Here is a 72,089-nt window from a genome sequence, read left to right as displayed (position 1 = left end):
ACATGGAAAATCAACAAAGCGAAACCAGAGCACGTGCAACACGAGGCAATATGGCGACTAGAAGAGAAGTCAATTACCTTGAGAAATTCTTCAAGCTGAAAAGGGTAGAGACGCATGAAAGAAGCTACCTACAATCTACATATAGAGAGGGAACACAAGAACTAGATATGAGGCACATACAAAGGGAAAATATACCTAATCTTACTACGGTAATGATAGCCATGAAAATAGCCAACCCAGAATGTATGAACAGAGTATACTCCATAAACCCTAATGGATACAAAGGCTACATAGTACGACCGAAAGGGAAGGCACCGATTTTACCATATGGAGAGATGTGTATTGGGAAAGAAAAGGTGACAGTAAAAGAACCAGCACTCCTGCTAAGAGAAATAAAAAAACGAACAGGAGAATTACATGTAACAGACATCCCGCTTGAAATTCCGCTAGAAGAAATAGTAAAGCGTTTCGAGGAAAAATTTCATATCCCAGTTAGCTCAGCACGGAATAGAACTATAGAAACAACATCAATATTAGACGGTACACGGATATTACAAATAGAAAAAAGTAATATGAAGAAGGTCAAGAGAGCCTTTTACATATTCGGGTTCCTAGCCAAGTCTTGGTACAAAGGATGCATATATGACCGTACATGCAATAGATGTAAGAAAACAGGTCACACACCATTCAAATGTCCCCAGAATCCAGAAAGGATAGTACCAACAACGACAACAACAACAACAACAAACATATCCAGCAGACAAATGGGAAATACGCAGCAACAACAACAACCAATATCACCAGATGGGCAACAACAACAACAACAGCTACAAGTACAGGGACAACAAATACAAGAACAGGAAATACCAAAACAAGCAGCAAAAAAGCAAAGGATAGAACAAATACAACCACAACAACAGCATGGAAGAGAAAATTCACTACAGAAAGAAACTACAAACAAAGAACAAGGGAAAGAAATTCAACAACAACAACAACAGATCCGAGCCCAGTTTCCAATAGGAAATAAACAGCAACAACAACAATAACAAATACAGATACAAGCAGGAAATAAAGATCCAAGGCAACAACAACAGGTGATTGAAACCAGACAAGAGCAGCAAGAAACTACCAATACAAATCAAGAAAATTCAACAACAACAATACCAACAGCCCAAATTTCAGTAGAAAATGGATATAAACAACAACAACAACAAATACAGACACAAGCAGGAAGTAAAGATAAAAGTCAACAACAAAAAACCACGTCAAGCCAACAAGATATTGAAACCGGACAACGACAACAACAAAAGACAATAAAACCACAGCAACAACCAGAAAACAACCCACAACAACAACAAACTAAACGAAACCTACAAGGAAAAGAAGTGATACCAACACAACCACAACAGCTTCATGGTATAGAAATTGCAAAACAAATGCATGACATAAGAAGTGATTCATTACAGGAGATTACAATATTCAAATTACAACAGATCCAAAAAACTCAAGTGCCCAAACTATCAGAAATAACAAAATGCAACAATCCAGCGCAGCAAGGAAACATAAATCAGTGCGAAAATCCAGAATCACTGCAAACAGAGAACAGAAATACAAAACAAAGGCAGGAAGAAGCAACAAAGGAAACAAGCCCAGAAGTACGGAAAGCACTCAGAGAAATGACGAAAAACAAAAGAAAAGTACAAAGAAGACAAAAACAAGAGGAGGAGGAAAAAAGAATGGAAATTGAAACCTGGTTTGACAAAGATGAATATATTACAAAATATGAATACATAAAGTCCTTAAAAAAAAATAATCATAAAACAATAACATAATAGCAATAATAGCAAAACATACACAAATAGCAACTCATAACATGCAGGGCAGGAGGGCCTCTCCCAAATGGTCTGAGAAGATCAAAAAGGAAGAGAGAACCCTCCATAAAAAAAAAAAGTATAAACAAGTGGGGAAAAAGATTTCTAGGAAATTCGGACAAGATTTGGAACAAAGGCTGCGGAGGAAGCTTGTTTTGTTGGATCGGGTGCCACCCGAAGATTAGAGAGAGGAGAATACGTGGAGAGCACATGAAAATAGACAGCTGTGCGAAGGAGCATGGCCGGGAGAATAGGCAGTTGTGTGAAGGCGCTGAGCCGCAGAAAGGAAACAAGAGTTCCGTAAGTACCAAATCGGGATACAAGGCGGAAAATGCAGATGAGTAACACAGAAGGGATACGGGAAGGAAACACTTTCACCTTTAAATTCGCGTGATGAAATAACTTGCAATTTGAATAGGTTTTTGTATTGATTTAAAGAAATTGCGTTGAAAATTGTCCTCTAATATGAACACAATAGTTCTTATTAAGAACCACCACAATAAAGTTTGATCAGCAAATCAGTTTCTGGCAATCAAGCTGCTTCAGTTATTTGGAACGCCTCTTACAAGACTATATACAAGGACACCAGGCTTTTCAGTTACATAAATATGTTTTAGATCAAGGCTCGTTATTATGGCTTACGTCACAGTCGACAGCATACAGTTTCGAATTGTTCCGTATGAAGTCATTTCAACAAATTTACTTATGTAGCATTCTATGGCTTTTTCATCCGGTAAAAAAGAATAAAAAAACTGGAAGGACTGGAGAAAACTAGGGTCGTAGGCACCGCAGATCGAAGGTTGTGGCTCTAGGTCCAACATATTATATTTCTCATTTTAGTGTATCGATTATTCAGTATCAATCACATAAGAAATTAAAACTTACAAAAAGCAAAGACTGGCATCGTCACCTATATTTTCTTCATCCATTTTTATGAAAATACAGTGATATTTTTTCCACCCCTTAAATTGCTGTTCGTTGTTTGTGAATTTATTCTAATCGGGCCGAGATTCAACCACTTAGGTAAATGGTGTTTGTCCCAATCTGGCCCAGATTCGACATGTTGTAGCCTATAGGTAAATGGTGTTTGTCCCAATCTGGCCCAGATTCGACATGTTGTAGCCTATAGGTAAATGGTGTTTGTCCCAATCTGGCCCAGATTCGACATGTTGTAGCCTATAGTCAACAACATTTACGATCATCTACTTCCTTGTACAGTCTGAGAATTCCACTGAACAGTCACTGGTATCAAACTTTATTTCATTTCCAGGATCATTTCGAATGCGTCGCTAAATGTAGATTTCATCCTTGCATTATCCGTAGTTTAGAAAAACAAAATCACAAAGGCATCTTATCAAATAATATGTAAGTTATTAAAATGTGCATGTATGTACCGCTTCTATGTGTCCTGTTCGTATGTATGGACAATAACGTTACACGTATGAAACGTTAAATTTTCTTCAACTCATCAACTTGGTTATACTGTTATTTGAAATTTAAGAGCAGCAAGCAAAGGACATCGATTCCGAAAATGTAAATTGATTTCAATTTACAGTAATAGTTTTGTGACGAGTAACAATACAGCACAATTACTTTTTATTTTTTTTATTATTGTTTTCTATATCTGAGAGAGTTATATATGTTACAGACAACTGAAACATGTACGAGAATATACTCATGGTATAATTAATAAATATATGTATGTTTAATTATCTTTGAATTCAGCCATAAACACTGAAATGCCGATTATCAATTTATTGTGTGTTATACTCGTATCTATTTTGAAACATGTGAATCACGGAATGGTAACCATTTGAAACAAAATGAATTCAACAATCATTACTGGCATTTGACAGATTTAATTGTGTAAAAGTCAACATTCAACGGAAATGTGTCTAATCTCTTTTGGCAAACGTAACTTATGTCAACACTTCTGGTGGAGAAAATATATTCGTCGCCAACGACACCAGATTTGAATCCGGCACCATCATGTATCTATATTCGGGAGCAGATAATGAACAAATCCATTTCAAATCAGTTATTCGCATTCTAAACACTGTCGATCCTAGTAATTATTGTTGATAACCTGTACGGGTGAATCAGATAAACTCACCTGAAAGCATCAACTATGATAGATATGTCCTAATTAATGCAAAAACAAGTGCTTTGCTTCAGCTGTGCAGAAAATAGTATGAGACGTTTTAGGCCCTCGGTTTTCATTTATTTTAAAACAACACATATACCTCATTTAATTGATAGAAACTAATTACTAATTTATTAGTAGTTGCAAATATGTCCACAATAATAGTTTTTATACTTCAACAGCAAAGAAAAGGACAAAATGAACATTTGGTCAATTTGGTGAAATGTCAGAATAATGAATTAATTGCGATGTGACAAAGAAGAACATCATTCTTTGTATATCAATAATGGACGCACATACTAAAAAATTAATGTATCCTTCATGAAACAAAAACCTGGAAATAAATAAATTGGCTCAAAATGTATTCATTAAGAAATACTCATAGATAATCGTTTTATTAAAAAAAAAAATCTTACTCTTGGATTATCAGGACATTGGTATGAATAGGGTAGATTACTGGATATCGTGATGGATTTTTATGTGAGAGTACATATTTCGAGTCCCAGGCCAAGCCGTGTCGGCTGCCGTGCTGTGTCCTTATTCAAGACACAGCACTCTCGTTGTTTGACAAAAGTAATGCAAGACTCTTTGGATAATTGCAGTGATTGTGCTCATTACAATGGCTGACCTTTATTTAAAATTGTCACTATGGTACGAATGAACGGCAATCGCAGACTGCATAACGCACTTTTTAATTCATCGCAATAATTTGTAGACCATTGAAGCAGGGCATAATTGGTTTTTTTTAATCAAAAACCTAATAACGCTGGATTTTTTTTATTTTTTATTTTTTTTTAATTTTTTTTTAATTGTTTTTATTTATTTTATTTTTTTGTTTGTTGAGGAAATGTTGTTGATGCATACAATAAATAATATAGACAGAATTGATTCACAAATTGGCAAAAAAATTGTGCAATATCCATTATCGCCAGTAAGCTTTCAAGGAAACATTCTGTTTTCTTGTTTTGTGAAATACGTTTCTGTTTAATATCACATGCCATTGTACAGTACGCCTACGCGATGAACCCGACTGTTTTCTCCAGACGTAATTCTGTATACTGTACTGTGTGACAGCGGTTTGCACATTTCCTAACACCTACGATAATATTTGTTGGGATTGTTTCCTGGAGCGAGTATAGCATTAGTTTGTTTTCGTGTTGAAATTGACTTCTTAATTACAGTACATTCTGCACGCTGTCGCTCTGGACAATGTTGCAAGCTGATGCGAAATCAAGCATGGTTAGTCAATGGATCCGCGTGCTGGTCCTACTAGTACTAATATTAGTACCCTTACTCGTACCTCGTGGACAGGGTACTAACATGAGCATATACGTGTTAATGGAGCAAGCCGGGTGTGATTCACACCCGGCGCTCTTTTAGCCTAATAATAACACTTTAAACACATTCCTTGCATAAACTCCAATCAATTGAGTAGTCCTCTTATTTAATACCGGAAGTATCGAAAATCATTGTACAAATAGTTCTAAAATCTCGTTTACTTTTCTGGGCCGATATTTTCGTTTAGATCGTCCGCCATATTATTTCAAATAATGATTACTTCCGTTCTCAGCCTCGTTTGTTTGTGTGCCATATAAGGACATTGTCGCCTTATTTGGAAACGTAAACAAATCGTAGTAAAAATTTGGCGCCGTTTGGGTCAGAAATTCTGCGCATTAAAAGTAAATACGGTTTATCAGCAACTTTGAAATTCCACCAAGAAGCGATTATTCGCCACTTGATTTATAATAATATAGCGTAGAATATCCAAGTATGGTCTGGCAAGCCTTACGTAGAAAAGGGGTCACGGCGAGAGTCTCGCGTTATCTGTCATGGCGGACAGGATGAGGTTAGAGTAACCATGCCAATTTATTTTATCGTGTAAGGGCTTAATAAATTCAAAATAAGCCAAACTTCTTTCACAACATGATTATACTTCTGTAGCTGATTTTTACACTGTTTGTTTTTCTGACTTTAGTGATGATTTTTTTTTTGCTCCATTACATGATATGGGATCAGTTCGTAGCCTCAACCACAACAAATCAAGTTGAGGCTACGACATCGTAGCTATGGTCCTACCAGCTTAATTCGTTGAATGAACGTTAACGTTGGTGATCATATCAAATTGTTGGTGTTGCTGTTGTAGGGTTTAACGCTATTTTTCAGCACAATATAGGCTATACATGGCCAGTATAACTGTTGGAGGAAGAACCCTGGAAAACTCCGGGAAGAACCACTGACCCACGAGAAGCTACTGGCAGGCTTTCTCACATACCCACGTTAGCCGAGCCTGAGACTAGAACCCACGCAGACAGAGGTGAGATGGCAATGATCCGTAATGGGGAGCGCTTTAGACCACTCGGCCACTCGGGGCCCCCATATCAAATTGAGCATAATGTATTTTGTGACTGAACATTTCTCACAGGTTCATTGTGAGGAAGGCGGCAATCGACTGCGTGCAAAGAACATTACTGCGCGCGATTGTGTGTGTATTTTTAACGTAGCTTTTAGTTATAAAGCTACGATGTCTGCAGTGTGGTAGCTTATAGTGATGTCTAGCACTGGGGCATCATGCTGAAGATATGCAACATGATGTCCCGCCCAGGCATATTATCCTGACATCAGGCCGACCAATCCTAACACTAACCTCTTGATGCTGAGTGCCAAGTGATGCAGCTGCTATTACCAGCTGCTATTACCATTGTTATGAGTCTTTGGTATGACTCGACCGTGGTTCAAACCCGCGACCTCCCGCATCCGAGGCTGACGCTCTTACCACTTAGGCCACCGGAGCGGTCCAGAACATGAATGCAAGTAACTATTGTCCAACAAAATTTCGGCCTCTCTCTTCAAATTCGTACTTTGTATGGTTTGCTTTTTGTGGAGGATACAAACGTCTTGATCATTCTTTCTGACATGTTTGAAATCAAAGTATACATTAAAACAAGGAAAATATATTGAACTTTGCCATGACTTCATTTGTGTTCCGATCTTTGTACGATGCAACGTCTGCTAAATGTTACTGGAGTTATCTCTAGGAAGCAAAACCCAGCAGTCTTATGGTAAAGAGGTTCGTATATTATGTCACGAAGATGAAACTTTTAATCATATAAAGAATCTTTGACAATTTAAATGAAGACCTATTACGAAAAATAATGACAAGTGTCTGTTCCTGACCGTGTGAGTGTTGTTTTTTGTGATCGTAATTTTATCCGACAATGACTTTATACTTCATTAGTATTCAAGCAAGCAGGACCATTAAAGTCACATGGTACAATGTCACATTCAGTGTAATGCAAAATCTGTCAGTGATGAAAAACATCTGACTCAAAGATAAAACAATTTCCTAAAAGGAAGGCTGCCAAACCGACAGCCTACCTGAAAAAACGTATTCCTGTATAGTGATATCTGGTTGCCCGACTAAAATCTTTTTAAAGTAATTCAAAACACTTATTAAGTCATTCCAAGTTTATCATTTTTTGTTGTCGCGAAATATGTGAAACAATATCTACTATTCATCTGACAGTTCATGCAGAGCCTATTTTGTTGCTCTTGCATTACGGCGAACATTTTATGTTCAAGAAATGCCAGAGTGAATGCTGGTTTTCTGGCTGACCTTTGACTTTGAGTCATTTTTTGCCCAGCTTTAATTTTAAATTGCCCTGGACTGCCGGGTAATGGACTTTTCTACCCTTGAATGATCTTGTAGATGACCATCAATTATGACCATAAAATAGTGAAATTCCTAAAAGTCAATCCGTTCAATTCCTGTAATGTTCGATGTCTTCAGACAATTCAGAAGTATAGGCAAATGATGTCAATTTAGCAAGGATGTAAACGGAAGTACACAGTGAAAGCAAAATCATAAGACAAAGAACTAGGAGTGAGTATCCTTAATAAATTTCCTTCATAACGAATATTTGGCAAATTAATTCAAAGACTGGTTGTATAACAAAAGTGTGTATCATCAATATCGTCTATAACAATTCACTAAACTGCAGAGCATCTTTTTCTGGACACGATCGGTTCGTGCGCCGTGGACTATATTGGTTTAGTGGCATATATCTCCATACAGACGTGCTTGCAATTGGAGCCAGACTTTTTTATCTGCTGCTTTGCAGTGGTTTAGACTTTAACTCATATGACATTTCTTGAGGCAGCAGTGTCGATAATATTTATAGCAACTGTGCTTCATCGGACGGACACATAAGTAAATTGTCCACTGTGTTAATACGAACACCCTCACTGTTGGATGTATGGTCTATCATTATTGTGTCGAAAGCTGATGCAAAATCAAGTACACATATCTCGAGGGAGGTGCATCCTGGAATTGCTAGCCAAAAGAGTCCAATTAACATTTGTTTTCCGTTTCTCCCACTTAGGAACTATAACGTAATGCGTATTTTGTAACCAAAATCGCTGACAGGCATTCTTTCTTGTTCAGTTTGCAGTAATAAAATTACTGATAAAAATCATTTGCAAGTGAGTTGTATTGGAACATATATGTTTTAGGGCGAAGGATTGTAAGTGTTAATGCTCGTAAAGAGATAATTTGTATTATTTTTCTTGTTAATGTGTTATGGGATACTCACAATGGAGAAGCGAACACTTCGCAACCTGTTAAATATCGTGTACGTTTGCAAATATCTCTCACTTGTTTTTACCACGGTTAGTTCCTGGAATGCTTGGAGGCAAAATCAAAATACCGACATTGTGCATATGCCTCTATAAATTTTGGGGCTAAATGAAAATGCCGACATCGTAAAATATTTAACTTTTTAGCACCTTCTTCGTGTGTCTATCAGATATAGATGTTTAAGAGACATAATCACGTTTTGTTTTATCGACCATTATTCAGAACTGCGCAAAAAGCGGTTAACAGATTGTTAATAGCTGACAGTTCTGTTCACAAATCCATATGAAAATTATTCTAAAGGTTATACACAGAATCTAAGAACTAGAAACTTAATTAACATTTGACCGGAGGACAACCTGGTAAATCACATTTTCGACACGCAAGCTATGCAAAGTGTTGTGCTATTCATTTCATGATTGTTGCCTAATTTTTATTAAAATTGGTGAATTCATGAATATTTGCAATATACAGGCATCGATGTCACGAAATATCAGAATAATCTGGCAAAAGGAGTATTTTAAATTCAGATATTTATCTCATAAACGATTTTTATCAAATGCGTTCGCTAACTGTATCTATGACGCTTCAGTTCGATTTTCAGTCTCCGCGACTTTACATCTTTCCGTCAATAACACCAAAAGTCCCATGGTTCCATGACTGTGTATCACACCTAAGTGCATCCTGAAATAAAAACACCCAAGTGCATCCTTAAACCATAACACCCAAATGCATACCTAAATCATAACACCCAAATGCATTCTTAAATCATAACACCCAAATGCATCCCTAAATCATAACACTCAAATGCATTCTTAAATCATAACACCCATATTGATACATTTCTGGTTAACCTGGAACACACTATATCGACTGATATAGATAGAACACAAGATATCGACTGCTATAGATAAAGCTGAACGTCATTATATAATTCGTCACTAATAAACAGTAAATTAAAGGAATAATTTGCTACTGTTTGATTTTCGAGCTTTCTACTTGTGTGGCCATTTTATTTTCATCACATCACAATATGGCGTTGGCGTTCACATAACTTCGTGTAGCGGAGTGCATCGCAGAGAGTATACGAAGCAGGGAACCAGACTAGTAGAAACTTTATACATAATGCAAAAAAAAAAAAAAAACAATAAAAAAGCGTACAGAAATGGAATGTGACATAATACACATTCTATTTTATAGAACTCGTATTTAATTGGCGATGAGATGAATTTATCCGTGGTTATACAGGTGTGCATGAATAGACAGACCCTCGAGCTGACAAGGACAGGAAAACTTGTTAAATACGTACCACACAAAAACATTTTGGTCGAAAAGAGGATACACTTGATAATGGATATGTGTGCATGCAAAATGATGACAAAGACGCTGTTTGGATAAAGGCATATCATAACACTAATGTGTACACACCAGCAAGATACTTACGCTCCTCTTCTGACAATCGTATACTCATTATTCCCACTATGAAAACAAAGTCATATGGACAGCGTTCTTTTGCATACCAGGGCCCAGCAACGTGGAATGAATTGCCCACTGAACTCAGACACAAAGACACAGTGATCCCATTCAAGAGTGCTCTCAAAACTCACTTATTTCGACTGCAAGAACAAACTTAAAGACCTAATAATGTTTCCTACCTTAAATATTCTCAGCATGTTTTTTATGTTTTCTAATTTCATGGTGTTTGTTTTTGTAATTATATAATTATATTTTTTTATCTTATATGTGTTGTCTAATGTTGTAAAGCGCTTAGAGCTTCTAAAGATTAGGCGCTATACAAAGTCCTCATTATTATTATTATTATTATATCATGTGAACCATTCAATGGGTCACCGTAAGAAACAAAATTTGGTCCTTTGAGCAGTTGAAATTTCAGTTTCAGATGTCGAGAATCCAAATTGTTGGTGTTGAAAGTTAAATATCATATCTCAAGTTTTACAGTCTGTTGAATAAAAAAGCGCTGGATGAATGTTCCATTTTCTCTCTCGAGTTATTTTCCAGTTTATCGGATGAATTACAAAGCTGTGGTTGAATGTTCCATTTTCTCTGTCAGGTTATTTTATATTTTATCAGTTGAATTACATAAGCGGTGCTTAACAAATTAATTTGATATATCGGGTATTCCAGGTGCACACGTTGAATCAAACTGTTTGCGTTGAAAGTTCCTTTTCATATATCGAGTTCTGACATTTTAACTTTTTAAATACACAGCTTTATTTGAAATTTCAATGCTGTATGTGGAAAAATCGCAACTTCACATGTTGTATTAAATTGTTTTTGCTGAAAGTTTCACTTTATTTGTCGAGATTGTATACGTTGTCAGTTATACGGTGGTGGTTGATAGTTATATGTTTTGTCGAAGTTTTAGATGTAATCTGTTGAGTTACACAGCGGTATACGGTGTGGTTGATAGTGTATTTTCTGTCGAAGTTTTAGATGTAATCTGTTGAGTTACACAGCGGTATACGGTAGTGGTTGATAGTTATATTTTCTGTCGAAGTTTTAGATGTAATCTGTTGAGTTACACAGCGATAGCTAGAAGTTCCATATCCTGTTTCGAGAACTCCAGTTTCACATATTGAGTTAAATTGCTCTTTGTTATTGTCTATCATACATATAATCTTAAAGGTAAGTAGTTAAGGGGGATCTTATAGGGTCTATGGGATTTATCATTACAGACCCCCTTGGGAACATATAGGGTCTATGTAAATTTAACATGGAGAAAAATCGTGGGAACATATAGGGTCTATGGGAATTAACATGGACAAAAACCCTGGGACAATATAGGGTCTATGGGAATTAACATGGCCAAAAACCCTGGGACAATATAGGGTCTATGAAAATTTAACATGGCCAAAAAACCCTTGGGACTGTATAGGGTCTATGTAAAATTGAAACAGGGAGGGTCTCTATTTTTTTTTTTTAAAAAATATTTAAAAAAATAAAAAATAAAATAAAAAAAGGGGTAGGCAATTCAAAGACTATCTCTTTTCGAGAAATATGGCTGGCCCTGAAAAGGGCCTTTGGTTTATGTTAATATGCCCTTAACATAAAGGGCATTTGCGATAATCTTCTTGTCCTCAAACTTCGTCTTACAGCAGGGCCATACATCAGAGTCCTCTTGAGGCAACCTTGTCTCTCTATATAGACTCTTCTTATCCACAGGCTGCTGCTGGTCCTGTGGACAACGGTCCACTTGGATCGGACATACATGAGCATGTCCGTCCTGAACATCATTGTTGACACAAGGGTTGAAGATTCAACGTCTGTCCACATGTTGAGGCTCCGACAATAGGTGAATCAATGCAGTGAACTGCGCTTATTTATAGGGACAGAAAGGATTGAAACGGATTGAGTTCATTCACCAATCCTAACACGCGTTACAGAATTCAGTCAGCCCGCATCCAATCCGAAGAGAGCAGTCTGTGACGTCACGTAGTCTATATAGATTCGCTAGCGCTTGTGTGCAGTCAATCTATGCGACAGTGATTCAACATGACGGAAACTCAGAAAACGATCCAATGGGGTGCACCAGCAGGGGAGACCGCCCAAGGGAACCCGGACTTACTTTCAGAAGAGGTGAATTGGGATTTTGTCGATTTTCTCTCCTCGCAAGAATTTGTTCCGGAACCTTCGTTACCTTCTTCATTACCGCAAGTGGAGAATTTTAGACAGAGACAGAAAGAAGAATTGGAGAAATTTATGCAACGACAAAAGGAAGCGGAACAGGCTTTTCTCTTACAGCAACAGCAACAAGAAGAAGAGGTAAGAAAAAAACAACAGCAAGAAGAAGTAGCAGCAAAGAAACAAGAGGGTGAAAATCAAACGGTCACGGTACTGTTGGACATTTTAGCGGAGTTAAGAAGTCTGAAACAAATGTATCAGACTTCTTTATCACGACCGAAGAGAATACGACCTTCCCGAGCTAAACACGTCAACCCTGTGACTAAGCCTACCGTACCACCCTTAGTGATTTCAACCCAATCATTATCATCATCATCAACATTACGCAGTCCAGAAGTAGGCCTTGGCCGTGGCAAAGGCATAAGGCAGTTAAAGTTGATTGCTTAAACTCGCCCCTACATCGTAAAGAAAAAAGGCCCTTTTCAGGGCCACCCACATATCTCGAAAAGAAATACAATTTCAATTTGCCAATAACTCAAAAAAAAATAACCCACCCATTTTACCCTATAGTACGTGTCTTTGTATGAGTGCGTGAGTGTAGCTTCTTATTTTAAAATCAAAACTCAAAGTCTCTTACCTTATATCATTCATTTATTATTTTATCCATTTTTTACAATCCAATTCACAACACAACACTTTAATTTAAAGTTCATTGACTTCTTCTTTCCCCTTGTTTAGTCTCTCTGTTTTTTGAATTTCTTCACTGTCACACTCTTTTCCTCTTCTTCCTCCTCACTTTCTTCCCTTCTTCTTTTCTTCTCCTGTTTCTTTTTCTTCACCTGTCTGCTTTCTTCCTCTGAAGAATCCCTCTCTTCTTCTGAAGAATCCCTCTCTTCTTCTGAAGAATCCTTCTTTTCTTCTGACTCCTCTTGTTTCTTTTTTGGGCAATCTGGAGACCAATGTCCTTTTTCTTTACAATAATAACAGGTATCTTGACTTTTGTCTTTTTTAGTCCCCGTTTTTGTTCTTTTTTGACGGTCTGGACACTCTGAAGACCAATGCCCTTTCTTCTGACAGATATAGCAAGTATCTTGACTTTTATCTCGAAAGGAAGGAGAGTAGTCCGTAGGCTGGTCTGAAGAGAATTTTCTAATGACCCCTCGCAAAGCTCTGACGAAACGTTCCATCTGGTTAGTCTCTTCCATCGTTGTGCTCGGCTTGAGAGTGAAATGAATAGTGAAAGGATAAGACACACATCCTTTTATATACGCTGGTCTGCTATGACTATAAAGTAGCTCATGGTATTTGAACTTGAGTCATTTGACTTTTTGCTTTCAAGATGAAACGATCCCATTCATTCGAGAAGAAAGAAGAAGAAGAAAGTAAGAGGCAGAAACGTGATCTATCGCCTCGAACCAGGGCTGAAATATTGGCACAAATTCATGCCAGTGATTTTGAAGAGGACATGAGTGAACCAGAATTTGAAACCTCTAAACCAAGTTTACCACCCTTAGTCAACCCTGAAAAATACTATTCCATTCGAGAGACGGAAAAGCGCTCCTCTAGAAAATTTAGAACCACGGCTTACAAATACACGGTGAAGTTTAAAGATTTCAAGTCCGAAGTACCGTTAGAGAAAGCAGAAGGGTTCATCACCGGAGTGTGGGATTCTCTGCTCACTGCACTTAAGCGACAATGTCAACCCAAAGAAGACGATCGCTTGAGACTTTCCATACAACACGACGGTTTGAAATCCCCTGTTTGGATCGAGTTTAGCACCCCTGCAGAATTGACCGCTTCCAAAGTCATGGACAAGATTCAACACGTGCAACAATCTAATGACCAGTTTGACATCACCGATGGAAAAGCCACATTGGACATGACCCACGTCTCTCCTCCTCAAGGGACCGGACGCAAAAAGATGTTATTGGTGAACGACCTTCGCAGCATTAAGCGTAGCCTTGTCCAAATTCACAATCCTCATGACCAGATGTGTTTAGCCCGTGCCATCGTGGTGGGACGAACCTATGCCAACAAGAACGACACGGTAGAATGGAAAAGAGACTGGGAGAACATTCGACAATCGGACCGAGCCAAACAACGAAGTGAAGCAGAACTCCTGTTACGACAAGCTGGCATGTCCAAAGACACACCCTGTGGCATTCCTGAGATGCAAAAATTGCAAGATGCCCTAGCTCCACGATACACCTTGAAAGTGTACCCTCAAGAAGTGCGCGGGTCTCTGTTGTTTCGAGGGCAAGATTTTAAGGACGGAAAATACATTCACGTTTATCATCACGATGACCATTTCGATACCATTACCAGTATCACCGGATTCCTGGGATACGGTTATTACTGTGAGAAATGTGACCATGGTTATAATAATCGAGAGCAACACAAGCATTGTGGATCGAAATGCTCAGGATGTTTGGCCTCTTCACCCTGTCTGAGCGAAGAACCAGTGCCTTGTTCCACTTGTCTGCGTACGTTTGTCAGCCCTACCTGTTACCAACAACATCTGAAAACGCAAGGTTCACAGAAGAAATGTGCTTGTCAACTCCTGAGATTGTGCCCTACGTGTGAACAAGTCATACGTATCAATAATACCAAGGCACACGTATGTTCAGGAAAGAAAAAATGTCACATTTGTCACCACATCGTGGACTTGGAACACCAATGTTACGTGCAAAAATACCAACCCCCACCAGAGAAAGAGGACGGTCACAAGAAGAAAGGCAATTTCATCTTTTTCGATTTCGAATGCATGCAAGAGACCGGCATTCACATTCCTAATTTCTGCGTGGTTCATCGAGCGTGCGAGAAGTGCATTCAAGAACCTATTTTCAGTCATTGCCCTCACTGCAGCAAGATTCCTGGAGGGCGTGAAAAAATCTTTCGAAGACTAAAGACGCTAGACGATTTTGCCCAATGGGTCTTAGACCCCATCGACAAGACGTGGAGCCAAGAGGACATCGAACTTTACGGAGATTGTCATCGTCATGCCACGGTGATGGCTCACAATTTCTCCGGATACGATGGACAGTTTCTTTTGAGGTACTATGCGGAACAAGGCACCGAGCGTCCTAAAGTCACTTTGAACGGAGCCAAAATCTTTTTCATGCAAGTGGGACAAGTGCAGTTTAAAGATTCTATGAGCTATTTGGCCATGCCTTTGAGTCGAATGCCTAAAACGTTTGGAATGACAGAAATGGCTAAAGGGTACTTTCCACACTTTTTCAATACGGAAGCCAATCAACACGCCGTTCTACCCCATTTGCCCGAGGCTCACTATTACGACCCCGACAACATGCGTACCGAACAACGAGAAGCTTTCTACGCTTGGTACCAGGCTCACGCTTCGGACCCTTTCGACTTTCAGGAAGAAATGTTAAAGTATTGTCGTTCCGACGTGGACATTTTACGGCGATGCTGTGGAAAATTTCGAGAACTGTTCATGGAACACGGAGGGGTCGATCCTTTGAAAGAAGCTTGCACCATTGCCAAAGCGTGTTCCTTAGTGTATCGACAACGATTCATGCCTGAAAACACCGTGGCTGTCATCAGTCCTCAAACGACCCACTATGTCAAGCGTCAATACTCGGTCAAAGCCCTACGTTGGTTACATTACTTGTGCGATAAGGAAGACAAGTGGATTCAGCATGCCCGCAACGGAGGGGGCGAAAAGACCATCGGAACGTATTCGGTCGATGGCTGGGACTTAGAAAACCCCAAGATCGTGTACGAGTTTAACGGTTGCTTATTTCACGGATGTCCCGTCTGTTACCCTGACCGTGGCACTAAAAATCAGTTTTTACAACGAACCATGGAAGACTTGTACCAGGACACTTGTCAGCGACGCCTAAAGTTAGAACAGCAAGGATACCAAGTGGTGTAAATGTGGGAACACGAGTACGATCACCGTATGAAAACCGATCCCGAGTTTAAACGCCTCGTGGAAAGTTACCAGTTCATGGACCCGCTGAACCCGAGGGATAGTTTGTACGGAGGAAGGACCAATGCCACCTGTTTGCTGTACCAAGCCGACGAAGAGAACGGAGAAGAAATCAAATACTTGGACGTGTGTTCGCTGTATCCCTACGTGTGCAAATATTGTCGCTTTCCTGTAGGGCACCCGCAATTGTTCACGGAACACATCGACCTGAAAAACATTCGACAATACGAAGGCTTGATCAAGTGTAAAGTTTTGCCTCCCACGAACCTATACCATCCCGTCTTACCTCACCATTGTCAAGGCAAACTGATGTTTCCCTTGTGCCGTACTTGTGCCGAAACGTGCAACCAAGACCAGCCTTGTCATCACAGCCAGGAAGAACGGGCCTTGACGGGAACCTGGGTCAGCGTAGAATTGTTCAAAGCTCTGGACATGGGATACCAACTGTTAGAAGTGTACGAAATTTGCCACTTTCCCAAGACACAACAATATCGCAAGGGTGACCCCACTCAGAAAGGCATTTTCGCCGACTACGTGGATGCCTTTTTGAAACTGAAGCAAGAAGCCAGCGGCTATCCGTCCTGGTGTCACACTCCCGAAGACCAAATACAATTCAAAGAGAAATACTACGAACAAGAAGGCATCACTTTAGACCACATCGAGAAAAACGAAGGCAGGCGATCGTTTGCCAAAGTGATGTTAAATTGCTTGTGGGGTAAAATGGCACAACGACCGTGTTTACCCAAGACGGAATATTTGACAGAACCTTCCCGCTACTTTCAGATGATTCACGACAAAACCAAATTCATGAAACACGTGGACGTCGTTCGCGAGGATTTGATCTTAGTCAATTACGAAGAAGATCTGGACTTTGTACAAGACGACCCCTTTGGAAATGTCATCATTGCGGCTTACGTGACAGCCCATGCTCGCTTAAAATTGTACGAAGCTTTAGAACTGTTAGAAGAACGCGTCCTGTACTTTGACACGGACAGTTGCATTTACATCCATCACCCGATTCAACATCACCCTGACATCGAAGGAGACCGTTTAGGAGCCTGGACAGACGAGCATCCCGACGACAAGATTCTAAGTTTCGTCAGTGGCGGTCCCAAAAATTACGGCTACGAATACCGGGACAAACAAGGAGAAGTGCACACGACGTGCAAAGTGAAAGGACTGACTCTGAATCATCGTACCAGTCGAGTGGTCAACTTTGGGGTATTGAAAGAAGCCTTGCAATCGGAAGAGGATGGAAACTTTAAAGTGACCACTTACCAACCTAACAAGATTGTACGTTTACCCACTCACCACATCGTCAGTCGACCCTTGGAAAAAGTCTATCAAATCGTATACCAGAAGCGAGTGCGACTTCCCAATCACTTTACCTTACCGTACGGTCACGTCGGTATTGGTCTGTATATAAAAAGGAACCCTAGGCAGGATCGATAGTTCATTGGGACTACCAAGACCGAGCGAACAAGATGAATACTTTGAAAGAGACATCGTTCCAGTTTGGGGATTGTAAAAAAGTTGTATCTTCCTCTAGTGTGACTAATACTGGATGGATAAGACCCAGGCATTGCGACGGAAAATGTCCGGAAGGAAACTGCGATTGTCCATGTGGTTACCATTGTAATTGCGTAACGGAGTTTGCAGACGAGTGCGATTGTGAGCCTTGCGATGTGTACGATGCTGTACGTTGTGACCTGAGCGATGCCGTAAAGCATCATGGGAACTTTAGTGTCCCTACCCCTATCATGGAAAGCGATGCTGTGCGTGTCAAACCTGTGGGATGCGAAAGTGATGCCGCTCGTCCTCTTGGACATTTTACTGGGTTTCGTTTTAAAGGGGAATGTCCACCTTCACGTCTACCCCCTTACGGATGTCATCCAGCCCTGAGCAAACTCCTGCCCATGTCACTCAACCCTCATCGAAACGAACCTGTGAAAAACGAATATTCGTTTCCTGTGCGTTTGTCGGAATACTGCGACTTTGAAAATCGTCTTCAATCGTTCAAAGGAAAATGGCCAAAGTATCTGGGAGGACCGACCCCCGAAGAATTAGCCAGAGCCGGATTTTTCTACTTGGGCGAAGGAGATAAAGTCAGGTGCTTCAGTTGCGATGTGACACTTCACCACTGGGAACCGCAAGATTCGGCCTACGTAGAACATGCTCGATGGTCACCGAATTGTCATTACTTACCCTTAGTGGGACCGAGACATTGAAGTAACTTCTTACCATAATAATCTGTTCATGGATACTTTACAAGAGAACATTCGTGCTTTGCCTGTGGAGTTGAGAGAACGCATTTACCGAGAGCTGGTCAAAATACAAGTGAAACGTAAAGAACAATTGCATCCGTTACGTCACCGGTGTTTGAACCACTGGTACCTGAAGGCTATACAAGGATTGATTCAATTGAAAGTGTTCCATCGGACAGACATTGATCAACGATCCTCTAGTTTTAAAAAGGATTGGTTTGGTATGGACGATTCTACCTACATCATTTTAAACGTACTGCATCGAATTCCAGAGGAAGAGTTAACGAATTACCAATATCTTGAACACAATGTCAACTTAGTGAAAGAGGAAACTTCTGAACGAATTGTAATGTGTAGATTAGTGACTCAACGATTTAAATTTGACACTGAAGTGAAACCATGTTTGTGCAAAGAGTACATTTCTTGTGTCAGACCAAAGAGGATTTAGTATGACCTATTCATGGATACTTTGCTAGAGAACATTCGTGCTTTGCCTGTGGAGTTGAGAGAACGCATTTACCGAGAGCTGGTGAAAATACAAGTCAAACGTAAAGAACAATTGCATCCGTTACGTCACCAGATCTTTAACCACTGGTACCTGAATGGTATAAGAGAACTGATTCGTCAGAAATTGTTTCAGTGGTCAGACCTTGTTCAACACTTTGAGTTAGTGAATGATCGAAATGTTCATTATTTTGGTTACTTCGAGATTCACCTACAGCAATACACTGAGGAAGACAAGTTAAAGGATTATCAACATATTTTACGTGGAATCTACTTAGAGGAAGAGGAAACTTCTAAACGAACTCTGAAGTTTCGGTTACAGTATGCAAGATTTAGATTCCCTACTGGAGAACGAAGATCTCTGGCTAGAAAGTACGTCTATTGTTTCCGAAACAAAGAGACTATAAAAACAGGCTGCCATGCCACGACTTATGTCACATGTCATCCAACAGATTCCGTGGAAGGAACTCAATGACCATATTCAAACCGTGGATCATTACCATCGATTATTACAAGAACTGTATCCATTCAATTTGGGACGACAAGTGGTGTGTGTCTTAGTGACTTGTTTTTTGGGATTTCGTTTACCAGCGGATTCTTTGTGGACTCTTTACGATCAGTACTTACCACCTCCATGGCCTTAAATGGTCACGAAAAACTCCTTTTGCTCAAAGCCTTGCGTTTTCATCTGGATACTTCTCGACCTCTACGGGAAAAAAAGATTCGTCAACTTTTAGCTACCCAAGACGTGTATGACGATGTGTGTGTAGCTTGTGACTTACATCCCCATTGGACAGATGTCCGTGCCTGGAAAGAATGGGATTTTGAGGCTTGGACCCAAGAAGTGGCCCAGTATGCACGAGAGTTGTTCAAGGAAAAAAGTTACTTTTCAACCCGTGTTAGTGACGGTGCCAGAAGAACCCGTCACCCAGGACAGGACTGTCGTGGACAGACCTGAAAGACCCTTTCGGGAGGACACTTGTGTGACCTTACCCCCTGTTGAACTGGTTAGAACATTACCCAAAAAATGTTGTACAGACACTTGTGTTTATTCCACGTTCATCGTTATCATGTGCCTTTTATCCTTGTACTTAAGCCTTTGGCTTTTATGTATTTTTGTCTTTCGTATTCATGTTTGAAAAAAAAACATTCAATAAACGTGTTCTGAAAAAGTATATAAACTCTTGTCTTGTTTGTTTTCGTGTCACAAGTGACATTTCTCACACCATGGCTACCTCTGCTGTCCCTGCTCCCTCTTCCTCTACTGTCAAAGTCATCGACGAACACTTAGATCGTGCCAGTTGGGAGGCTTTGTATCTTCGCCATCCCTTTAACATGCTCATTGCTGGACCTAGCGGTTCAGGCAAAACCGAATTCGTCAAACGTTTGATTGAACATAAACATCATTTGATCGATCGGCCCCCTCAACGGATCGTGTGGTGTTACAAAGAGTGGCAATCGGCGTACAGCCTCTTGCGAGAAAGTCAAGGCGATTCCATCGTGTTTGTGGAAGGCATTCCTAAAGAAGACGACGGCATCGTCTCTGACTCCCGTCTAACCCATTTGGTCATTTTCGACGACATGTTAGGAGAAGACGAAGAAGAAATTAAATTGTGGTTCACGCGCAAAGGGCATCACCGTAATGCCAGTGTCATTTACATCACCCAAAATTTGTTTCAACAAAGTAAAGCCCATCGCACCATCAGTCTCAATGCGCATTACGTGGTCTTGTTTAAAAGCCCTCGAGATAAATCGCAAGTGCAAGTCTTAGCCAAACAGTTAGGAACGCCTTGGCTGACTCAGGCCTACGACGATGCCACTCAAACGCCACACGCCTATTTACTCGTCGATTTGAAACCTACGACCCCCGAGGATTTGCGATTTCGTACCCACTTGTTTCACCACTGGTGCCAAGACGGAGGGCCTGTCCTGTACACGTCTCCGTCCTCGACTTCATTTCACTCCCCATCAAAAAATCTATAAAAACCTCAGACCCTTTTTCGTCTGTCTCACACAGTGTGAACATGACGTCCCTTCAGTCGCATCTTCCCGTCAAATTGATTCGTGCCTTGTATGGCATCAGTCGAGAAAAAGATCCACAAACACGAGCCCGTGTCTTAGAAGCTAGTCTCAAAGAAGTCTTACGATGGTTCACGGTGACGGCACGTCAATTACTCCAAGGAATCATTCAGATTCCTCATCAAACCCAACGCTTTTTTGATCGAAACAAAGTCGCTTTGGTCCAACTGGCCGATCCCCGCATTGACACTCAAACCAAAAAACAAATCATTTTGAAACCTGGAGGGAGCGGTACTCTAGGAGGGGTCATCATTCGCTCACTCTTAAGATGGGATCCTAATGCCCCCAAAGTTATCCCCAAGACAAAAGTCCAACGAAGCCCCAAGAAGAAAAAGAAAAAGACCAGGTCCCCAAGAAGAATAACTTCTCCAGTGGCAGGACCCTCCTCTTACCAGACACCACCACCCCGGAAAAAGAAAAGAAGCCCCCAGAAAAAGAAACAGAGAAAAAGTCCCCAGAAAAAGAAAAGTCCACAGAAGAAAACTAGTCGCAAGAGAGGCACTTCGGCCAGGACGCAACCTTACACTCGCAAACCACGACCTGCCACGGCAGTGACTGCGTCTCCGGCATCCTCACGTTCATCCACTTCTCCGTTGATGACACCCAGAACTGAAGAGTACTTGGAGACGTTGATCACACCAAGAACATCTCCGTTGATGACCCCCAAAAGAACTTCCCCAGTGGCAGGACCCTCCCATTTAGTGGCAGTGGCTGCTGCTCACAAAGTACCTTCTCCCAAAATCAAAGTCCAAGAAAGATCGGGCATGTTACAAAGTTTACTGGATTTGTCCAAGCAAGAACTGGCTCGATTTAGTCCGTTGCGTACCCCTGCACGACGTGTCATGCCTGTCCTCAAACTGATAAAACGTAAAGACAATCAGTGGCGACGCGTTCCAGCATAAAAAGAGCCTGTGACCAAGTCGGGGTATCAGTGAACTTGTAAAAAAGATGTCACCTCCAAGAAGCCACAAAAGAAAGAGACAAAGGCAGACGCGTCATCCGACAAAGCGCTTAGCCAAGCATCGACATTACCCTAAGAAAAGACACAGTCGTTCCAAGAAAAAGAGGCGTCAACAAAGGGGAGGATTCCTTGGTGATTTTGGGAAAAACATTGTCACCTTTATGACAAAGCGATAGTCCCAAAAAAAAGATAAAAGGGTGTGCGTTAAGTCATCGACGTTAGTGTCTGTTCGGTGAATGTCCCGGAACCACAAGCAAAAAATGTCACCCTCCAGAAAACCCCAAGGAAAGAAAAGGAAAGGAGTGCCACCACGTTTAGCTAAACATGGGGACATGTTATCTGTCCTGTCCAAAGCTTCTTCACCCCTACGAAAAAAACTCATTCAAACGGCCTCCAAAGAGGTCATCGATACCGTGTGCGAATGTTGTTTGAACGTTTTGAAACGCACGATCCCTTTGTCCAAACACCAGAAACAATGCTTAGGCAAACATCGTCACGTTCTTCGCCAAATGGTTCGAAAGAAAATTCCCATTCGTCAAAAAAAGAAGATGTTGGTCCAACGTGGAGGCATTTTACCTCTGTTGTTAGGCCCCATACTGAAAGGAGTCTTGGGAACCATGTTGGGAGGACTGGTGGGAGCAAGATAAAAAGGCCTCGGAAGTTCCAAGATCTCAGAATCGACCCCTGACAACCCCATGGAAGGACGAAAACTAGCTTTAGTGCCTTACAAACGATGGATGGAATACCATCGGTGGCAAGAACAACGCACCCCGCATTTACCTCCCAATCCCAATTTGAGCGAGATGTCCCAGTTACAACACGAATTGCAATCCTTGATGGATCGCCAAGATTTGTCCGAAACAGAAAAATCGCAAAAGTACGGTCAACTCTTGCAACGACTGCAACTCTTTCACCAGAAAGCTTTAGACGAAACAGCTCTACCCACTTTGAAAGATTTTAAGACCTTGATGAAAAGTCCAGCACCATCACCAGTACCAGTACCAGTACCGGTACCAGTGGTCAAGACAGAAAAAGGAAAAGAAGAAGAAGAAGAAGGGTTTCAAACTCCACCAGAAAAAGTACGCAAGTTAACAACACCACCTACCTCCAGAATTGGATGGATTAAAAAGATGATGGCCACCCCTTCTTCATCACAAGAGAAAAAGAAAGTGAAGACAGAAGTGAAACAAGAACCGATATCCCCTGCTCAGACATCCTCCTCCTCCTCCTCTTCAACACCTATTGCCGGTCGCACACGCAAAGCCTTGCAATCCAAGGAAATACCCCAAGAGAAAAAGAGTAGCCTCTTCCAAGAGTGGGTGCCTTATTAAGACACCAATCAACACAAAAAAATGGAAAAAGTCTTAGCCAGCATTTACTACGATCCCTCGCATCCTGCAGGTTACGCAGGAGTTCAAAAATTGTATCGTGCTGCCAAAACGCGACTGAAAAGTCTCCGTTTACCTCAAGTGCAACGATGGTTACAAGAACAAGCTACCTACACTTTGCACAAACCCATTCGACGCAAGTTTGCCAGAAGTCGCACCCGAGTGGAAGGCATCGATCATCAATGGCAAGCCGATTTAGCCGATGTCTCTCATTTGGCCAGCTACAATCGTGGCTACAAATATTTGTTCTGTGTCATCGACGTCTTTTCCAAATTTGCTTGGGTCGTGCCCTTGACTTCCAAATCGAGCAGCGAGTTAGTGCGAGCCCTGCAACGGGTGTTGAAACAAAGCGGTCGTCACCCTCTTCGATGGCAAACGGACAAAGGCACCGAATTTCTGAACCAAGCTTTCCAAAAAGAATTAAAGAAACGTGACATTCATTTTTTTACCACCGAGAATCCCGAAACCAAAGCCAGCATCGTGGAACGTTTTCAACGCACTTTGAAAGAACGCATGTGGAAATATTTTACGCATCACCACACTCTGAAGTACATCGGCATCTTACCGCATCTGGTGCAAGCGTACAACCAATCTTACCATCGAAGCATCGGACGTGCCCCGCAAGACGTGACTCCCGACAACGAAGTGCTGGTGTTTGAGCGTCTGTTCGGTACGTCCCCGACGAGGGCTGTCCCCAAGAAAAGTGGAGAGTTGGCCGTAGGAGATTGGGTGCGCATTGGCAAAACCAAACGCACTTTCGACAAAGGTTACTTACCTAACTGGACGACCGAATTGTTTCGCGTCACTGGACGAGTGCATGGCCGTCATCCTACCGTCTATAAATTGGAAGACATGAACGGAGAAGTGCTCAAAGGAACGTTTTATTTGCCCGAGTTACAACGTGTGACCAAAAAAGAAGACGACGTGTACGACATCGAAAGCATTCTCGAACGCAGAACCCGTAAAGTGGGCAAACGACGTGTCCAAGAAGTCAAAGTACGTTGGAAAGGATATCCACCCAGTTTCGATTCTTGGATCGACGCTTCGCAAGTCATCGACTATAAAAAGAAGTGACCATCATGCCCTTTCACACATCAGACGCAGCTACGTCGACCACTCCTTCTTCACCCAGTTCTTCTGTGCAAGATTTACAAAAACAACCCTTGTGGGTGTGGTGTGGAGAACGTGTGCCTAAAACGCAAATCGTCTTTTTCTGCCAAATCTTCGTGGTGTATTGTGTCATCGGGGCAGCCATCGCCAATTTGAGTTTGCAACAAGGAGACAAACAATTGTGGACCATTTTATTGAGCAGTTGCATCGGTTACCTGCTTCCCAATCCCTCCCTGAAATTCTCCTCGAACGGGAACGTTGTGTCCAGTGCCAGTGCCAGTCACCACTCCAACAACCACAACCAGAACCCCATTTTGGGCGGAGACACACCTCTGACGTCCAGTAATATCCCCTCGGACAGCCACAGAACTCTGGAATTATGAGTCACCAAAACCAATTTTACTTAACTTTACCCAGTGACAGTTCCATGGAGGTGTTTCCCCACAACACGTTGTGCTGTTACACGGCTAAATTACCTCAGGCCATCCCCTTAGATCACGAAGCCCATTGGGAAGTGGCTTTAGTAGAAATGATTCACCCTACACAAATCAAAAACATCACTGAAACTCAAAACTTTTTTGAGGTCGAAATCCTGAACCAACAATTACAAGAAGCCATGACTGACATCGGGTTTTCAGGGATCACAGCAACATCCACCAGCAATCCAGCCTTCAAAATATACACCTTGAAAATTACAGCAGGGTTTTATTTTAGCGGCCAACATTTGGTGGGCACTATTGCGGACAGGTTCGAGTTCGCCTTTGCCAAAGCCCTGAACAGAACCAAAAAAAGTGTCACCCTGGAGTACCATAAAGCGGCTCGTCGCTTACTGATGAAATTTCAGGATACCCAAACGTTGTCCATCAGTTTTAATCGTGACTTGTTTGATATTTTAGGTGGAGACACAAAAATGGCTCCAAATTTTAATCCGAAGATCAACAGCAATACGGAATTTTACAAGTATTTTCGATTCCCTGTAGAACTGAATCAAGGACTGAATTTGATGTTCGTGTACTCCGATGTGGTGGAGTATAACGTGGTGGGACACACCTCTGTACCGTTACTGCGTGTCATTCCTTTCAAAGTGGATAATACCACGGCCAGTGACCAGGAAGGTGGAAACACTTACCACGTCCACCGGGAATTTGTCCATCCTCATTATTTGCCTGTCAGCAAGTCGTATTTGGACACGGTCAACATTGCTATAAAAGGAGATTTGGGACAAAATATTCCATTCACCAAAGGAAAAGTCACGGTGAAACTCCATTTTCGAAAACGGTTCTCTCACGACTCGTAAGTAAGTCATGTATCCAGTGTACCAAGGGGTGGCTCGACAGCGAGGACACGGTTTAGGAGATATGTTAAAATCGGCCTTTCGTTCGGTGGCCCCGGTGTTGAAACCGATGGTGACACGCGGATTGCACGCCTTGAAAGATGCGGCACTGACGCAAGGCAAAGAATTTCTCCAAAATGTCATCATCGACAAACAAAACCCTAAAGAAGCCTTCATGAGGGCAGGCAAAAATGTCTTGTTACAAACGGGCAAAGACATTTTAGGCCGACGAGACACACCTATAAATGCCCTGCACGCTACCGAGTCAAGCATTCAGCAAGGACAAGGCAGAAAGAGACGACGAAGAAAACACCCTTTCACCAGACTTCAAGCGAGAAAGGCCAAGAAAAGAAGAACCGTTCGAGACTTAGACGTTTTCGATTATTGAGAAAGAGGAAAAAAAATGATGCACCGAGAGTCTTGCGCTTGTTCCAAGACGGAACTGGATCTGTTTGCCATGCCCCCCACCATGATGACGATGCAAGAATCCCAATGGGTGGAATTTCACCCCGTCTCCTCATTGACAGCCTCAGCTCCCATCGAGTTTGAAATCAAAGGACAGCCCGAAGATTACATCGATCTGAATAGCAGTTACTTGTACTTGAAAGTCAAAGTTGTCGATGAGGACAATTCACCCCTAGATGGCGATGAGGTAATAGCTCCCGTCAACAATTTCATGCATTCCTTGTTTAGCGGAGTGGACTTGTACTTGAACAACAAACTGGTCAGCAGCAGCATGGATACTTACCCTTATCGAGCGTACCTGGAAAACCTCTTGACGTACGGAATAGACGCCAAGAACACTCATCTCAATGCCTGTGTGGTATGGGAAGCTGACGAAGCAGGCCAGTTTGAAACATTCGAAACTGATGCAACCAAAACACCAAACAATGACGGATTTGTAGAACGAAGAGACAAAATCAAAAACGGACAAAGTTTAGAACTAATGGATCGTTTGCATTTGGACATGTGGTTACAAGAGAAATATTTGCTCAACGGGGTGAATGTCCGCCTGAGACTGAATCGTAGCAGTGCCGCTTTCCATTTGATAGGTAAAACTGCTTGCAAAACTGTCATCGAGGAAGCCAGGCTCTACGTACGACGCGTAGAAGTGTTACCTAAAGTGGGAAACGACATCAGTCAGACGTTGAGCAGAACGACCGCTAAGTATCCGATCCGACGCGTGGAAGTGAAAACCTTCACCATTCCCAAGGGACAGCGATCCATGATCGAAGATCATCTGTTCCAAGGACAGCTACCCAAACGTTTGATCGTTGGTATCGTCGAAAATACAGCCTTCAACGGAGATTTGGGTAAAAATCCTTTCTACTTTCAACACTTTGGCGTGTCCAAGATCGAAGTCAGTCGCGATGGCAAGACCTTGTGTACCCGACCTTTCGAACCTGACTTTGAGAAGAAGAATTACTTGAGATCGTACTTGTCCCTGTACGAAGCCACCGGACAGTTAGGAACCAATACCAGTCACGGTATTACGTACGAGGATTACGCAGGAGGCTATGCTTTGTGGGCTTTCGATTTCACTCCTGACCAAGGCAGCGACGAGGGACATTTCCACCCTATAAAATCCGGCCAGATTCGTGTGGAAATTCAGTTTAAAGACCGAGACCCTGATGAAACGGTGAACGTCATCCTGTATGCAGAATTCGATAATACCATAGAAATCAACAGTTTGAGAGAAGTCATTCTAGATTATTAGAAGCCATGGAAGACTGTTCTCCCTCTTTACAAAGTGGAGAAACTTTGGACATGAAATGTGAGGAGACTGTGGAAGAAGAAGTGATCATGACGTGTTGCATCAGTGGTATAAAGACTTGCGTGAACATTCTTGTCCACCATTAACCACTCAAGAGATCCATCGCATCGAAGCTCTCCTGAATCAGAGTGAGGAAACAGAACGAATAACCGTTTATTCGTCAGACATTTTCAAGCAAAAAGTCAGGATCGAATTGACGACTTATTATTACCTGTGAAGAAAAAAACCACACACACACACACAAATCAATGGATACCTGGGAACTTTATTACCTTTTGAACCACAGTTCGTATACGGCTTCTTGGAATCCTGTCGTCTGTGCTAAAGATGAACTCCCTCATCGCAAACCTAAAGACCATCAAGCTTACGTGATCAACACGGACGACAGTCATCTCCCAGGAACCCACTGGGTAGCCGTCTACTTTCCTCAAGAAGGATGTGTGGAATATTTCGATTCGTACGGATTGCCCCCTTTGGAAGACGATATCATCGACTTTATGAGAAGAAATGCTCAAACCACCCGATTCAATAATGTGAAATTACAAGGCACAGATTCCTTGGTGTGTGGACAGTACTGTGTGTATTTTCTGCATCATCGCAGCCTGGGCTATTCCTTAGAACATTTAGTGACTCATTTCGATCCTCGTTCTTCTGCTAGAAACGATGTGAAAGTAGATCGATGGTTTTGTGACCATTATGCTTATCTTTTGTCTCAAGCTAGGAAACGTAGTGTCCATCAATGGCCTAATGATTTCCAACAGTGGAAATCACAATTTCATTCACAACGTTGTCAGCCCTGTTCAAAGTAGATTGTAGATTGAGAAAAAAATGTTTGTGATTTGAAAAAAATTGTTTGATGTTATAGTGTTGGATTATTGTTAAAAAATGTTAGAGTTGTTGTTTAGTGTTAAGTGATTTTTGAATAAAAAATGTTGTGTTTGGAAAAAAATGCCTTTGTCTTTTGTTTAGCTATAAGAATGTTGGATTGATGCTCTTTCATTTCTTACTATCCCTCTCATGACACTCACTGAACGTTGCGACTCGAAAACCGTGTGGGGGATGTTTTCCTTCACGTCCGCGCTTTGACTTTAAGAACCGGGGTTGTTCCCAGTCTAACCATCCATTGTCGACTCATCCTCCTAAGAAGATGTGTTCCAAACTAGCTAAGCTCAACGAAGCCTACGTGAATTTGCATAGGGTCAGACACAGTCTGATACCGAAGCCAGAAGAAATAGAGAATGTGAGAATGTTAAAAATCACTGAAGACCTGATATAAGAGCTCTTCAGAGAAGAAGTGAACAGGGAGAAAGAAGAATGGACAGAGAAGTACAGACTTCAGAGACAGCAGCAACAGCAGCAACAACAACAGCAACAACCTGAAGCTGACAGAGGCTTTGTCGATTGTCGTATCGACACCAAAGAGTTCTTCTTCTCTTTCCGAAGAAGCAGACCTATCGCCAGAAAGTCTATCCTTAGAGGACATCGCATTCTTAGAAACTAAAAAAGAATGCCATAGCAAACAAAAAAACAGCCCTTTTCAGGGCTACCCCAATACTCTAGAAAAGAAGGAACGATAGATTTGCCAATGTGTGTAGGTAGAGTAGTGTGAAAATAAACACTAACTCTTTTTAAAAATGTGAGGGTATGTGTTGGTGTGTTTGTGTTTGTAAGAGCTCAAGTAAGTTGGTGTGGATAGTAGATTAAAATGATATCTTTTCTTAGTGTTTGAGGTGTATATTTGGAGTTAGATTGAATTGCTTTGTGGATAGTCTATTGAAGTGATTTATAAAAAAAATTTTAAAATAGTGATGGGTAGCATAAAAAGTGAGTGAGTGTTTCTTTTAGGTCCGCGCGTTGTTGTTTTTTTTTTTGGTCATGATCTAGGTAAGATGAATTTTATGTTATTAGGGGAATGTTTTCCTTCACGTCCGCGCTTTCAGTATAAATTGAAACTCGTTCGGCAGTCCAGCTACCCTTGTTGATTGATCAACACCAAAAAATGAACACGAGACTTGAGAAACTGTTGGAGCTTCATGTGCATCTGGAATATGCCAGGCGCATATTAAATGAACTGGCCGCGGAAGCCATTGTCGAGGAGGGAAGGATAAGAGAGGAGGAAAGAAGAAACAAAGAAGAGGAGGAGGAAAAGGAGAGAAGAAATTTCAAAATCCCAGAGAGCGAAAATTGGGATTCTGAAGCGACATATCCTGCCTCTGCTCTCTGCCCCCAAAAGGTAAAAAGTAACTGGGGGATAAGATGTGTATGTGGCGCCAGGCCTGGAAGGTGCCACCATTAACCAGGTGTCCATGAAGTTCCAAACAAAACAGCCCTTTTCAGGGCTACCCAATACTCTAGAAAAGAAATAACGATCGATTTGCCAATGTGTGTAGGTAGAGTAGTGTGAAAATAAACACTAATTCTTTATTAATAGTGGAAGTGTATGTGATTGTGTGTTTGTGTTTGTGTTAGTAACTAATAAAGTAAGTTTGTGTGAATAGTAGATTATGGGTTTCTTTATTGTTTCTTAGCGTATGTGGAGAGTATAGTTTGGGTTATATTATATGAAATGAGAAAAGTGGGGATGTTTTCCTTCACGTCCGCGCGTTGTTGGGTCATGATCTAGGCAAGATCAATTTTATGTTTTTTAGGGGGATGTTTTCCATCACGTCCGCGCTTTCACTATAAGAACCCAGTGTTCGTTGTTCAAACCATTCTGCAAAGAATAAAAAGAAGATGGCGTCAAACCAAATCGACAAAATACAAACCTTGCAAGACGTTTTAGACAACTTAGGAATAATGGAACAGATGCTATTAAGACTGGTTGAAGACCATTATTCCTATAGTCCCCATCGTGTGAAGATGGAAATTAATAACTTAAGGAAAGCAAAGGACAAGATTAGTGGTGTCATGAAAGAGATCAAGGAGGAGAAGGAGGATGAAGAGGAAAGAATAAGAATACGCAATTGGAACGAAAAAATTGAAAAAGAAGAAGAAAATGAAAAGAGGAAGAAAGAAGAGGAGGAAGAGAAGAAGAAAGAAGAGGAGGAGAAGAAAAAAAAGAAAGAGAAGAAGAGTGTAGGAGATAAAATAAGAACTTGGTGGAGGAAAAGAAGAAATTAGAAGAAGAAGAAGAAAACCCAAAGGCCCTTTTCAGGGCCAGCCATATTTCTCGAAAAGAGATAGTCTTTGAATTGCCTACCCCTTTTTTTATTTTATTTTTTATTTTTTTATATTTTTTAAAAAAAAAAATAGAGACCCAAGGTTTTCTTGGCCATGTTAAATTTACATAGACCCTATATTGTCCCAGGGTTTTTGGCCATGTTAATTCCCATAGACCCTATATTGTCCCAGGGTTTTTGTCCATGTTAATTCCCATAGACCCTATATGTTCCCACGATTTTTCTCCATGTTAAATTTACATAGACCCTATATGTTCCCAAGGGGGTCTGTAATGATAAATCCCATAGACCCTATAAGATCCCCCTTAACTACTAAGGTATATTGTTCTTTTTTGTCCATAATATGAAGGTAAGACAGGAACTGTATGTATTTTAGAAATTATGATATTTCATATATTACATATAATCAGAACACAAGTAGATATTGCAAGATTTGAGCATACTTAATAACTATCACCTTCCTCAAGTATTAAAGCAATCAAAATTTCTTCCATTCGTTTCCAATATGTTTTTACACTTTCAATATGCCACAGTGTATAAAGTTTTCTTTCATGTCCTTACAGAGTTAATTTCGACACCAAAATACAATGAACCATTATTTCTCTTGTTTGTTGGGGTTTTCTTAAAATTATTGAACAAGTTCTGTTCTTACTCCATTAAAACCAAATGGTAACTTTGTTTTGATTTTATCATAGTCTTTTGAAAAGGGATCACAGTAATTTGATGGCATGCATATGGCAAACATTTTTTCTTTCTTACACAGTTCTAACAAGAAAAAGCTTGTGTGCCTCAATAGTGTTTCCCCAGGATATAATAAGGGAGGGTAATTACCTTCTACAAAGGGCTCTTTCAACGTGTATCACAAAACAAAAAGGCACCTCATTTTATCATGAATTGCAGGAGCGAATAAAGAAATTTAATTTTGGGGATCTTCTGCGCTTAAAGTGTTCCATCCCATACTTTTGGATACATAACTGTAAAAAAGACTTTCAATACGAAACGTTCTGGTCGCTTCGCGCTCCGTTTCTTGTTCCGGAGTGGTGGGTGGGGTGGTTGCTTGCTCGCCACCCTACTCCTTCTCTGGGTTGTTACGGCGTTTGTTATTATTTATTATTATTATTACTGAATAATCTTAAATGGGAGTAGTTGATTTGCAAATTTTGAACATTCAACGTTTCATATGCAATTCAGACATTGCAGAGATAATTTTAGCTCATTTTTGTGAGAAAGGAAAGAAGCATTTTGCAAATAAACAAAGAGCAAATAGTTGGGGAAAATGTCTTGCACAATGTCCAAAAACGACAAGAAAAAAGAAGAAAAGCTGAGACAAAGGGGTCTGGTTAAAGGCGAGGGCTTAATTAGGTAAGACAGAGATGTACCACTCATGGCCCATTCTTGTGCATTTTTGTTGCCCATGATTCTAGTGCACTGATTTATTTCTCATAATTTTGCTAGAGCCTTTCACTCAACAGGATATATTTTGTATGATGCTTATGATGCATATAATACACGTTGACCAGTACTTGTTATGTTGAAACTACAATCAACATAGCGATGTAACATGTGCGACCTTGACCCCATTGCCCAAAATGGAGCATGCGTGTTTCAGTATATTAACTGTCTTACCTTCATAATAATTCATCCAATGTATGAACAAAATCAAACAAAATGTTTAGACATAAATTTAAATCGAATGAAAAAATCTTTAACTAAAACCTTGATACATATATTTTGTATGACAGTAACGCTGAGATCAAAAGAACGAGAATAGTCTTAAATTAATAATGATTCGTCCCAATCATGAAGTATACTCGTCAAGTGGTTCAGGAAATAATAAGCAAAAACAACCCCCAGAAACTCAAATTTTAACAAAAGCCTGAACGCAAATTGTCTATGATTGTGACCATGCCGATAAGGTGAAAGTGCAAGTGTGGATATCAGCAACTGAATTCGTGGTTTCGTAATGACTCATTCCAATTATAAACAATTCCATCGAGAAGTTTAGGAAATATAAGTAAATGAAAACGAAAACACAAAACGTTATTGTAAACTTTATACATCAGTGACCTTGTTTCCAAGGTCATATGGGTGAAAAAGTGAATTGCAGGACGAATTGTCCTAGTTTTGTAATGAAGAGTGCCAAGTTTGATGAGAATCGATTAAGGAGTTTAGAAAACAATATCAAATGAAAACCCAACGAAAACTTTAATGCAAATTTTCAATGAACTTGAAACCAAGGTAAAATGGGCTAGTTAGCATGCAATAGAATGAATTGTTTTAGTGTCATAATTAGTTATGCCAGGCGGCGCCCCGAGTGCCGCCGAGTGGTCTAAAGCGCTCACCTTAGATTAGATAGTCATTCAATAAAAGCATTGCAAAATGTAATGTAATCAGCATCATACAGAATCAAAGACGGCGCAAGAATAATTACACGAGGACACCAAAATTAATGTCTTCCATACACATGGGAAATTCTCGACATACGAAATAGAACTATGTGATTTAACAGAGAAACAGAAATCCAAACATTCGTTATATGAAATGGAAATTTCAACACAAACAATTTGATTCATCGTGTAAAATTGTAATTTCTGATATATATCATTGAAATTTCAACCACAGCAATCTAATTCAAAATTTAAAATCAGGACGCTCGACATAGAGAATCAAAATTTCAACCGCCTCTATGTAAATCTAGAAATACGATTTAAAACTGCTACATACAAAATGGATCTTTCAACCCAAAATGCTTTGACTGGCGTGTGAACTGGAATTCTTGACACACAACTTTGAAATTTCAGTCACCGCTGTGTAATTCAACAGATACAATCTTTAAAACAAAATCAACACAGAAAATGGAACTTATGACCACCACAATGTAATTCAACAGATGAAGTTGCGAAATTCGAAATATGAAATGCAATTTTCAACGCCAGCAATTTGTCTCGACGTGTGAAATTGGAATCCTCGAAATACGACACTGAAACTTAAACTGCAACTTTCTCAATGCACCAGCTTTCATACCATTCCGTATTATTACTGGCCTCTAACATAAACCGACTGTCTTCTAATCTAGACACTGTCAAACGATAAGAGAAATTCGTGATAATCATGCGCACCCGTAGGAAAATAAACATTCCAAATCCACATGATCTGGAACCTATATCAGACATACAATTGAATAAAAAGTTTACAGCTAAAAATGCGCCAGAAAGCCCTTCACAGGAGAGCAAAAAAATACATGAAAACGAGGGTGTAAGAATAAGAAACTTTACAGAAAGGACCATCTGTGAGGAAGAGAGCGAATGATGTATCCAGTGGAAATAAGGTGATTGCAAACAAACACAAAACAATAAAACAACATCAGCAACAACAACAAAATTAAAAGCAAGTAGACAACAATAAAAATAAACAAAGCAAAATAATATCTAAAAATCGGTGATCGAAAATAATCAGAAATTGATATACAATCTAAGGGCCAGACGTTGATGATGATGAAAACCTAGTTCCAGCGGAGGAGAAAAGTGACATCCTCCATGGGTAAACATAGACAAAGAAACAGAAACATAGTGATGTCACATAACATTACGAGAGGAAGCACTGATGGTAGAAAAAAATCCACCCTTATTTTCCAAACCCGCTTAAAAAGAAAGTAATAAAAATATCCCCGGCAATGCCGACGACCATAGACAAGTTTAGTCACGTATAAAACCACCAACACCCCCGCTGTAAGACCACAATTCCGACAGAACTGGTAAGCACAGAAGCAAAACCAGGACAGCCAAGAAGAAACAAAACATTAGAACAATATAGATAAACTAAAGAGCAACATCAAATAACTCCTGTTTCCTGAATTCGATATTTTTGTGATTAAAATTTTTAAATGAAATGTTTTTCACATTGTTAAAGTTATAATTCAGTGTTGTTTATGTATGTCTCCAGAGTGATGTTCTGTACATAAGTAAAGTAAAGAGAAAGACTATGTTAAGTTGTTCGAGTAATTCTTTAAGGAGAGGAAGGTAGCTTAAGAATTTCTTAGACATTATCCCTGATGATAACTTAGAATTGTATGAAAGTATGTATTTTTACTGCGAAGATGACGCAAAGATTGTGAAGCTAAAACAATTCAGGTACATAATTTGTACAACTGTGTCGTACATTTGGAGTACAAACTCTAAGTGGCAAGTAACTTTACATGCATAGCTAACGAACATGTAAGTTTTGTGGACTACATGGCTCCTTCCGCGGGATTTTACCAGTTGATAACATACTTCCATGTTGAAGAAAGAGACGATTGCAAACATTTTCCTTGGACAATATGGTAGAATACCGTTGTATATTACATATTAATCTATGACTGTTAAATATTTACCTAAATTGTTATATATGGATTCGAGGAGATACCAAGCAGAATGCCAGAAAACGCTTAAATATCGATGATAACAAACGTGTTACATGAGCATAGCATGTGAGATATGTATTACTAAGCAATGTTTTTGGCTTTGTATGGATATTCCAAGATGTTAGAAATGTTATTGTATTTGTAATAGCATTCTATCAAAGAGTGAAGGATTGTGCTGTTCAAAACTGGCACGATAAAATAACTCCATCCTCAACATCTAGGTATTATAAAAATTTTTATAAAACTATTAAATTGTGAGAGACCTCTTTCCATAGGTTTTACTATTTATGACCGTAAAGCTCTTTCGAGATTAATACGTTCTAGTCGTACAATTGTTTAGAGAGATTGGTAGATAATGGCGTTTCTGTTTGGTATTGTTTGTGTAATGTTTTGTTATCGCAATAAGATGGAGTTCTTAGAAGATGACCTTCATGCAGTTTTTATTGTAAATATTATCAAGATCTTAGAGAAAAATATTTAGACAAATCTTGATGTAATAATCCATCTCTTGAAAAAATGTATGGTTTTATGTCAACATAAAATACATTTGTTATTCAGAGTTGAATTATTTAAGTACCATTTTCTGCGTCGACAAAAGTACATACAATATTTAATATAAATAAAAATATATGGTTTTATGTCAATATAAAATCCATTTGTTATTCAGATTTGAATTATTTATGTACCATTTTCTGCGTCGACAAAAGTACATACGATATTCAATATAAATAAAAATGGATGGTTTATGTCAACATAAAATCCATTTGTTATTCAGAGTTGAATTATTTATGTACCATTTTCTGCGTCGACAAAAGTACATACGATAATTTAATATAAATACAATATGTATAAATACAATATGTGCATGTGCGCTTCATGTGTTAGATTTATCTAAAATTAAATATTTTGAATCTTGAATAACATACTGTTCAGAATTAAAATACTAAGGAAACCATTACAGATATGTATTACACCAATGCGAATACTTCCTACTTTTTTAGCCTTAAGAAAGAAAAGAGGGACTGGGTTCACCTCAGACGGAGGCTAGAAAAGTAAAACCACTGGGAGGGAAGGGGTTTGGTTATTTCACTGGAGTAGTGTAACGAAAGTCCAAGGCACCAGCTATCCGTATTGAACTTAACACAGGACTACCGCTCCCCTAAAAAAATAATAATTAAAAAAATAATCAAATACAAAATAAAATGAAGGGGAAGAAATCATTTTAAGAAGAAGAAATAAAACATTATACCTAGTCTCGGGAATTGACAGATTTGGGATTGCAAAGTGTTATCAGGTAACAAATTACTGCTTATTAGCTTGTTATATAGTCCTTGCATAAATCAGTAAAACAAGTGCTGCTAGATTTATCAAATGTTTACAATTTAGTTTGTATGCTGATCCAAACTTGAAGTCCAAATTTGTTTAAAACATCATTATAACACAACGAAAGGTGTTTCAAGTATTGGGTAATATTCATCTCTTATTAAAGCTTCAAGCCAGATGATCGATTAAACTGCATTAACTAACACGAAATTGTATGTGTTTGTACAAACAACCCATGCGCAACCCATAGCCTATGTGGAATGTAAGTTTAGTCCGTTGATTTCACGTTATCTTCGACGTGCAAAAATGTCTGACCTTTCATGTGTTATGTCTAGACATTGTTTCGTAACTTTCTTTGAACAGCGTTTGGAGATGTCTCCAAATTGTACATGGTATATACTATATATCAACATGTAACAACAAGTCTGAGATTGACAACACATTAAATGAAACCCTTTCCTCTATTACATCTGTTGTCAAACGTTTTTCATCACCCAGTTTTTGAGATCCATATTTTTGTGTCATGAAGTATTTTAAATAAACTGTCAAATATATCTCTACGAACTTGTAATTTGTTTGGTGGTAACTTGAATGCTTCCATGGTTGTTAATGCCTTGTCAGCTTTCGCAAGGATTTCGTCTATAATGCCTTTCCTACCAAGGTTCTCTCGATTTGTCACAGCTGTAATTACAAGCAAAAGATTTCGCAGCGAACTGAATTCATCTCTGTCGTTAGGGTATTTGTTTCACACACGCCTAGACAAATTCCATACATCTCTTGAGTGTTAGGGCAATAAGGGCGCATTGTATGCGTTTAACTGTTGGGACAGACAAACGCATTGTATGTCTACAAGCAACTATAGGGCATGACAAACTAATATAAGGCACTACAAGCTACTTACTATAGGTCACTACAAGCTACTATAAGGCACTACAAGCAAGTACAAGCTTATATAGGTCACTAGAATCTACTGTGGGGCATTACACGCTAATATAGGGCAATACAAGCTACTCTAAGATTCTACAAACTACTATATGGCACTACAACTAATATAGGGTACTACAAGCTACAATGCAAAGTAGGCTACTATAAGGCAGTACAAGCTAGGACAAACCACTATATGGCACTACAGGCTGTTGTAGGGCACTACAAGCTACAATAGGACAATAAAAACTAGCGCCAGCTACTATATGGCACTAAGGCTGCTGTATGGCACTTCAAGCAGCTATAATGTACTACGAGCTTACAAGGTATTACAAAGCGCTACAAGCTATTGTAATGTACTACAAGCTTACAAGGTATTATAGAGCACTACAAGCTACTGTAAAGTGCTACAAGCTTGCAAGGTATTATAGAGCACTGCAAGCTACTGTAATGTACTACAAGCATATAAAGTAATAATTATGCGCTACAAGCTACTGTAAGGTGCTACAAGCTTACAAGGTGTTATATAGCGTACAGCTACTGTAAGGTGCTACAAGCTTACAAGGTATTATAGAACGCTACAAGCTACTATAATGTACTACAAGTTTACAAGGTATTATAGAACGCTACAAGCTACCATAATGTACTACAAGTTTACAAGGTATTATAGAGCACTACAAGCTACTATAATGTACTACAAGCTTACAAGGTGTTATATAGCGTACAGCTACTGTAATGTACTACAAGCTTACAAGGTGTTATATAGCGTACAGCTACTGTAAGGTGCTACAAGGTTACAAGGTGTTATAGAACGCTACAAGCTACTATAATGTACTACAAGCTTACAAGGTGTTATATAGCGTACAGCTACTGTAAGGTGCTACAAGCTTACAAGGTGTTATAGAACGCTACAAGCTACTATAATGTACTACAAGCTTACAAGGTATTATAGAACGCTACAAGCTACTCTAAGGTGCTACCAGCTTACAAGGTATTATAGAACGCTACAAGCTACTATAATGTACTACAAGTTTACAAGGTATTATAGAACGCTACAAGCTACTCTAAGGTGCTACAAGCTTACAAGGTATTATAGAACGCTACAAGCTACTATAATGTACTACAAGCTTACAAGGTATTATAGAACGCTACAAGCTACTCTAAGGAGCTACAAGCTTACAAGGTATTATAGAACGCTACAAGCTACTCTAAGGTGCTACAAGCTAACAAGGTATTATAGAACGCTACAAGCTACTATAATGTACTACAAGTTTACAAGGTATTATAGAACGCTACAAGCTACTCTAAGGTGCTACAAGCTTACAAGGTATTATAGAACGCTACAAGCTACTATAATGTACTACAAGCTTACAAGGTATTATAGAACGCTACAAGCTACTCTAAGGAGCTACAAGCTTACAAGGTATTATAGAACGCTACAAGCTACTCTAAGGTGCTACAAGCTTACAAGGTATTATAGAACGCTACAAGCTACTATAATGTACTACAAGCTTACAAGGTATTATAGAACGCTACAAGCTACTCTAAGGAGCTACAAGCTTACAAGGTATTATAGAACGCTACAAGCTACTATAATGTACTACAAGCTTACAAGGTATTATAGAACGCTACAAGCTACTATAATGTACTACAAGTTTACAAGGTATTATAGAACGCTACAAGCTACTATAATGTACTACAAGTTTACAAGGTATTATAGAGCACTACAAGCTACTATAATGTACTACAAGCTTACAAGGTATTATAGAACGCTACAAGCTACTATAATGTACTACAAGTTTACAAGGTATTATAGAACGCTACAAGCTACTATAATGTACTACAAGCTTACAAGGTATTATAGAGCACTACAAGCTACTCTAAGGTGCTACAAGTTTACAAGGTATTATAGAACGCTACAAGCTACTCTAAGGTACTACAAGCTTACAAGGTATTATAGAGCACTACAAGCTACTATAATGTACTACAAGCTTACAAGGTATTATAGAACGCTACAAGCTACTCTAAGGTACTACAAGCTTACAAGGTATTATAGAACGCTACAAGCTACTATAATGTACTACAAGTTTACAAGGTATTATAGAACGCTACAAGCTACTATAATGTACTACAAGCTTACAAGGTATTATAGAGCACTACAAGCTACTATAATGTACTACAAGCTTACAAGGTATTATAGAACGCTACAAGCTACTCTAAGGTACTACAAGCTTACAAGGTATTATAGAACGCTACAAGCTACTATAATGTACTACAAGCTTACAAGGTATTATAGAGCAATACAAGCTACTCTAAGGTGCTACAAGTTTACAAGGTATTATAGAACGCTACAAGCTACTCTAAGGTGCTACAAGCTTACAAGGTATTATAGAACGCTACAAGCTACTATAATGTACTACAAGTTTACAAGGTATTATAGAGCACTACAAGCTACTGTAATGTACTAAAAGCTTACAAGGTATTATAGAGCGCTACAAGCTACTGTAAGGTACTACAAGCTTACAAGGTATTATAGAGCGCTACAAGCTACTCTAAGGTGCTACAAGCTTACAAGGTATTATAGAGCTCTACAAGCTACTGTAAAGTGCTACAAGCTTACAAGGCATTATAGAGCTCTACACGCTACTGTAAGGTGCTACAAGCTTATAAGGTATTATAGAACGCTACAAGCTACTATAATGTACTACAAGTTTACAAGGTATTATAGAGCGCTGCAAGCTACCGTAATGTACTACAAGCTTACAAGGTATTATAGAGCGCTACAGCTACTGTAAGGTGCTACAAGCTATTATAGGGCACTACAAGCTAGCGCACTTCAAGCTACTATAGGGCACTGTAAACTAGGACACTGCAAGCAACTATAGGGCACTACACGCTACTATAACGCACTACAAGCTATCATATGGCACTGCAATATATTACAGTGCACTGCAAGCTAAGATAGGGCACTGCAAGCTACAGCTATATAAAAAAGGGCACTGCAAGCCATGGACACTGCAAGCTACTATTTGGCACACTTAGGCACAAGTGTGGATATTTAAATTATGTCGATGTGCCTGGTTGGGTATTTTTTTGTCCAATGAATATATCGAATTAGATCGTATTAGCCTGGTAAATTCCACATAATGCCAGTAGTTTATAAACTATGACATTTTCAATTTTGTTTGACATTTTCTTTCCGTTTCATTATACTGTGAAGGTGAGTCAGTAATAGATTTCAGCGGGCACAGTTTGAGTCATTATTGTCCATCTGTGACACTTTAATGCGCATAAACATAACGTTAGGTTTTATTGAAAATAACACCCGATCATAATTGATATCAGATACAAATGTATAACGGATTGGCACACACTTTTTGTAATACACACAAATGTACGACAGACAGCAGCGCCGATTTATTACTGGAGGCAATCAGTTGCCGCACAGCGGACTGCATCTCTGTTTAGTGTCACACATCTCCATACAGTTGCGCTTGCTCGAAGAAGGTGACTTTGTAAGCTTGAGCTGTAAGCTTGAGCAAGATCTTGTTTTGTTGCTATTTGATGCGCATTTTACAGTGAGACACACGTTCTCTTGAATCACGGTTTCTCGGCAGGCAACGCCGATACTTTTGTTCAGACTGTTCTTCTTCGGACAGACAGTAATACATTTTCCTGCTGTGTTGAAACTGACTCCTTTGGTAACATACATACAGCCTGTCATTCATGGCTCGGGATTTTAACTATACAAAGGCAAGCATGTGTATCCCAAAGGAAAAAATCCAACTGGATTTGAGAGACAAATGTGTTGAATGAGCTTTAATTTCGTTTTCGAACATAACAACAACTTATAATAATGCGTACTTGTGATTGAACACTCACTTCCAGCTTTAAGGCAAATTCATGCGAAGACTAAGAACTTTATAACAGAAAGATCTGACTTTTAAAAAATTCCAAATAAGATTCCTGCATCGTTCTTTTTAATTTGTTGTGGACAACGACACTTCAGAGCACTTGACCTGGAAATGTATTTTTTTATAGCTCGGAGCTGCTAGCACTACAAGGTAGGTATACCAAGTATGGGGATTTCTCTCACAGGAATCCGGAATGACTGTGTAGATAGATAGATGGGAATTAATTACAAGGTCGTCATGCCAGTGTATCTGCTGCACAAGAGTGCACATAGTGAATATGGGCTCGTGTGTGCAGGTAAGGCGATGGGTGCCATTTACTCGTGGATCTGAGTTCGAATCTCCGTAGAGTACGAATTAAAAATTATCTAACCTGTATGATATATATATATATATATATATATATATATATATATATATATATATATATATATATATATATATATATATATATATATATATATATATATATATATATATATATATATATATATATAAGTCTACGAATAAAAATCCTTGGAATATATTTCTCGCCCATTCGTTCATGAGTCCATTTATATCCCTTCCATCGAAAGAATTTATGATAAGTGCATGATTTAATATTTCTTTCTTTCATTTCTCTTGCGAGTCTGTGTGTAGGTGTTAATACAACTACATCAAAATTCCGAAATAATTCAATCACACAAGTTGTTTTACCACAACTACCAGGCCCATTAAGATAAACAGTCTTCTTTCTGGTCACATGATCAAATACAGATGGTGCTGATGACAATTTTGATATTTTATTTTTTTTGTAATAAATATCCGTAATTTCAACGTCGGCGGATTCAGAATAATTAATAATATTTTCTTGATTTATTCTCCATTCACCCCATGATGCATAAGTACCGATATGTAGTTGTTCCAGCAATCCTGTGTGCTTTTATTGATATAAAATAAATTCGTAGCAACTCTGACAGCAAATTCAGAAACTCTATTTATCATCAATAATAGATTTATCGAAACGTACGCGAGCATTGAAAATCTTAAATGAGTAAACTGCGGTGACTCGCCATCAATATAACTCACAATTGTACCTAATTTAGTTCCGTCTGATAAATTAAAATTATTTCGACTTATAAATGCGTTTCTATTCGTTGTATCAGCAATTATAAAATCGGGTTCAGCATCATCTATAATTAATCGTGTACAATGTCGTTTATGATCATATGATCCTCCATGGGTGAATTTACCGATTATTTTTCTGCCAAGATATTTTGTGATTTTATTCTCAAACTCAGTCATATCAGGATTTTAATTATCAGAATATTTCTTTTGTTGTGGTAACCAAACTTCTTTCTGCGAATTATATGATATAATTGCTTCACTTACAATCAACGACATCAGTATATTTACATCGAGCATATATCGTAATAATATTGTTGCCGCCCACATTTTTTCTGAAAAATGATTGTCAAACCAGACCTACCAGAACGGATGAAGATCGTCGGCAAACTTAAATGACTCGATAGAAGCGAATCCAGTCATGTCAAAATCTGGTAATGGTCCATTTATCGATACTCTGTTCATCTCGTGTGCTGGGTGTCAAAATCGCTCAAAATACTTAAAACACTCGCTCATACCAAGAAAACATCCAGGATAACATACAGCTATATCAACGGAGATAAATCCTTATAATTGTATCTGGTTTTCCATAATCCACCGTGTCCGTATTCGACACAACTCGATATTACATCATTGAGAAAATCAAACATCGTAGGCTTCCACGAATTGTTCTCTCTAGCAAAATGAGCCGCGACTGATGGAATCGTACAATAATTACGGAGTAACTTTTCATGCATGACTTCGTCATCTGTTTATTTTGGCGCAATATCTTTCATTTCTTCGTGAAGAGGTTCTGTGCGATAAATATATCCACTAGCTCGCACAAACTTATCATAGTCTCCATCATCGGAACTCTGAAATAACCATATTGATACATATTCTGTCTTACTTATTTCGTTAATAAAATCAAATATATCTCCTTGGTAAAATTTAACAGTTCAATTTCGTGGAAATAGTGTTACTGCATTAATCCATGCATGTGCATTATGATCAATAACTTCAATCGAAACTCCTTTCGATTTCTACTTTGATTCCTACAAAATCACTCTGGTTCTCGTTTTGACCAAATATGACGGTATAAAAATTGAACTTTGTCCAGAAAAAGTTATTTGTGATTATGAATAATTGCAAACACGAAAGTTCGAAGATATATACACTACCCAACAGAGTTCAGATTAATTAAACTCATCCAACAGTCTATGTTCCAATATTTGGCTATGGCTAAAGATACAGAAGGTAAACAATTTGTATCTCTCTCACCCGCCATTGAAAAAAATTAGATAGGAAATAGCTGAATAATATGAGAAGAAAAAGATTATTAACACGCGCGTTAGGCAGTTGAATTTTTTTTATATCCGATCGTGAAAGTGATTGTGAAAGTAGAAGTAGTAAAAACGTCACTAAGGGGGATTTCGAAAGTGAAAGTAGTGACAATGAACTGGGTTCCCTGTCGTGGCTAGTGAAAGTTAATATTTATCCTTGACTTTGTCAATTTATTTTTTATTCTGATTTATTTTTTCAGATTAATTTTATTCAGATTATAATGTTTTTTTGATTGTGATTTCTTAGAAAAATCCAAAATTTTGGTGAAAATTCATTCATCGTTTTTTCACTGATTTTAATCGATTTGACAGTTAAAAAATCAGTTAAATTGCAGGTCAAGCCTCACGCGATTGACTAAATGATTTTAGGATTAGTCGCTAAACACAGTCCAAAGTAATGTTATTTTTTAAAACTGAATTATGTCTGGTTTTTATTGTTTTATAAGCAGAATAATGAGAATTTAACGATTGATCGATGAATCATTTAGAGAACTGCATGTGATTTGACCCATTAAATTATAAAAATCTGACAGATTTTAATTTTTTATGTACTATTTACCGATAATCATTATTTTAAAAAAATTCTGTTATAATCCTTGATTGAAAACCACTATGATCTTATATATATATATATTAATATTAAGAATTTCTTTCTTAAATCAAGTAAATGGTTATTTTGATCAATAAGTTTAAAATGTATTCTTGATAATAACCGATTATGACAACGCAGATAAACCGGATTAATGGGTTCTTGTACAATAAAATATCCAGGAGGTACTTGATGTGTAAATGAATACAGAATATATCCTTGCTGGGCCTGGTTGGATTTTTCAAGGTCGATTTGATAGCTGCCATCAATTACATCAAATCAATATTAACTGCGATTTTTGAAGTTATATTAACAATTCCTGGTGAAATTTGACGACCGTCACCGTGCGGAATATTGTTATATTTGAGATTATCTGCCAGTGGATTTAGATTTCTTCATGACTCAATAGGTTTAGGAATGTTTTCATTGATAATATAGTTGTCTGATTCTTTTTAGATCGTCAGTTCTAAATTCTGGTAATACAAAAGCTGGTATTTCTGCTTCGAGTATTTTATAATTATCAGCATATATTTGTTTTAAAATAACTTTTTGTCCAATCTGTGGCATAATGATAGTTTGAATATTTATCATCTCAATAGTTTTTTAATTCACATACCCAAGGTCTGATACAATTTGATTTAAATGTTTTTTTGTTTCAATGATTTTACTCTTTAGCTTATCATTAGGGTAATCTAAAATGTAATTTTAAATAAATTTGTTAACGATATAAACATAGTTGAATGTTCATCTTTAAATTTACTAGATAATAAAGTAATTAATTTTTCATTAAGAACAGGTATTACGGTTAATCGTCTTATAAGTACATTATTTTCAGCAGGAAAAAATCTAACCACTTTCTGTGTACTTATGAGTAAAACAAGATGATAACCGTCACAAAAATAGTATTTAGATGGAGGTTATTCTCGATATTTTGGAGTTGTTATAAACATTTTCTCATTTGTGATAAAATCATTTAACTTTGGTTCAGGCGGTCCTTTATACTTGGGTGCAATCTCTGGCCAACCTAACACTGATGGAATCGATGAATCATAAATAAATAACTACAACGTAATATGGTTAATATATTTCTACCGCAGCTGATAAAGATGGTTCATGAACAGTGATAGCTATTTTTGATTCTCTTAATTCTGCGCTGAAATTCATCGTTGATTTGTTCAATTTGAACCTGTGGAAAAATTGTGACAACTTGCTAGTCAGGAGTTATCTTAATGTTTATGTGAAAAAGCAAGCAAATTATTTGCTGGTAATCCAACAAATGATTTTGATCTGATATTTGGCCAGCTGTTATGTACTCTCAATTGTGCTAGAGCTATTTCTTTCGCTTGAATTGCAGTTGGAAAGGTAACGCTAAATACAGGATTATTGGAGCTTACAGATATCATAATTGTTTTTGACGGGGCTGCATTAACGAAAATATGTTGAAGTGGTTCGTTCGGCGTTAACTTTCTTCTTCTTCTTCTTCTTCTTCTTCTTCTTCTTATTATTATTATTATTATTATTATTATTATGATTATCATCATCATCATTATCATTATTATTTAAATCACGCTGGATTCTATCACAGTCATTACTTCCTTTTAAATTCCAATCATCTGTGTAAATTCAAAATCTGATATTTTTCCATCACTAAGACTTGTTGATATTAACGAAGATAATTTGGAGTATACTAGAGTCGATGTGTGTAATTTAATTGTAAAATCACGTAATTTGCATTTGTGCATGAACATATTGTTTTGCAATAATATTAAGAAGGCCATCAATTGTTGTTGCAGCTGAAACACAAAACTGTTACTACAACTGCTGGTGCCATCGATAGCGATGGTGTTATTGTTGATAATAATACACCGGTTCCAGCAATAAGACCAGACGTCGAATACACAATTATGTCAACAACAACTATACGTCTGCGATATTTTTTTACTTTTACTGTATATTCGTCAACGATATTTTTCAGGTTTGTTTGCCATTCACGTTCTTCGTTATATCTGTAATGTTGCGCTGCACATTGAACGTTGATCGGAATGCTAATTATATTTTAATTTGGTGGGAATATGGCGACTAATTCAAGACACAAATAATAAATCAAGCCGAGTTTTTTTTTCTTCTTCGGGTTCCACAGTAAATGTTCCCTCGTCGTTTTGCTCCAACATCAATAACATACATCCAGGAGATCCACCTGACAGATTCGGGAGTGGAAAACTCCGTGAAATTATGGTAGATATTTCAATGTTGTAAAGCCAAGTACTGAGAGCATGTATATACCGTTAACCTCAGCGCGATGTCTGTTAGATTTTTAAGTGGTGAGCATAATGCTTGTCCAGCCGCTACTGTATATACTGAATTGTCGGTAAAACATTTTATGTCCGAGAGTTTAATATCAATGGCTGGTTGACTTCCAAAAATTCATTAATGAATCTATTTACGTTTCTACCAAAAACTCATAAACAATTGTACATGATTAGAATAATCAGTTCTAAATGAAGTCATTTCATTATTAACTGAGACTAACGAGTTCATCATTGGAAGGATGTATTTCTTCGTTATAGTGTCATTGTCTGATTCTGGTTATCCAAGATCAGTAATTTTATTATTGACATATTGAGAAAACCAGTCATTGTATCACCAGATTTTTGTATTCGACCACAAAGATCATCTAATAACGTTGACACAGTAACACCGGGTTTAATTTTTCCGTTGCTATTAAACACAGCTACGCTATTTTCGGTTACTCCATTAATTTTAACAATAATATCTTGCAATGAAAGAGCGCTTGTTTTTAATTTTCCTTGCTTATCTTGAAATCCAACCACTTCGTTTGGATCTACATTTGCAAGATTTAATAATTCACCTATTTCATCACTAATATGTTTACTTATATTTTCATGAGTTAATCCGTCGGATTTTTGTTTTTGTTTAGAGGAAGCTCTTCCGTAAATATCTACCATTATTCATTAAGATCTGTTTAAAACGACGCGTCAACATGTATAATAGTGCACATCTTTATTACGTGGTAATCTTGATGATGAACAGCGTCTACTACAGACATTACTTCACGGCCACATATTGGCGGATCGGTTATTGTTTGTGTTGGTAATGTTGAATACCAAACTTTAGTTGTTATCGCCTTACAAATTGTTTGGTGGAGCCAGCCTATACGAATCAAAATAAATAAGTCCACGTGGATTAATTGTGTATGACACCCATTGAATACCAGGACCAGAACTATTATCGAGATTAATAATACTAGTTTCAACATTGTTTGGTTGTTTTGGTAATTGGTCACGCAGAAAATCACCTCTAAATTTTTTTATTTTATTTAATTTTCTATCATAAAAAGGTAAATCAAAATTTGACATAGGAAAGATTAACGAAGTGTTCCTGGAAGTCTCGGACCTTTTCCACATAGATCTGGAGTTCCTTGAAGTCTTAGACATTTCCCTCTTTTTTTAAATCCTTTTACTGTTATTACTTTTATTTTGTTGCTAATCCATCAGCAGTTTCAGGAGCACCAAGTGCGACTGCTTTTGCAACAGCTGGGGCTGCAGTGGCTATTAAACCTGGTATAGCTGCAAGAAGTGGAAATATTCCATCGGTTTGAATCGAGTCTTTAACTGAGCCAGCTGAAAGATTAAGTCCAACACCGGAATTTGAATGTTTGGCGCTATTGAAATGTCTTAGTTGGCGTTCACTTAATGATAATTTATTCTGACCGCATTTGAATTGTTCCTTTTTTTTGGTGAAATGTTTAATCCCCTATTTTTATTTGCTGATGTTTGAATATTTTTTATCTAACCAAAATTCAGACTAACACTAACATGATGATAAGACATTTTTATAAGTAATAGGTTAATTTCAACTGAAAATGTTACATGTTTTCTATCGGTGCGTCAATAATTCGCATTCTTCCGCCAGTGCCTTCAAGTATCATTGCTTTATCGCTGAGTATAACTGCGATTGTTCTATAATAAACAACACGACCTGGGTTCACGCGAGCTTTAAAATGAATATCAAAGACAGATTGTTTGAATAATTGTATATGCTTCAATGAAAAAAAATAGATCGGATACAGATTTCTAAAATCTAAATGTGATGTTTGTAAGCCAGTGTCCGTATTTTGATCACGCCCCTTAAATGTCATTAAACGATGATATGCACGTGCTACATGTTTTGGTTAAAATGTAACAATGTATCTTGGTTCTTGATGTCCATTTATCCGTAAAGAAACTTAACTAACTGCAAGGTTGTCAAATATCATATGGCTACGTAATTTATCATTTAGTCCATCAGCATTTTGTAATGCGATAAATATATGCCTCGTAGCAGAAACTCCTTGTTGTGATGCAATACGCCATGTAAATAATCCAGCAAAATTACTCTGAATGCTATCTGTGGTCATTGTCAATCAAGAATGCAATGATTTTCCACCTGAATTCATACAACTAGTTAATATTTCTTCTCCAACAAGTGATGGAGTCATTACAGGCATCCACAATGAAAGTTTTGTTAATATTACTTATCAGCGTCACCTGGAGATTGCGTCATCATTAGTAGCTTTTCTCACAAGAACAACTGTATTTTTAGCTCCAAAAATAACGTTTCTGACATTTCTACAAATCCAAAGATATGAGACAATGAAATTGTTCATGAAAATCCTCTATTAGTATCCTTAGACAATGAACGATTTACATTTAAGCTAAAGTCTGGATCAATACCCATAGCAATACTTACATTTATATATGCAACTGCGGCATATCTGCTTTCCTTGGTTTACCCATATCATACTGTCTATATTCCGCATTGTCAGTGGTATTTTTACAAGCATCATTGTCGGTCCAGCTGATCTTGTATAATGATCTGAATATCTTGCTAAATTTAATATCGTTGTAGTAACATCAACGTCTTTTTGAATTATTTCAATACTTCTTCCGTCAGTCATGTACGTAGCGCTGTCAAACAACGCCATAATACCATTATGAACAAAACCAACGCTATCACCTGGGTCATATCTAGTATTATCTGATTTTACAAGTTCTCCCTCTACTTCGATAAACGCGTTAGCAGGTAAAATTTATCGGCTTGTATATTGAACTTGTAGTTTTTTCGACCACGCTGATCTGGTATACGCGCGTCAAAAGAATAATATTGATAATCGCGAACAGATTCATCTTTAAGAACTGGTGAGTCCATATCAAACTACTGGATCGGATATACGCTTAAACATTTATAATTATAATTACTATCGTCTAACACGAAGACCACTTCCAGCCGTTAACCTTTGCTGATATATATTTTTCTTTTTCTTCTGGTGTAATTACAGGTGTTGACTCAACAGGAATTGACTCTGTAACTCTTTTTCTAGGATACATTTTTACCTAACTCACTAATATGTGTAAATATTAGGAGGTGCAACTTCTTTTCTATCCGCCAGATATGTTAATCTTTCTTTTACAGATTTATTGATTAGCTGACCAATATTTGCAGGCATAGTTGTAGTACTTGGTAATTTTACTGTCTCTTGTTTAGTCATTTCAGAAATAATATTTATTATCCTTGATGTAACTTCAGTGCTAGGTAATTCTACTGGTTGTATTTATTGAGGTTTTTGTACTAATCTAGCTAATATTTCTGTAATTTGTGGAAATGCTTTATTAATGATAAAACTTGGTGCTTTATCTTTAACGAACTCAATAGCTGTCATATCTAATTGTTTTGCAATTGGTACTGGTTTTGGAGCTATCCTTCTGATTAAACCACTAACGATATTTCCAGATCCATCTCCATTATTCACTTTTACATTGGTAATCGTGAATTGACTACTCTAATCATTACAGGTCCACGTTGAGCATTGTGTATAATCATTTTTTAAATTACATGTTGATTAATTAATTGTTTTTAGTCGTTGTAATAGTCATCGAAAATTTCATTAATGAGAGAACGATAACTATTACGATCCATAACGCCACCTGTAAATAATCTTCGGCAAATATCAGATACTTCATTAATAATTTCTGGAGAATTATTGCCTGCACGTTTTCCTCCAATCAGAACTTCTAATCGATTAAAATCAGCAAGAACACTGTCAGAACAAGTTCCTAAACCACTTCCTTTTTTTGGACCAAAATATTTATCACAAGCTTCATCAATTCTTTCTTCTGCCGTAGGTTCTCGTTCTTCCTCACTTGTTATTTGGACTGGTTGCTTTGATTGTTGTTTTTGCTGTGGTTGTGGTTGTTGTCGTTTTTGTGGTCGTTGTAAGCTTTCAAGATGTTTATTAATCCCATCAATAAATCCAATATATTTTGGATCATCATTTTTGACATTATCAACAATTTCATGGTATACTTTATAAATCCATTTGTACCAGGTTTCACGACTTACATAATCATTAGCGGGGCCCCGAGTGGCCGATAGGTCTAAAGCGCTCTCCATTACCGATCAGTGCCATCTCACCTCTGTCTGCGTGGGTTCGAGTCTCGGATTCGGCCAACGTGGGTATATGAGAAAGCTTGCCAGCAGCTTCTCGTGAGTCTGTGGTTCTTTCGGGGGTTTTCTCAGGTTCTTCCTCCACTATTAATACTGGCCGCCATGTATAGCCTATCGTACGCTGAAAAATGGCGTTAAACCCCACAACAACAACAACATAATCATTAGCGTACTATGGTTTCAGAAATGTTCTTCTATTATCATAACTGTGCACGGCAAGTGAAGGTAATCTTACAGTTTCAATATTTTTTATATAGGAAATATTTATCTCGGTAAATTTATCAATTGATTTTGTTTTGATTCTGGTATAAGATCATTTATATCACCTATTTCAGTACTAGCTGGTTCAATACCTTCAAGTATTCCTTCCTCTCTACCAGGAGGTTGAGCAGCAGCTATTTCAGTTGGACGATCTGTTAAAATATGTTTTGTTTGTTTAGTTCTTCTTACTATCTTTTCAGTTTGCTCAGCCGTTTGTTTTAACGTGGGAAGAAGACCTTCAGTAGCTTCTAAAACTTTTTCAGTAACCTTTGTAACAGGTTTAAAATAATTGTTATATACCTTCTACATAGTCAACTTGTGCTTCTTGGCGTTCTTGCGGTTTTTTGTTTGAGAGCATCACGAACAGGAAGATATCTTCTGATTGCTTCTAATCTTTCTCTAGCTAATCTACTAGTGTATGATTCCATTATTGATATAATAATGATTAAATTACTCAAACGTTTATAGCAGCAGATAGGGTGCGACCACCAATAAGTGTCACGGTGTGTAAACAAAGTTTTGAAAAACACGAACGACAAAGATAACGTAACAAAAAAATCTAAATCCATTTATAGAAACTCTCTGTTTTAGTTAGCGACTTTGGTTTGACATATTGACCTTTTATTTTCATTTTTTTAGGAAACTTTTTTTTTTTCAAAAATTGATCTTCCAGCAAGTGGTCTGTTCACCCTCTCTGCTGTTTGCGTCGTTTAAGTTCGATATTTTTTATAGCCATCGTGCCTTCACAAGAAAAGCTTGAAGATTGTGGTGTGGATACTGCGTGTGCTAATTGCTTTATTTATTCAGTCAGTAATTCCGCAATATCGGCGGTCGGTTAAAATACCTGACAATAAAGGGGATGCTGAAACACGTGGAAGCGAAACCATTTTCATCAAAGAAGTGTAGAAATTTAAGTACTGGTCTTTGAAGAAAACTGTATCTTGTAGTAAAATCATATGAGAGAGAGCGAGAGATAGAGATATTATTATACACAGTCAGTTATCTGTGCATTTGTAGTGTCTATTGGAAAGCGTGATTCGTTTGAACGCTTTAGGTGGAGATAAACATCTACGCGAAAATTGCTGCATTGCAAACAAAAAGGGCCTTTGTGTACGAATGTTACGAACTGCTGATAATGGATAAATCAATTTATAATCGCTCGTTTGCATTCTAAATAATGCCGATTGTCGCAAAGTTTTTCTTTTGTATTTCAAGTAAGTTTAGATTTAGACCTGAAAGAAGAAAAGCACGATGCAAGAGGTTAATGTAATGGAAAAAAAAACGATAAATCGAGATGGATAGATGGACGGACGGATAGATAGATGGATCGATGCATGGGTAGAGAGAGAGAGAGAGAGAGAGAGAGAGAGAGCGGGGGGGGGGGGGAATATTTATTTATTTATTAGTATTCGTTGGAAGAACACTGGAAAACATTTAATTTAAACAGTCAAAACGTAACAAATTATGTGAATTTATTCAAGGACTCAAATACCTAAATATTTCTACTGGAAGAGTATGGGAAGCCTTCATTGATTTCATAATCTACTTTCACTGGATTGCCTTGAGGTAAAACCATTTGGATTTAGAACTGTGATTATTCAGTGGTAATGGATAAATCAATTTAAAATCACTCGTTTGCGTTCTAAATAATGCCGATTGTCGCAAAGTTTTTCTTATTTTTCAAGTAACTTTAGATGTCGACCTGATAGAAGAAAAGCACGATGGTAGAGGTTACCGTAATGGAAAAAACGAGAAATCGAGATGGATGGATGGTTGGATGGATGGATGGAAAGATGGAGCGATGGATGGGGGGGGGAGAGAGAGAGAGAGAGAGAGAGAGAGAGAGGATTGCTACATGTGAGGATTACAATCATTATGAAATTGTCAAAGGACTAAATGTAGCAATATTCTGCGTCACATTCACTCAAATAGTTGTTTCTCTTCGCTGTATGCATGTGACTGGATTACTGAGAGGTCATTTAAATCGTATTAACGTGGACACTTTCAAATCGAGCAATAATTACAACAGGGTAAGTTAACTTAAATTTCCGTTTCGAATTTCTTTTTTGAAAATTCGTTTGTTTGTTTGCTGTTTGTTGTTTTTTTTTTTTCCTTCATTTTCTTTTCGACGTATGCACGCTATAATGCTATTTGGCGAAGTAGAACTCAGTCGTATCTGCTTTGTCCGTCATTTAGGAGACAACTCTTGACTTGATTTGACACAATAAAGGAGAGAAATTTAGTCTAGATAAAAGTAACACTATTTTAATGACTACATATCTAGTGAAGAAAATGTAAATTTTCTTTCCATATTTTCGAAAGCAAAATAGGTGTACAAAAACTTGGATTTAATGTTAATGGAGAAGATTAGTTAGAATAGGCATTTAGGTTCAGCCTCATATAGGGACCGAGTCCAATGTTCTCAGAGAATCAAGAACCAAGATGCCATGGTCAAACATCATCTCGCCAATCAGTGGTGAAAATTTTGTTGCAAAAGTTTGGGCAATGAGTAGAAGAACTGACTTACTTCGCAGTCGTTAACTTCGATCCTTTTCACGACATTTAGTGTCACGTGTCGATCCTCTTGTCACATCTATGACGGAACAACCGAAAATTATGTTTCAGGTATTAGAATGACCACAGAGTACTATATACATAGATACTGTTCTCGTTGTTTATTCGACGCCTCTGCTGGATGCTTACTCGGCTAAGTGTGAAAGAATGTCTGCTTACCCACGTATGTATTACTTCCTGATGAAACAAAGAATTAGTACAGTGAGAGCGAGACAGGGTCCCCTCGATCCCTATGCAGACGGCGGAAGATAGTTGGTCTCAGATAGGTAGTTTCCTGCAGGAAAGGAATGTTCCGAAGGTATAGTCCGCCCCGTCCAACCTCCCTCTGGGTCAAAAAGTCAAAGACTGGCAGATTTTAGTTACAAAATGTCATGGCACTGACATCATTATATCAAATGTGCACCATGTAGTTCTAGTAGATGACTTTGTGACTTTGTTCAGTGTTTGGTTTTGGAATTTACAAATTAAAGCATGCTCGGAATGCTAATCGTGTCATTAGTAGTTCACGACCCCTTGCCCAGGTTCTGCGCATCATACTGAATAAGGGAGATGGCTCACGTGGTGGACACAAATTTAAAAATAAGCCGATTGCACAACTTTTATCTGTGCCTTCGATATGAGGTATGATTCTGTGTCGAGCTTTATTTCCTAGTACTCTTTAGCTATCATGGATAGCTTCCATCTAGATATGAAAGTTTAAAATTGTATGTAATAATGTATGTTAACCAAATAGAATAAGCCCATCACTTTCTAATATAAAGTGTTTAAAATTCCTATAAATCTCTTTCATCAGAACTACTAACTTACTAATAGAACAGGTAAGTTTCGAGCTTAAGGGCAGATTAATTCCAGCTTCTCTAGGTGTCTTCCACTAAGTACTGATGGACTAACAAAATGAATATTGGTTTGTATATTTAGAGAGACCAGTTGTGATGTTTCATCTCTATGATGTTTTCCACTCCCTATTTAGCGTGTACTGGCTCTAAAGCTGACACAAATTTGAGCACACACAGGCAACGCCTACAAAAAAGTAGTAGGGCATTCAAAGACAATGCTTACATAATGGCAATATGGCATTCAAATGCAACCCCTAAAAGAGCAGTAGAGTATTCAAGGCAATACCTAGAAGGAAATATGGCATTCAAAGGTAATATCTACAAAATAGCAGTAGCAAATTCGAAGTCAATGCCTACAAAAAGGCAGTAGGGCATTCAAAGGCAATACCTACAAGAAGGCAGTAGGGCATTCAAAGGCAATACCTACAAGAAGGCAGTGGGGCATTCAAAGGTAAAACCAACAAAATGGCATTACTCAAAGGCAATGTCAACGAAAAGGCAGTAGGCATTCAACGGCAATTCCTTTAAAAAAAAGGCAGTACCCAAATAAGAATTAACCTTTCTTATGAATAAATGATATTATGAGGAAACATTTTTCGAATTGTGTAAAACAAAGAGTTGACGAGTTGAATGATAACTCAATGCAATGAAATAACATTACACTGTAGTTGAGATAATGAGATTCGGACTGTCACTCTTTCGTACGGCATGTGGACGTGTTGCCCACTACGTCTGGTGGAAGAAACCCAAATATACAAAATGAGTCGTTGTAACCGAAGCCTATTACAATCCTCTTTGCCATTATTTTCTCTCAAATTTTTAATCAAAGTTCAAGAAGAGTTTGAAGCGAACATTCAGGTTGTTTGACAATCTTTTTTTAATTGATACAACGGTAATTGAATAATGAAACGTAGACAGTTTCGCCATAGATGTACAAACGAATTACAATAATTGAACTCGTGTATAGTACGCCACATCCAACCTAAATATCAGCACAACATAACTCCACCTCTGACATAAATATCAGCACAACGTCACTCCACATCTGACCTAAATATCAGCACAACATAACTCCACATCTGATCTAAATATCAGCTTAACAATACAAAAGCAGTTCCTTAACAGACGCAGTGAGTACAAGAAGATTCTTTTAAATTTAGAAGTTAATTGAACCACTCTAACTTTCATTGCCTGAAGCTGATGCGAAATTTAGCAAAACTATTGGACAATATCCTTCTGGGTTGATCCTGCGCTACCTCTTTCGCGCATGGATAACATTAACGCTTTTGTTACAGACCTTAATACTACTGACTGAACGGTAGAAAATATTGATCGACAACTTTTAACACAGGATTGAGGTGCTAAACAGATGCTGTTTGTAATATGTCACTTTACAGTTATGTAAATAAATTCCCATTTCAAAACAGAACTATAACGACACAGCTGGGATGTAAACAAATGACACATCAAAACGGTATCAATTACACAGCTGGCGACAGTTTTGCTGATATATGCGCTGAAAGCAATGCTTTTCATCGGCAAGCTCTGAAGTAATTATATATATTTTTAATTAGTTTGAAATAAATTTAATAAATTAGACAAAAGAGAAGAAAGCTTGAATTTAGTTTGAAATAGAATATGTGTTGGAACATAATTTTGGAAATGGAAATCAACGAATCAGAATTGTCTGCATTTTAGTGGTAGACATCCAGTAGGGAAAAGATCGAGAATTTATTCACATTAATAAAGCATTGGTAAGACAAGATTTATTTGGTGTACACATATAGAAACGTAATTACGTTGTCGTTTTTATATGGTAACGAACATTTGCATTTCAAAAGCGATAATTGTGTTTCAAGCTAAACGCACTTTAATTTAATGTAATTTCTCAAGTACTGCTCTCGTCCACTTACGATCGTCATTAACATGGACACACCGCTTCACAATGAACCAGCAGATTCGGGTCGACAATGTCATTTGTACTTTTAATTTCAAACTAATGGCTTTTAATTTCAAACTTATGGCGTATATTGCAATGTGACGTCGGATCTGGGGTTGTGAGCTGTTCACTTCTGTGAACTAGGTAGGGTATATGTGACAAAAATATATAGCCATCGTCTCATATGAACACATTTTTTTATATCAATATTGATTCTTGCTTTGCGTATCAATTAAACACGGTGTACCTTTGCTGATGCATCTGCTCACAACATCAAAATCATTACCGTTGCAACTAATGTCAACAGCTTTAGTAAAGTCTATGCGGTTACAGTTGCATGACTATTTTACCCCTTCACGAATCCCCTCACTCCTGGTATCCCAGTTTACCAGTCCAACCCGTCCACATTCACCCACCCCCGGAAAATCTCTCTGTAACCCGATAGCTCAGTCATTTGTTGGTTTTTTTTTATTCATAGAGAATTTTATGGAAGAGCATTATTATTATTATTATTATCATCATCATCATTATTATTATTATTATTATTATTATTATTATTCAAATCTGTTGCAACCGTTTCGGTGGCTTAGTACGTAGAGCGTCCGCCTCGGGTGCTGAAGTTTGCTGGTTCGAACCCCGGCCGGTTCATACCAAATACTTCTAACAATCATAGTATCATCTGTTTCTCTTGGCGCTCAGCACTAAGAGGTTAATGTTAGGACTGGTCAGCCTAGTGTCAGGATAATGTGACTAGGTGGGACATGAGATGCTACATGTCTGTGGCATGATGCCCCAGTGCTAGACATTACTATAAGTTGTCACACTGCAGACATCGTAGTAATATGACTGAAACGTTTTTAAACTACGTTAAAAATCCAACACACACACACACGCTCTCTCTCTCTCTCTCTCTCTCTCTCTCTCTCTCTCTCTCTCTCAGCACAGTTACACCCAGGTTGTGTTGTATTGGTCCCAAAAAAAAAATAAGTAGCAATTATCACAATGAAAAAGCCTGTGCAAAAATGGTCTGATCTTACTCAAGCAGGAATGCACACGAAGATAAAAAGGACTTGCACACTTTTTTATCCAAACTAAGTGTTCATTGCTCATGGATATATAAGTATTAACATAGGTATCTGCTGGTGTCATCTGGATACAATTTGTACATTATGACGCAAAACCAACAAGATCGGGCAATTACTTTTTTTTCTTCATAATTCTAGTGTAATCTTTTCATCATCATATCACTGTCCTCTTATTTCATCTCGTTTCTAACGAAACATATCATTTTTCTCTGCATGTTGACTTATCAATATTTAAACAACAGCCGCAATGGCGACAGCCTCGATATGAAAACGTCACCGGAGTAAACTAAACCTATTAGTTGTTGTGACACATCTGTTCTGGTGTAAAACTGGAGATGTTATTTTCATCCTACGACATAGGTTTCTTTCCGTTCTTTTAAATTAGGAAGCCAAGATTTATACTGGAGACAGTAAGAAAATCATTTCGTTCTGTTCCTTTGTTTATGCAAGGTGGCAAGGATTTATGTCATTGGCAGAGTGGTAAGTTACGAGGTTTTAATCATGTACTACTTCACTGTTAGCGTATCACACACACACACACACTCTCTCTCTCTCTCTCTCTCTCTCTCTCTCTCTCTCTTGGCTGTGGGGGCAGTCAAACTCACAGGAATCATTTTGTACAGTGCACAATATCGGAAACGTTAAAATATATGAAAGAAGTCATTTTCTAAGAATCATGTGTTTGTTTCAACTCAGTTGTAGTACCGTGATCTCCATGTTCCTAGTCTGTCTCATGCCCGGATATTGATGCTAGTGCAACAGTCGCATCCACGGTTTCTTAAGATTTTGGCTTAAACTTTTTTATTTGCATACATTTTCTAAATCCTTGATAGATTTTCATCATACTTGGCATGAGTCATTCTGAAGCTAAGACAATGCATTCTGCGACTTGCTCTTTTACCCGTCTTACTGGGGCTAGGGGGCTTCGAAAGGGCTTAAGGCACGTTTTCGAATCTTTATTGTCTTATTCAAGTAACTTAAAGAAGTTAACGTTTTCGCTGATTCATTAATGCATCACACACACACACACACACACCAGCACACACACACACACACACCTAAGAACCAGCTATCATGCAAGTGTAATTTTTTCAAATTATTCGGATGGAAAAGGAATCCATTTTCACGGATTGCCTAAATTCCTTTAAAAAAATATAACTCGCACTAAATTATTCCGTCTTGGAGGGTAAACATCCAAGCTTGTACTAACACTAAGATGTATAGAATGACATGCATCTAACTACTTCCAACTATTAACCCATTCCACCTGAACGTATGATTTAAATATATCACTTAATTTTACTATTTAACCTCATATGTGTAAGGACATGAGACCTCCGACTCCTCTCTCTCTCTCTCTCTTCTTCTTCATTACTTATGTACCAGTAAATACGGATATATTGCATCGCAAATGAAATCGATTAACCTAGGCATAGTCGTCGATATATCTTTGCTTAGCCAGTGTAGTCTTTTCTTTTGATTCCACCGATGTTAATCCGTTGAAAAAAGAGTATCATTATGGAACCCGAGTGAGGTCATGTGGGGTGTTTTCAGTTATGAGTAGTACTATTAATAGCCAACTAGACCTGACCTTGACCTTAACCTAAACGAGGCAAGGTTACGTCATTTTTGACGTCATCTGATCTTCCATTGCAGCGGTAAAAACGTTTGTGAGGAACTATATTGTAATTTTCGCATTAGAAGACACGGATATGGCAATCAATACAAATCAAGGCAATGAGGAAAGCTTATGTATTGTTAGAAATAAGGACAACATGATCAGAGCCATCTATCGGGACATTTGCCCATTAAATCAGATTGGTACAGCAGAGGGAGCTGCGATTATTTTTCCCGTGTTTCCAAGCATTCGATCTAAAACTTGAAGAAAATTGACCGGACTGTAACTTAAGCTAGGAAGTAATATGCTGCCGGTCCAATCCCTGACATTCCGCACAAGGAAGTCAATTTAGCCGTGCTCGATAATTATCTGCGTCGGAAATCGTTCCTGGTATTGTTCGCTACTAAACTGGGAGTAGACATTACCTTCTGACACGGTAATTCAATTTTAACTGAGAAATTAGTCCCACAATAGATTTAATGATATAGTACAGACAAATGTATACATATGAAGGCCTGCAGAAGGTAAATGCTGTATTGTTAAGTCCCTCTCTCTCTCTCTCTCTCTCTCTCTCTCTCTCATTATGTCGTTTTCCTCCGATCTATTTCTGATTTAATGATGTATGTATGGATTTGGTTAACGCTTTAAATATACTGTATATAATTAGTAGTTTCAAACTGATTTCTAACGCACGACATAGACATCAACAGACTGAAATAATTCCACTTTAAAGTTGGATTAAAACATGCATTTTTAGATCAGAAACTTGCATCATTTGTTATCACATTTTATTTGTATATTTATTTATTCATTTATTCACTTTTAGGGTCAAGTGAATCAGTGCTATTTCAACATCGATGAAGCAGAACAAGGAGTGCTGCATGGTCTGATGCAAAAGGTAGATATTCGAGGTGAAACCAATGAAAATTTAACTCCACATAAAACTGATGGAAGACCAAGGACTTCCCATTCGGATTCAAGCTCGAGAAATCTGAATTCAGAAAAATCGTCCGGTTCTGAACCATCATCCAAATCTTTGAAATCAAGCAAATCTCATAGGACAAGCTCGCCTTCGGCGAAAATAGACAAATCCAAAGAGCAATGCACTGCCGCTCGTCCACCAACAACCAGCGTCCTCAGAAGCGCTATTTATTATCAAAACCGTATAATAGTGCGTGATCCACCCGAAAATAGGCCTCGTCCACCGTCATCTCACGAATCAAATAACCGATCCCCTGCAACAGTGTCACAGCTACCTGAAAATAGCCCTACCTCTGATGTGTCCACAGTACACAAACGCCCGGAAACTATTCCCAATGATACTGGAAAGACAAAATCCAATTGTTCAGTGATGGAGATTGACGCTTCTTCCGTATTGAATATGGGCGGCATAGACATAGTTGTGACGGATGTTGACGGTGGCGAAAAGAGCCACGTGACAAAAAAACAAAGCATTTGGAAGCGGATGTTTATATTATTACAGGACGATCGCATGCGAGGGAGGAGTGATAACAACGTTATTCTGAGTTGCGAACATCCGGAAAAGTATAGGATATTAAAACGAGTTCTGAATATTCTGTTTCTTTCAATTGGTGTTGTGCTACTGTTGGCTGTGATCGTTGTCATTATCTACTCAATGGTCGGTAAGTACTTGACACTTTACGCACGTTATTCAACAGAGCAGTTGCGATTTACCATAACATTTCTGTTAAATATTACCTTTGTAACTCGGATTTCTCTGCAGATTGGCCACGTAGTTTTAGTCCATTAGTTCGTCCTAAAAATTAATAAAATCTTTTTAAGCTGGCCTGCACTATAGAACTGAGAAACATTCGGTTTCAACAGTGTCAGTTTTATGGATTGGTCGAGTGATTGATCTGTCTGTGTTTAACAAGACAGGAAAGATAATATTGTGTCGAGACCGTTAAATCAAAGAGTGTTGCGTAGAGGTACACTGCAGCGGTCAACGGGGAGAGGGGGTCATGGCTGGATTCGAACTTGCGCCTTCAGGTCGCGTGTCCGGCACCCAAAATACTTAACATCAACTAGATTCTCAGATACTTGTGTTACGAAAATGTGCTTATGAGTAACTATCTCCCAGGACTGCTGGTGCAAAGTAATTACATCTGCAACACGAAACTATGACACCCCGCTGGTTAGAAGGTTTTTGAAAAAGGCGATATAGTGCCAAATGGACAAATATAAAATGCACTGATTGTCAAGATCACATTTCATAAACATTGTTCTTATGTTTTTTCTTAAAAGTGCCCAAACAGCCATCAAAATTAACTTTACGGATATATATTGGGTATCTCCGAAACTGACTGAAAATGTTGCACCGGAAGTGATATTGCGAGATGCGTACTGTGCATTAGAAGCTCATACCCAGATTACTAAACATCATGTACAAAAATACTAATCTCCATGGAAACGTTACTAATTTTATGAATACATTACTAATCTTATGCATAAATTGCTAATCTTCTGCCTACATTTCTAATCTTCATGTACATGTCACCTTTGCAGTTTACGTAAGACTGGAAGATGTATGCTTGATTTCATTGTTCTCTAATAAAAAGAGGTTTATGATGACGGCCAAGCATTGTACTTAAGTAAATTAATTGTACATCAGTTTCTCGATCTGTTTTGTACCTTTTTCATATTGTTTTGCATAGGTTTGATGCATATTGCCCGAGTTAATGCATCAGACAGTCGTTTGTTTGTTTTCGTTAAAGGGATTCACTTTCCCAGAACAAGAGTTATATAATCGAGTGGTTACTTTAGATCCTTTTCTATATAGAAAACTCTATCATTCACTACAGCTAGTCACTGTAGACGCGACAAGCTTTTATACTGGAGTTTTCATTTTACGTTACATACAGCGCATTGTTCTGGTGATTTAATTTGGTGCTTTACGGCATAGCAACACAAGTCGGTTATTTATTGCCAGTTTCAAATAACTGCAGTAATGTGTTATGTATGAGGCGCCGTAGCGGCCAAAAGCTGGTCTAATGAGAAAGTTGCAGTAGAAATTTCGATTTCGTACGTCGAGAAATCCAATATTACATGTTGGATCAAATTGTATTTCCTTAAAGTTCTATTTTCTAGATCGAGATTTTAGATTTTATATGTTGAATTAAACAGTGGTGGTTTAAAGTTCTATTTCCTGTTACAGTGTATGTTCTGAATTACACAGCGGTAGTTGAAATTTCAAAGTAATATGTCGAGAATCCATAATTCACACGTGGAATGTAACTGTTTGTGATAAAAGTTCCATTTCATACGGCGAGTATTTAGATTTCATCTCTTAAATTTCACAGTAACGAGAAGCAGTCTCCTTGTTTAAAAATAACGCGGTCCGTTCACGAGAGCGACCTCTAGCGAAGAAATTCATAGTAATTCTCGACCTGTAAATGGTAACTTTCAAACTGTAAATGCACGAAATGTTATGGCGCCTTATAAATGAATACACGAATGATGTATCTTAATACTCGATATTATTTTGACTTGTTAAAGTGGACATCGTGTAACGATACTTTTAACACCAACAAATCATTTCACCATATAAAAATAACAATTCTGACAAGCACAATAAAATGTCCAATCACCGGTGTAATTCAACAGATACAATCTAAAAACTCAACATATGAAATGGAACTTTCAGCACCATCAATGTGATTCAACAGGTTAAATTGAAACTCTTGAATATGACATTAAAGTTTCAACAACCGCCGTGTAATTCAGATAATACAATCTAAACACTCAACAATAAGCTTATAATTTTCAACCAGCGCTGTGTAATTCAACAGAAGAAATCTAAATACTCAACATATAAAGTGTAACTTTCAACATGACTCTTTGAACCAATACGTAAATTAGGAATTCTCATCCTATTACATTTAAATTTCAACCACCGCCGTGTAATTCAAACGACACAATCTAAAACATCGACATAGAAAATATAGCTTTCGACCAATTCTGTTCAATTCAACAGGTACAATCTAAAATCCCGACCTAGAAAATGGAACTTCAAGGACAAGCATTTTTCATACAACATGTGAAATTGGAATTCTGGACAGGTGACATTAAAATTTCGACGGCAACATTCTGATTAGACCAGCTTTTGTCCGCTACGGCAGCCCATAGTTATGTCAATAGATACATCATAGTAACCGGCCAAAGGTGATCCAGTCATAGGATTAGAAACATCGCCCACAGAAGTCAGGCACAGTAATCATTGAGCAACTGTGGCACGTGTTTCTATAAGTTGCCTCTTTCCACATGCAGGATATTGGTGCATCGGGCGAATTATACGACCCCAATCGGGCGGGGATTAATTTAAATAGAAGTTTCTTTAATTGCGATGGATGTTTCTATGATTGGGGTGGATATTTTATAATTGGGATGGGGTTTTTTATAATTGAAATGAACTTGTCAGTAATTGGGGTGGACGTTTCTAAAATTGGGATGGACTTTCTATGAATTGGGATGGACTCTTCTATTTCAAGATGTGCGAAACGATAACACGCGTAAAATTCTACAGCGAAGCTACCGTCCAAGGATTGCTTCTTTTAAAATTAGTATTGAAACTTCTTGTCTAGTAATAAGGTTTAGATAATCTATGGCAAGTTCTAATTACATCATGTGTAGTCTATCCTGATAATCCAGGTCATGGTTCTAATTAGATATTGTGTAGTCTATCCTGATAATCCAGGTCATGGTTCTAATTACATATTGTGTAGTCTATCCTGATAATCCAGGTCATGATTCTAATTAGATATTGTGTAGTCTATCCTGATAATCCAGGTCATGGTTCTAATTACATATTGTGTAGTCTATCCTGATAATCCAGGTCATGGTTCTAATTAGATATTGTGTAGTCTATCCTGATAATCCAGGTCATGGTTTTAATTACATATTGTGTTGTATATTAATATTTATTCCGTACACGTCCTTAAATGCACATATTTCGTAATCTTGTCCATGCACAGTTCAAAAGAAACACTCTAAATGAGTGTAATATGTGTATGAAAGCCTACAGACTTTAGTGTGTATATTTGTTATCTTTTAATAAACAGTCTTAGATATACTGAAGTTCGAGTTTTTTAAATGCACTGATATCAAATCCAAATAAATGGTGCAGTTAAAAGACGCTCAATTTACTTTAAAGACATCATTGCCGGGAATGTATTTTCATATTTATGTATTCATTTTAGTTATAAATTTACCTTTTTTATTATTTTTATTTTACTTGTTTGGAGGGGTGGGGGTTATAATATCACCTTTTCTGAAATAGTGTATAACCATGATTTTATATTAAACAGCGAAGATGTGAACTCCGGAAGACTTAACGAAAAATAAATTGTGCCAATGTACCAAATAACATTTCTGTGTAGAGATATTACTTGGTCACTAAATCAACTGTAAGCAGTATATATTTATATCATTTTGAGAAAGATTTCCATTAGCTGGTCGCATAATAGTCCGGCATGAATTCTTCATGAAGGCTGGAGTCTGTTGGTGAAAATCAATAATAGCTTATAGATATGTGTCGTGCTTCTAACTTGAATATGGCTTTGTTATGAACGTACCTGCCATGCATCTGGGCGCTCAAGTCCATCTGACTTGCAAGGAGTGACATTTCTGAACTGAAATGATGAGGTTGCTAGGCAAGCAGCAAAGTATGAGTTCATTTTAATGAAGGAGGGTTTTTAAAATGTTACCTATGATACATATATCTATAGTATTACCAGACAATAGTTTGGATAATTGTTCTTAACAAATGTGATACGCATTATACATACAGCATACCCCAATGGGCACTTAGGCAGAACTACTCTAGTGGGAAATAATGCTAATTATTGTACATCGTACATTCCATCTAACATGAACTGACTGTGTTGTTTTTGTGTTTACTACCTTTAAATGTTAATCTTGCAGGTTTCACACCAACAATTAGTAATGAAGCAGTAATATTACCTTCCGTATAAAGATCACTACATTAATTTCCTAAACTTAAAGTATACAGTGTCTTAGTCGTGTAATTGTACACAGGCCATATAATTGCACACAGGCCATGTAATTGTACACAGTCCATGTAATTGTACACAGGCCATGTTAGTAAAGCAGCTATGAGACTGTTTTCAGCATTGAGTTAACTATATTAGTTTGGTTGATTTAGTTATGCACATTTTACAAGCCAAAGTTCGAATCTAATGATTGATTATTGACTTTTCACTGAATCCAATATTGTAGCAACCAACTATTTTTACCCGTATGCGTGTTGCGTGCAACTTCAACATGGACAAGTGTAATTCTTTTAAAGTGTCTTGCTCGACAAGGTATTGAATAAAACAAAATAAAACGTGTCCTTAGAAACAGTAAATTACGTAATTATTGGGGTTTTTTTTACTTTTTACTTTCCGCAAGAATCGCGCTCCCGGTAATCAGCTGATGCGACGCACTCCGAATCCGATATAGATTGGAGTTGAATGTTAAGATCCATTTCGATTAATCGAGAAATTACAGCCTTTAGCAAGTCAGTCAGCAGGATATGCTATAATTTCCGGGAAATAAAGATTCTAGCATCTGTTTTGCAGGCAATTACCTGTAGTTAACAGTTTAATGACCCGTGTTTTCACTAATATACATTTAGGAATACGCGGTGGTCTGAAACAGCTTTGCATACGAGTTGATACTACCTAACGATTGTAACGTTTTCGATATCGCATTAAAGTCAATAAAATGCACTGGGTGGGAAAGACTTTTAATTTCCGTGTTCGTTGCAAACATTTAACCAACACACACAAGTTTTGGAATAATGTGTTCAGCTGTAGCGCCAGAAGGAGCCTAAATGGAATGAAACAGGGTTATCAACAGCGATTGAAACCCGGTATAGAAACATAAACATCGCAACATAATATGCTTCATCCAACAATATAGCGAACACATTATTGTGTTGCAATAGACATGAGCAAATAACCATCTCTCTCAAACAAACATAGAGTAAAACTTATCCACTTCAAACATTCTGAAATTTCGAAACCCTTCTATTCCTAACGAATCCTTACGTCCCAAATAGTATCGTCTTAAAATTCTTTATTTTCTGTTCCGCAGACAAGTATTTGAACAGTTTGGATTTCGAACACTTTAAGCGGTCTTCTTTTTTATAACTGAAGTAAGTAGCGTCGTGATGAAGTATAACTTTGCGATGCATCACACCAATTTGTTATCATTTTAGAGTATATATAATTACTATTTCTCACAAAATCCTAATTGTCATTCATTTTCATTTTTATAATCGCTTTAGTTTCAGCATGACCCGATGAATGACCTTGTTTGATGACCTTCCCGCCTGACATAATTGACTACCAAATAATGGATGGAGTCCCAACCGTGGAGTTGCCGGCGTATGCCGTTTGGACGTGCATTTCTGTCCGTGGACTGTGCAGTGCGGATTTTATTGACACGAAACTGACTATTCTCCTGATCTTTTTTTCTATTTTTGGTGTGTATTTTTGTGGAAATTAAAAAATGTCGTAGTTAGAATTTCCTGACAGCAACGAATTAAAATAGCAAACGATACTGCCCATAACCTTTGTAACATAATATACTATATAGTTTATTACACGACTACATCCCGGATATATGGATATTAGACACCACAGATTTTACATATTTTTGAGCGGAAGTTTCAAAGACACCGTAAACTTTTTCACGTCATGAACCCTGCCCAGAGCCGTCTTAACAACATTGTAGGCTCTGGGCAAAGCAATGCACTGGGGCCCCTTACAGGCCAATATTCATTAACAATATGGGCAGCATGATGCCCCTAGAAGCGTGAGGCCCTGGGCAACTGCCCAGTGTGCCCATGCCTTAAGACGGCACTGACCCTGCCTGGTATTAACATGTAATTGTTTCCAGATGAGCATATCTATGAACTATCCTACCAAGATGGAAGCAATGTTATGTGTGTATGAAGGACTCTCAAAATTTTATATTTATATGTATTATGAACAATATTTGCATGTATGTTCCTCTTATTCTTTATACACAGAAGTAATTTGTATTTCAAGTGAAATTAAGATATATCTGTTGCTTCTTTTAATCCTTTCTAATTAAAATGGATATCACTTTTATGTATCGTAATTGTATCAGTTATCTGGGAAATTGCAGTTCACTTTCCACTATGTTCAAGTTCCCAAGATAACATGTCTTTTTATTATGCTTTACATTTGTAATCTTTGTCGTATATGTTTGTTTTTGTATTACAGATATGCAAATAAAAAAACTTTTTTTTTTCGTTTGTGTTTTTTTTTTCTTTTTCTCTCTTTTTTTCTGAAAGGGGATGTTTATCAAAGACAAAGACAAAATGTTTGAGACATTACATTTCTAGGATCAGAACATCGCTCGGCTATTTCCGTCGAGTCCGAGAACTGACGTTGGAAGTATTGTTACAATACACTAAGTTTGATCGATTTGGCTATTCGCCTTCAGTGGTGCACACCACATATGTTGCGACAGAAAAGGCCGACCAGGTTCTGATTGGAAGACGGTCTCTTTCTGCCCACATTGTGTGTCATGTGAACAAGAGTATTCACGAATATAGTTCTCAATGGCACCGAATTACATCCGATGCATTTTTCTCGACGTAAGGAAAATGACAGAAGATGCTCCGAATGGAAGTATTTATCCAAAAAGAAAGAAACAATCTTCTAGGCACTGATGTTTTCATAAACATATCTTTAAGATTCTATTATTCATTCTATCTGATCTGTATAAAGGTCTTGTATGCAAGATATAGCATCACTAAAGGGAGGTGAGAACAGTCTTCATCATCTATGTCAAAATGAAATATTTTGTCAAACTTTCCAGTAATAGATGTTACTCTGGACTAAGAAATCGAACTCGAAATCGAAACAATCTCGCGTTTTGATTGGTCAAAATATTTTGAGAATAAATTTGAACGGATATCAATTTCATGACGAAGACACATGCTTGACTTCTGACTGACCCTAGGTCAGTATATATATTCTTGATGGGGCGGCTAATTAGCGTACCACAAAAGCTATGGGTTGATAACTACGTTTTTCTTGACGTAATGCAACACAAGGATAACATCTGCTTCATACAATTTCTAGCCCAGCCGACCGGTCTGAAACTCGACTTATCATATCAATATCATACTCGGCCCACGTTCCTTTCAGAATTGTATTCTTGCCGGACCTCTAGATTTTGATGATAGACTACAACCTACCTGTCGATCTACTGACACATTTTGTTGTGAAACCTTCCCATATTCATATTCTTATCATATTCATATTCTTCCCATATTCATATTCTTATCATATTCATATTCTTATCATATTCATATTCTTCCCATATTCATATTCTTATCATATTCATATTCTTCTCATATTGTATATCATATTCTTATCATATTCATATTCTTCCCATATTCATATTTTTTCATATTCATATTCTTATCATATTCATATTCTTCCCATATTCTGTATTACTGATAATCTTGGCAATTTCAAAATTTCATCAATGATCAGTGATTTACAGTGAAAGAAAACTTAGAATATAGGTGCATATCTTATTGTATACAGAATTATTCAGGCTGAAAATTGTACACGGTCGGTAAACCATACATAATAATAATTCCTATGTAATAAATTCCCAAATAGCTACTTTTTCTGAAATCTTAGTATCATTATGAATAAAGACATGCGCATAAATGTGTTGTTTACCACCACGCATAGTTAGCAGAATGCAGAGTCGTTATTTTAGGACATTATTTCCGGATTATCGATGTAAGTTTTATAGTAATTTTACACTTTGGTACCCGAATTTGATTTTCTAATCCTGAACGCGGATTTCTGGATTAACGGAGCAAATAAACATAATAATTCCGTTCCCCTGGCAATATGGCCGGATAGTGAGGTTTCCGGATAAACGGAGTCCGAATTTCCGAGGCTACTCTTTGTGTGCGTGTGTGTGTTTTAAGCTGTAGTTCCTTATTCGTGGACGGGTTCTTGTGTTGTTGTTGTTGTAGGGTTTAACGCCATGTTTCAGCACAAGATGGGTTATATACATGGCGGCCAGTATCAATGGTGGAGGAAGAACCCGGGAAAACCCGGGAAAAACCACCGACCCACCAGAAGCTACCGGCAAGCTTTCTCACATACCTACACTGGCTGAGCCCGAGACTCGACGGGTTTCTAAACAAGCATACCAATGATCTTATGACTCTCTTAATGAAATGTTTGCAAGCATTTCTATTAAAAATTGCGTTTTGCAACCATTTACATTAAAACTGCATATGATGAAAAATATTAACTATATACCAGACAATTTCGACACGCAAATTGACAGCAGACGGTGCTCTAAACTCGATCCATCGATGAATAACGTGCGAAGATGACGCATGTAAATGACGAGCTGATCAAGTTCAAATGATTCAACATGTGTGTGTGTGTGTGTGTGTGTGTGTGTGTGTGTGTTTTAGATTTTTAACGTAGCTTTAACAATCTTCCAGTCATTTCACTACGATATCTGCAGGGTGGCAGTTTATATTGATGTCTAGCACTAGGGCATCATGCCGCAGACATGCAGCATTATGTCCCACTCAATTACATTTTTTATCCTGACACCAGGCGGCAGGCCCGGCCCTAGGATGTGCGGGGCACAAGGCATCAAGCGATGAGCGGGGCCTAAAGCAAATAATCTGTTCAGTCTGTTATGTTTCAGGTTCTTTAATCCAGTAACAAGAAAAGAATGGAGACATCAACGTTTGTAAAATTTAAAAAATAATTTTTTTCCCTAGAAAGACAAGGTAAAAATGAGAAAAAGAACTTATGGTTTTACGAATCAGATCCAAAAATAATCCAAGAATTAAAAAACAGAAGTCATAGAAAATAAAAGTCCTAAATGAATCTGAGTTGGAGTCCTGATAAAAATTCAAGATGGCGGTCGATGACGTATGCAATAGTCAGTGTTGTCCTGATGTGTTAAATGTTCCTTATTGAACCACAGAAAATAATATTCCAGTTTTCAATTCCGAATAAAATTTCCATAAACGAGTTTGTCCAAGAATTCTGTATGATCACTTAAATATTTCCAGGGAAAAGAATTAATTTCACAAAATAGAATTTCAACTCAAACTGGTCATAACAAAGCACCTTTAAGTGTCAATGGTTTATAGCCATCTTCTCTATAGAAAAAGATTATACACTAATTTTAAGACGCAAAACAGATTCCCGTATGAGGGTCACATGAATATGTTTCTAGAACAACATAGAAGCTTTCTACATGCCAAACATCGCGTACTCCCAGTATGGTCTTGACTAAAACCAACGATTTTTACTCAAGGAAAGATTTTGTTAAAAATGTTGTATACTTCAACTCACTGATTTCTGAATCAAGGTCAAGAACTAGGCCATCATTAGATACAAAGTTTATATTATTAGTGTGTACGAAAAAAAACAACAGTTACGTCAAACTAATTTCTAGACAATGTCAAATACAGTAAATAAAGTTACATTACAATAGCATGTAATAGAACATATATAAAAATTATATAAAAAACAAACAATTAAATTAAATCAAATATAAATTAAAGTTGTATAGCCATCAGCGCGAATCCCCTGAAAGCGCAGGGCCCAAGGCGGTTGCCTCGTTTGCCTTGCCTTAGGGCCGGGCCTGCCAGGCCAACCAGTCCATACATTATCCTCTTAAAGCTGAGGGCCTTGCGAGGCAGCTGCTATACCATTTTTATAAGTTTTTGGTATGCTTCAGCCGGGGTTTGAAACCGCGACCTCCGCATTAACATGGTACTAGTAAAGGGTTTAAAAACATTCGAGCCAAAAAGAAGGCATGTCAACGAAACAAAAACGCATGGAAATGTTGTTACGTGAGCGAATGCAGCGCTCCAGGAAATCAAAAATTATCCAGGGAGGAGCTGTTCATATGCGTGATTCATGCCTAAGAGATGCGTGACACAACGAGGAAATAAAACAACAACAACAACGTTGCGAAAGAATCCATATGAATTCTTTTTATATAAAAAAACATCAGAGATGCGCTGCTGTTGTGTGAAACTTACGGACACTAGACAATATTACACGATTGCAACAAACAGTAAAATCGGCCATAGAAAAGTCATAGATACGGAGCACAACGTCTGATTGTGGAGAGTACAGTATCTGTACTGTCATTTGCAACCAGTTCTGAGTACAGCGTCGGTACCATATCAGGTCTTTTCAACCCTTCTCGTTTCCATCCATCCATCCATCCATCCCAAGACCACTGATTCAATCATGCATTCATTAATCCATCAGTCCGTCAGTCCTTCCACAATTCACACTTAGAAAATGGAATAGAACCGGAGGTGGAGGAAAAAAGTCGATATGTATGTATGTAAGTATGTATGTATGTATGTATGTATGTATGTATGTATGTATGTATGTATGTATGTATGTGTGTGTGTGTGTGTGTGTGTGTGTGTGTGCGTGCGTGCGTGCGTGCATGCGAGTGTGTATTTGCATGCACATGTGTACATATTAATGTATATATGATGTATAAAATATGCTTGTTTTGTTGTATATTATATGATGGCAGGGTATTTATCGAAAGCCATATTTTTGGGCTCAAATAAACAGTAACACAAGAAAAAGTGAAAACAACAAGCCTTGAAAAATTTAACAAATTATTTATTTCCCTGGAAAAATGAAGAAAAAAAAAAGAACTTATAGTTTCAAGAATCAAATCCAAAAATAATCCAAGAATAATCCTCGAATAAAATTTTAGAAGTCCTCATTTTGAAATATTCTAAGGAAATAAAGTTCGAGTCCCGACGAAGAATCC

At 37.9% G+C, this 72,089-nt stretch overlaps 1 protein-coding gene across 2 annotated transcripts; it reads left to right on the top strand.

The window, feature by feature from the left end:
- Positions 1 to 40,840: 40,840 nt before the first annotated feature.
- LOC149782643 (uncharacterized) lies at positions 40,841 to 67,523 on the top strand. Of its 2 annotated transcripts, none has more exons than XM_089934139.1 (3): positions 40,841 to 41,543; positions 60,049 to 60,865; positions 66,532 to 67,523. In XM_089934139.1, exons 2-3 carry the CDS (start codon positions 60,112 to 60,114, stop codon positions 66,540 to 66,542), a joined length of 765 nt encoding a protein of 254 aa, XP_089790265.1. In that variant the 5' UTR covers positions 40,841 to 41,543; positions 60,049 to 60,111; the 3' UTR covers positions 66,543 to 67,523. The 2 variants fall into 2 exon arrangements, with proteins under 2 accessions (XP_089790265.1, XP_089790266.1); XM_089934140.1 differs by lacking the exon at positions 40,841 to 41,543 and adding an exon at positions 57,888 to 58,084.
- The last annotated feature ends 4,566 nt before the right edge of the window (positions 67,524 to 72,089 follow it).

Source organism: Sinohyriopsis cumingii, chromosome 15 (genome assembly GCF_028554795.1).
Source record: "Sinohyriopsis cumingii isolate HCF-2022 chromosome 15, ASM2855479v2, whole genome shotgun sequence".
Classification (NCBI taxonomy): domain Eukaryota; kingdom Metazoa; phylum Mollusca; class Bivalvia; order Unionida; family Unionidae; genus Sinohyriopsis; species Sinohyriopsis cumingii.
This window is presented reverse-complemented; position numbering and strand designations above follow the sequence as displayed.

Excerpts from the sequence above, each read along its gene's own strand:
- LOC149782643 (XM_089934139.1), top strand. The coding sequence starts at position 60,112 with ATGCAAAAGGTAGATATTCGAGGTGAAACCAATGAAAATTTAACTCCA.